The sequence below is a fragment of the Paramisgurnus dabryanus genome, chromosome 21, assembly GCF_030506205.2.
Source record: "Paramisgurnus dabryanus chromosome 21, PD_genome_1.1, whole genome shotgun sequence".
NCBI classification, from domain to species: Eukaryota; Metazoa; Chordata; class Actinopteri; order Cypriniformes; family Cobitidae; genus Paramisgurnus; species Paramisgurnus dabryanus.
The window spans coordinates 1,664,857-1,736,945 of NC_133357.1; the positions used below are offsets into that span (position 1 = coordinate 1,664,857).

At 40.1% G+C, this 72,089-nt stretch overlaps 2 protein-coding genes across 3 annotated transcripts in view; one reads left to right on the top strand and one right to left on the bottom strand.

The window, feature by feature from the left end:
* The window catches only part of chchd6a (coiled-coil-helix-coiled-coil-helix domain containing 6a), a 77,904-nt gene extending 74,507 nt beyond the window's left edge, over positions 1–3,397 (top strand). Inside the window, exon 10 of the mRNA XM_065285368.1 lies at positions 3,061–3,397. Coding sequence (XP_065141440.1) covers positions 3,061–3,084 — 24 coding nt within the window. The 3' untranslated portion in view covers positions 3,085–3,397. The remainder of the gene's footprint in view (positions 1–3,060) is intronic.
* Positions 3,398–14,624: 11,227 nt separating this feature from the next.
* On the bottom strand, positions 14,625–21,805 carry LOC135776035 (uncharacterized). 2 transcript variants are annotated; one of them, XM_065286656.2, is made up of 10 exons: positions 21,751–21,805; positions 21,504–21,624; positions 20,727–20,822; positions 20,420–20,594; positions 19,108–19,697; positions 18,737–18,916; positions 18,209–18,349; positions 17,885–17,939; positions 17,565–17,718; positions 14,625–15,464 (listed from the first exon to the last, which is right to left on the bottom strand). In XM_065286656.2, exons 2-10 carry the CDS (start codon positions 21,528–21,530, stop codon positions 15,317–15,319), a joined length of 1,566 nt encoding a protein of 521 aa, XP_065142728.1. In that variant the 5' UTR covers positions 21,531–21,624; positions 21,751–21,805; the 3' UTR covers positions 14,625–15,316. The 2 variants fall into 2 exon arrangements, with proteins under 2 accessions (XP_065142728.1, XP_065142729.1); XM_065286657.2 differs by lacking the exon at positions 21,751–21,805 and having other exon boundaries at positions 20,420–20,590.
* Between the last annotated feature and the right edge of the window lie 50,284 nt (positions 21,806–72,089).

A 72,089-nucleotide genomic window follows, 5' to 3' on the forward strand; every position in this document is an offset into this window, starting at 1 on the left:
TTAGTTATGTATCCATACCATGAACTGTATAAAAGATGGACAACATGTCTCCACACTGCAAAAAAATATTTTTAAGAAAAAAAATATTTTCAGTAAAAATATCTAAAAATTCTTAAGATGCTTTTTCTTGATGAGCAAACAACCCAAGAAAATAAGTCTAGTTTTAAGACCAAAAATATCAAATGTAAGTGATTTTGTGCATAAAACAAGCAAAAAATCTGCCAATGGGGTAAGCAAAAAAATCTTGAACATTTTTCTTAAACACTAAATTCAAGAAAAATTCAAGAAAAATTTGCTTACCCAATTGGCAGATTTTTTTGCTTGTTTTATGCACAAAATCACTTAAATTTGATATTTTTGATCTAAAAAATAGATTTATTTTCTTGGGTTGTTTTGCTCATCAAGAAAAAGCATCTTAATTTAAGAATTGTTAGATATTTTTACTGAACACAAGACAAAAATAATAAGATTTTTTTTCTTGAAAATAATTTTTTGCAGTGCATAGACTTTCATTGTAAAAAAATTAAGCCTAAATATCTAAAAAAAGGCCAGTCTGACATCTTGCGCCAATGACGTCATTTGCACAGTAGTGATCGTGAGGTGGAGCCGCGTTATCAAGGCCCCGCTTATTTTGTCCATTTGACACACATAACACAAACCATCATTGGGAAAAATATTTGAAGTGTAATTTATTTAAGTTTGGCTCACGTCCGTTTCGTTTGTATGGAGAGGGCGGGTTTATGACCTATACTGTGGCCAGCCACCAGGGGGCGATAGAAATGTTGAGCATTTTTTAGGACACGTGTGGTCATCCATATAGACAATTTTTAATTTGCTAGTGTATGTACAGGACAATTCGTGTAACACACTTGTAAACCGGCCTGATCTAATGAGTTTTCGTACGCATTTTACGAGTCGGCTAAGTTTACTAATTTATTTTTACTTATTTATGACTTCACTATGAAGTCACTTGATTGATGGACAAAAAGAAGCAAGGGCAACACTGTCATGACCACAACCGTCTTAAAACTGATGCCATTAATCCATCCGCATCATTAAGTCCAGGCGCTCTAAAATTTCCTGCGTGCCAGGGAGTGGGAAAACAAACTGGCTGGTTTTAACCCTTTGCGCGCCTAACAACCTAGCGCAAAGAAATGTCAGAGCTGCACGTATTACAAGTGCTAGAAGGAGTCCATGCTGCACGCATTCAGGTCCAAGCAACGGTCCAAGACGCGCGCGGTGAGTTTACGTGCGTGTGAGAAAAATCTGAGCGCATTACATGCTCTTTCGTGCAAAGGGAAGCCCACAAACCCTATATTGCGAGGAAAAGCACGCAATGCACATATTAATGCGAAACTATGTTGTTAATAATAATAACTATAGCCAACTATCATCATGAAAACCCGCTATTAGCGAGATGTCTGACGATTGTAAATACACGACACTATCGTCTATCGGCACAATCCTACATACGATTATCATAAAAAAACAATAACGAAACCCCAACCCCAACGTCACAAGGGGAAAAGCAAATCGTACAAAAATGTACGAGTTTGGTCGTACAAATTAGCCACCTAGTAAAATACGTACGAATTGCCATGAGATAGCGTTGGCCAACCATGGTTTGATATGGTTGTCAACGCAAAATATTTACATATAAGGCCACTCTCCCACTGTCAAATTAAAAGCATCAAGGTTTTTTAAAAACTTTTATTATAGAATCGTCTTTGTCACACATTCAAGGTGATGTCAAATGTCTCTTTCAGACGTGTTATATTTCTCACATATAAAATCTCTCTCATTCACTTTTTCATTTACGCTCGTTCCTGCTTTCTTCCCACTCACTGTTTGTCCTTCACGCGACGTGCATTGCAGGGAATCCGTCACGGTGATATTGATCGCTCGGCTTTCTTATTTATGTCATATGTTTCTCTGCCCCGAACCTTCTTACGACACCCACTCCTCACCCCACCGCCACCAACCGCAGTTCATTACACCACACTGGCATTGAGTGTTCAACCGTTGGGCCCATTATAATTATCTCTATATCCCACACTCTTAGTTCAACCTCCACTCCACGCTGTGATCCGGGAGCTCCTCGGGGGGGTTATCAGGATCGGATTCTCTGCTCGAACACTGGCTTAGGTGGCTTTCGACCACAGGGAAAGACAGTCCGATCGATAAGGGACTGAGACTTATTCAGACCCGCTGAGCATACGCCGTAGGAGGCGTGCGACCGTTTTGATACTGGCTACGTGTTTTGTAAGTTGCTTAACTCTCTCCTCCTGCATTCATGAATTACACCGTGCACGCTCACTAAAAAAATAACCTCTGAACCGTATAGAAAGACAATTTTATATTTGTTTGAGGCCGTGCACGGTAATTGGTATCAATGCTGGGAGCTCTGACCCGGGGCGATTTGTACCTCCTGGGTGTAAGACGTAAAGCCACGGAGGTTAAACTGGCCCTTGGTGCGTCTGGCAGGTTGCCATTAATTAACTCACATTCTCCGTCTTCGTTTCGCCTGCGTTTAAGCCGAGGTCTGAAATAATGGCTATGTGGGTCTCTGCGAATGTGAGTGATGTCATCGCAATGTCCTCCCTTTTGCCTGATCCTCTTTGTTTCTCTTTTTATCTTCCTCCTCTTCTCTTTCCCTGTCCTCCCTCCATCTCCTCCTGCCCTCCTCTCTGGCACAAACTCCTCTCTGGAATGTATGGAGAACCTCGTATCACTGAAATTAAGGGTCTTGACCTTTTGCGAATGTTGATTACCCTTGCGATGTAATCCACCCCCTTGCCCATGTAGGCCTGTAGTGAATAGATGTTTACTGTAACGTTGTGAAATTATTATTTTTATTTTCAGTATAGGTCGATTGTTAATCTTGGGGGACCATTGGCTTATGCTTGAATGTTTTGAGTGAACACTTGAGACATTAGTGTGATTGTTATCCTTATACTTAGATATAATGCATCCGTTTAATTTATATAGACTTCAAACAGTGATTCACTAATATTTTATCTTTATATTCAAGCCTATGTCTTGTATTTTTTTTTTTAACAGAATCTGTTGGTGAATCACGGATAAGGAGCGGCGCCGTCTCACCTGTCCCTCTCGTCCATCAGTGTGTCAGGTTTCACGGGACGCTTCATTTTCAGCCCTTCCACCCAATTACCATCTGATCCCGTGGCTCCCAAATGCACTACAGTGTACTGAACAAGCTATATGTTACAGGGAGCTATGGGAGCGTTTCATTATCTTCAACAGCACTGAAAATGAGATTGAAGACATGCAAAGCTTGATTTTTATAAGAGTACACTCAGGAAATCCTGATGCCTTTTATTTGTCAGGGTTTTATTTATGCATTGTATTTCATTAAAACCATATCTTTAGAAACAAATGACGGTTTGCCTCTTTTTTTGTCATTTACCTTTTATTTAAACTTCTTTTTTTTGTATGCCCTTTTTGTCACACGACATACAGTAGATCACATCGGTCACACTATCCGAAACAATTGAATAAAACAATTTATTTTATTATTATTATGATCTCATTCGTATGTGATCTGCTTTCGTCCGTGAGACCGTGTTTTTATTATTTTTATGTATAATTATATGTTTTTATTACAGTCTAATAAGTCTAAATTTAGGCCAATTTGTGCTTAAAATGTGTAAAAAAAAATGTTTTTTTATTGTTTATGGAAAAATAAACTTATTTCAGGAAAATTTGTGCTTGTTTTAAGCACTAATTTAATTAAAGTTTATATTTTTTGTTTAAAAACTAGACTTATTTTCTTAGGTCATTTTGCTCATCAGGAAAAAGGATCTTAATTTAAGAATGTTTTTATATTTTTACTGAAAACAAGACAAAAATACTAAGTAAGAAAGTCACTTTTGCAGTGTGCGATAACAACCAGCTGTTTTCAAGAAAAAAATTATTATTATTTTTGTCTTGTTTTCATTAAAAAAAAATTCCTTTTTCCTGATGAGCAAAACGACCCAAGAAAATAAGTCTAGTTTTTAGACCAAAAATATCAAATTTAAGTGATTTTGTGCAAAAACAAACAGCAAAAATATCTGCCAATGGGGTAAGCACATTTTTCTTGAATTTTTCCTGAATTTAGTGTTCAAGAAAAATGATTAAGATTTTTTTGCTTACCCCATTGGCAGATATTTTTGCTGTTTTTTTTTTTGCACAAAAATCACTTAAATTTGATATTTTTGGTCTAAAAACTAGACTTATTTTCTTGGGTTGTTTTGCTCATCAAGAAAAAGCATCTTAATTTAAGAATTTTTAGATATTCTTACTAATAAAAAGACAAAAATATTAAGATTTTTTTTTCTTGAAAATTATTTTTTTGCAGTGTGCACTGCAAAAAATGTATTTCTTACTTAGCAAAAGTAAGAAAAAACTATTTGCAAAATGACCTAAGAAAAGAAGTCCTTAGACAAAAAATTTGTGCTTAAAGCAAGCAAAAAAATCTGGGCTAAGAATTATTTTTATACTTTTTTCTTAAACACTTAATTCAACAAAAAATCAAGAAAACTTTTATTACCCCATTGGCATATTATTTATTTATTTATTTATTTGCCTGTTTTAAGCACAAATTCACTTAAAATTGATATTGATATTACAAAAAAATTAAATACTAAGAAAGAACGTAATTTTGTGCAGTGTGCGTATACATTATCCTTTACTTGTATCATTCACAATGCACAAATTCATACAAAACTGACATTGATTTGTGCTTTTATTTAAAGATAAGTCTTTAAAGGTGTTTAAAAGTGAACATCTCATCTGTATCTTTCACCAAATCAGTAACATCAAACAGCAAACGCTAAAAAGTCTTCACATTATTCGAGTAGACAAAAATAAGCAGAAGACAAACTATGCCTCCAATCAAATCAAATAAAAAATTTTGAAAAATGTACAGGTCGATAAATGAACCGTATTGGCCGCAATAACCTATTTTTATAGAGATGAAATGATATCGTTCGCAGCGAGAAGAGAGATGAAGACGTGATTGATCTGCGAGCGGTGACACGGTTGTGGTGTCATACACACCAACACGCACAACTTCAATTTGTTGCTTTTGACATGGTTGGGTCTCCCATGTGAGCTGAGGCAATTATGGTGAGATGGCATCACACACACAACCCTCAATTATCCGTCTGACACACACTGCACCTCCACGCTCGGTTCTGACACGCGCACACACACACACGCGCTTCATGTCAGAATACACACACCTCTCTGTCAGGCCTAATAAGGTTCTCAATCCATGCTAGCAGGATTGACTTGGGAATTACCTTGTTAAGGATAGAGCCGAGCTGAGGCAGGTTTCCTTTGCTGAATGTGTTTGTGTAGGCAGTCTGTCATTATACAGTGTGGTGAGCAAGAAGAGATCCGTTGTTTTGAGGTAACAGATTCATTTCTATGTACTGTATGTTTAAATCCGTGCATACACCTGTGAGACAGCATTTTTGCCACATGCAATGTGCAATTGATTGTATCTATCAAAATTGATTGTTTGTATAAAAGGGGACGGCCTATAGCAAAATGTCACCACACTTTTTAAAGCTGTTTGTGAATGTTTTCCCCCACTAGCGCCTGCTTTTGAGGAACTTTGAGCACTTCAGTGAATCCCAATTTAACCTTTATTTAAATTAAAGGGGTAGTTCACCTAAAATGGAAATTCTGTCATCACTTACTCACTGTCATGTTGTTAAAAACCTGTATACATTTCTTTGTTCTGATGAACACAAAGGAAGATATTTTGAGAAATGTACCCAAACAATTCATGAGCCCCATTCACTTCCATTGTATGCTTTTATTCTACTATGGGAGTTAATGGGGCTCATGATCGTTTGTTAAAAAGTGTGGTTACATTTTCACTGCAAAAAATGATTTTCAAGAAAACAAATTCTTAGTATTTTTGTCTTCTTTTCAGTAAAAATATCTAAAAATTCTTAAATTAAGGTGTTTTTTTCTTGATGAGCAAAACAACCCAAGAAATAAGTCTAGTTTTTAGACCAAAGACATCAAATTTAGGTGAATTTGTGCATAAAACAAGCAAAAAAATCTGGCAATGGGTTAGGCAAAAAAATCTTGAAAATTTTTCTAAATTCAAGAAAAAATTAAGAAAAATTTGCTTACCCAATTGGCAGATTTTTTGCTTGATTTATGCACAAAATCACTTAAATTTGATATTTTTGGTCCAAAAGCTAATTTTCTTGGATCGTTTTGCTCATCATGAAAAAGCATCTTAATTTAAGAATTTTGTTAGGTTTTTTTTGCAAAAAAATGACTTTCTAACCAAGTATTTTTGTCTTGTTTTCAGTAGAAATAACTACAAATCAAGAAAATAAGTGTAGTTTTTAGACAAAAACTATACAATTTAAGTGAATTTGTGCTTAAAAGAAGCAAAAATATCTGCCAATGGGGTGAGGAAAAAAAATTAAAATACGATTGTACAAAATTTACTCACATTCACTCACTTAAATTGTGTATTTTTGTCTAAAAACTAGACTTATTTTCTTAAGTCATTCTGCTCATCAATAAATAAATTTTGATTTAAGAATTTTTAGATATTTCTACTTAAAACAAGACAAAAATAAAAGTTAGAAAGTCATTTTTTTGCAGTGTGAATATTGTGTTTTTCTCTTTAAAAAAGTATCCTTTAAAAGTACACATTTGTACATAAAGAGTTCATACACTGTACCTCAGAGGTATATATTGGTGCCAAATAGTACCTCAAAAGTAAATATTGGCACCAAATGTATACTTACATGGTACTTACAGTTTTATGACCTTTCTAAAGGGTACCCAGTGACAGCTTGAGACCATTTTTGGACCATTTTTTTTCTTTTGCCAGTGCAGTGTAACAAGATATCTTAAGAAAAGTAGTTTTGTGACCATACAATACAAGTCAATGGGGACCAGTGTTGTTTGGTTACTAACATTCTTTAAAATATCATCTTTTGTGTTCTGTAAAGTCATACTGGTTTGGACGGAAATGGAGGTGAGTAAATGGATAAACATTGACATTTTGTTCACTGAGACATACAGTAGAGAAGAGAATTGCCAATAGCTGTGCCTGATTTAGGCCAATATGATCTTTTGTAATCCTAATTTTTTTTCCATCTAAAATTATGTGCATTTAATATATTTGCTTACTTTGACAGTACTAAAATGGTTTTGATAAAAGGTGCATTGAACATTTTCGGAAAAAAATAGAAATAAAATTGAATAGCTGAAATAAATGTGAAAACAAAACTCTTGTCAAGATTTTAAAAGGTTTTGTTACCTACTGTGAATAACTTTTTCAAAGCAATTTCTTAATACTGTATCTGTTTGGCTATTTATCAATATTATAAATCTAACTGAGGTTGTAAACCATTGCATTAGCAGCGCAAAGTGTATGGGTTTTATCCCAGGGAACACATATGATGATTAAAAGTACCCCTTGTAAGTTGCTTTAGATGTGTGTCATAAATGCAACACTATCTCACGTAAAGTCGTATTATAGTCACGAAAAAATGTATTAATTTATTTGTGTCCATTTCACGAAATTCAGCTTTTTTACATGCCTTGAGCACAAATGTCTTTTTCATGTCAGAATTTCTATGAATTGTTTTTCGTGGCCGTGGCACAACTTTCTTTTTCCTATTTTTAAATCATTGTCGCTTGGGTTTGGGGTTAGATTTGGGGGTTGGATGTACTTTTATGTATTGGTTTCTACATGTTTTTCTTCTGCTTTTAAAACTATTCTCACCTGGAGTTGGGGTTTGGATGTCTAAAAGTGCAACAGAAAGTGATTCTAACCCCAAGCGACAATGGTAAGAAAATAGGAAGAAAACACTATGAGAAAACAATACATAAAATGACACGAAAAAGAAAGTCATGCCACGGCCACGAAAACTGTTTATAGAAATTAATGCGAAAAAGTGCTCAAGACACGTAAAAAAGCTGAATTTCGTGACATGGACACAAATAAATTAATCAAATTTTTCATAACTATAACACGACTCTTTGTATAAATGTGAAATATTAAGCTACTGTACCTGTATATCCAACGTGATCATTTTTAACAAATCATTTATAAAGACATTCGTCTTATTTCTATGAATCATTAGGCAGATTTCATAGTAACTTCCAATATTGTGCGTATGGGCAAAAATTTTTTCAAGGACCAGTGTTTTTCTTTAATGCTGACATAAAGAGAAACGCTACCATCATGTTTTAGAGAAAATCATCAGCAGGTAATAATAATACAGGGTGTGAGAAACCCGTGGGACACGTTTCATATCGGCTCTTCAGACTGTGGTCACACAGTCAGCAGAAGTGCCCTGTGCGGTGTGCTGAGGACAAGATGGCAGGCGATAGCAGGAGCTGAGAGAGGTCAAAGGTTAACATAATAAGTGCTCCATCATACACCAATGAGGTGTGACAGCTCAGCCATACACAGCACACATGAGAGAGAAAGAGCAGCTGGGCTTCACTGCACACCTGCTAATCTCTTATACTGTCAGATATACAATGATCATTACCAATACAAGCAGTGAAACACACACACACAGAGGAACTATTGAAAGGAATGACTCAGAAATGATAAAGTGCTGTTATTAACTCACCCTTCATATTTTTCCTCTTGAAGAACGCAAAGGAAATATATAGCAAGTGTAGTGCTTTTTAATTCTACGCATGGAGAGAGCTGCATATTTACACACAATAAAAGTACAAATACAGACTTAAAGAAACTGTTCCCTATTTTTATTTAATAAGTAAAATTCATGTAATTTCCATGATGTATTTTACAAATAAATATAACACAGGAACTTGCACCGTCCTCTGTACAGTACTTATTTGCGCTTTCTCTAACACGCCAAATTAGACATCAATGAGAATTTCATGTGGTATTTTTAAACATTTATACTCTTAAAGTCATTATTTATTGTTTGTATATAAAAATATCTTTTTGGGTTTGACAGTGATGATGACAAAATATTCACACTTGGGTAAAGATCTCTTGAATGTATTCTCAAACATGAAACTCCTTCACAAATGAAAGAGACAGACAGATAGAAAGACTGAATAGCTGGCTTACAAATGAATGGATAAAAAAATGGATACGGACGGATGGACAGACAAATAGAGAGACAAAGAGACAGACAAACAGAGACAGACAGATATGGCTATACAGACAGAAAGAATGAAAGCTATACAGATAAAGAGAAAAAGAGGCAGACAGACAAACAAACAAACAGAAAGACCGATAAAGAGACATACAGACAGATAGTTAAATAGACAGACAGACAGACAGGTATACTGATAGACAGACAAATTATAAACAAACAGATAGATAGCTAGATGGATAGAGAGAAAGACAGACAGCTAGAGAAACCAAAACACAGACAGATAAATAAAGAGATGGATAAAGAGACAGACAGGCAGACAGATAGATAGGTAGATGGATAGATAGACCGACAGATAGATAGACCGATAGACAGACATCATGTACACAGAGAGATGGATAAATAGCCAGGGAGATAGACAGACATACAGACAGACAGAAAGATAAATAAATAAATAAAAAGACAGAGATAATAGAAAGACAAACAGGCACAAAGAGACAGACAGAAAGGTAGACATATCTTACAGACATAGAGAGACAAAGAGACAGAATTAAAGACAGATAGGTACACAGATAAAGAGATAGACAGACAGACAGACAAAGAGACAGACAAGCAAACAAACAAACAGAAAGAAATACAAATAAAGAGACAGACAGACAGACCGGTATAATGATAGACAGACAAATGGATAAACAGACAGATAGATAGCTAAATGGAAAGATAGATCGACAGACAGACCGATAGACAGACAGATAGATACACACAGAGATGGATAAAGACATGCAGACAGGAAGATAAATAGATAGACAGACAGATAAATAGAAAGACAGACATATAGGTAGATAGACAGGCACAAAGAGACGGAGAGGCAGATAGATAGTCAGACACAAAAATAGAGAAAAAGAGACCGAATAAAAGACAGACAGACAGACAGACAGAAAGGTACACAAATAAAGAGATACTGTATGGATAAATAGACAGACAAACAGCTAGATGAATAGATAGACCAACAGATAGATAGATAAACTGACAGACAGGAAGACAGAATGATAGATGGATGGATGGATGGATGGATGGATGGATGGATGGATGGATGGATGGATGGATGGATGGATAGATAGATAGATAGATAGATAGATAGATAGATAGATAGATAGATAGATAGATAGATAGATAGATAGATAGATAGACCAAAACACAGACAGATAGGTACACAGATAGAGAGAGGGATAAATAGACAGACAGAAAAAAGAGACAGACAGATAGACAGACAGGCAGGCAGAGAGATAGATAGACTAATCAACAGATAGATAGACAGACAGATAGGTACACAGAGAGATGGATAAATAGCCAGGGAGATAGATAGACAAACAGACAGACAGACAGACAGACAGACAGACGGAAAGACAAACAGATAAACAGCAAGACATACATATAAGAAGATAGACAGGGACTAAAGAGACAGACAGAAAGGTAGACAGACAGACATAGAGAGACAAAGAGACATAATATAAGACAGACAGATAGGTACACAGATAAAAAGATAGACAAGACAAACAGACAAAGAAACAGGTATAGACCATTTAAAAAGATGTAAACAACACTGGTCCAGAAGCACTTCCTGTTTCCGTTTTTTAACACTAGATAAACGTTGGGATAAAATAAACCAACAGAACATATAAACCTGAATTAACTGAAGTTAAACAAACATCTTAAAGATAATAATATATGTGAAATAAAAAATAACTGTCACAAACTGTAACAGGAAGTGTTTCTGGACCAGTGTTGTTTACATCATTTGAATTGGTCTATACTGATAGACAGACAAATGGATAAACAGACAGATAGATAGCTAAATGGATAGATAGACAGACAGACAGATAAAGAGAAAGACAGGTGTACAGATCGACAGGCAGATAGATAGATAGATCGACAGACAGACAGATAGATACACAGAGAGATGGATAAATACAGGCAGACAGAAATATAAATAGAAAGACAGACATATAGGTAGATAGACAGGGACAAAGAGACAGACAGGCAGGTAGATAGTCAGACAGACAGATAGAGAAAAAGAGACAGAATACAACACAGACAGAAAGGTAAACAAATAAACAGCTAGATGAATAGATAGATAGATAAACCGACAGATAGGTAGACAGACCGACAGATGGATGGATGGATGGATGGATGGATAGATAGATAGACCAAAACACAGACAGATAGGTACACAGATAGAGAGATGGATAAATAGACAGACAGGCAGGCAGATAGATAGATAGACCGATCAACAGATAGATAGACAGACAGATAGGTACACAGAGAGATGGATAAATAGCCAGGGAGATAGATAGACAAACAGACAGACAGACAGACGGAAAGACAAACAGATAAACAGCAAGACATACATATAAGAAAATAGACAGGCACAAAGAAACAGACAGAAAGGTAGACAGACAGACATAGAGAGACAAAAAACAGAATAAAAGACAGACAGACAGACAGACAGACAGATAGGTACACAGATAAAGAGATAGACAGACAGACAAAAAACAGGTAAACTGATAGACAAACGAATGGATAAACAGACAGATAGATAGCTAAATGGATAGATAGACAGACAGATAAAGAGAAAGACAGGTATACAGATCGACAGGCAGGCAGACAGATAGATAGCTAAATGGATAGATCGACAGACAGATAGATACACAGAAAGATGGATAAATACAGGCAGACAGAAAGATAAATAGAAAGACAGACAGATACATAGAAAGACAAACAGATAAATAAAAAGACAGACATATAGGTAGATAGACAGGGAAAAAGAGACAGACAGAAAGGTAGACAGACAGACATAGAGAGACAAAGAGACATAATATAAGACAGACAGATAGGTACACATAAGAAATAGACAGACAAATGGATAAACAGACAGATAGATAGCTAAATGGATAGATAGACAGACAGACAGACAGATAAAGAGAAAGACAGGTATACAGATCGACAGAAAGATAGAAAGACAGACATATAGGTAGATAGACAGGGACAAAGAGACAGACAGGCAGGTAGATAGTCAGACAGACAGATAGAGAAAAAGAGACAGAATACAACACAGACAGAAAGGTAAACAAATAAACAGCTAGATGAATAGATAGACCGACAGATAGGTAGACAGACCGACAGATGGATGGATGGATAAAGATACAGACAGAAAAAGAGACAGACAGGTATACAGGCAGGCAGATAGATAGATAGATAGATAGATAGACAGACAGATAGGTACACAGAGATGGATAAACAGACAGGCAGATAGATAGATAGACAGGTACATGTAGATAGACAGAGAGGGAGAGAGAGACAGACAGACAGACAGACAGACAGAATGAAAGACAGACAGACAGATTGAAAGACAGACAGACAAACAAACAAACAGAATGAGAGACAGATAAATAGATAGACAGATAGATTTCTTATCTTTACTGATCCCATGTGGGAAAATGATGTGCGATAGCAGCAAGTAGACTGCGCTCTCAGTACACACAGTACAACAGACTTAAGCAAGCTTTGGTTGTAACAAATGAAATTATATTATTTCTACCAACTGATCCCCTCCAATGAGCACCTGACAGTCTCTGTTGATCCTCTCTCTCTCTCTCTCTCTCTCTCTCTCTCTCTCTCTCCAGACCTCTCTCCCTGCCAGCTCAATCTCAGTCCATCCCGAGCATGTGCCCCTGACATTTGGATTGTGCTAACATTCAGCCCCTTTGGGCAAACAGAATCTGGCTGTTGTTGTCGAGCATGCTGTTATTACCATCATGTTGTGTGCGGTATCAGCACCGTGCTCTCTCTCCTCCAGGGGCTGACCTGCACCGGTGCACATGGGCCCTTCTGCATCCTAACCACAGCACAACACCGCTTCAGAGAAATATTTAAACACACCTAACTGACATTACATTACCATACACATGCAGTCTGTCCCTCACACATACATACACACGCTGACATTTATCTTCAAATACCATGACACTCTTCTTCTTTTATTAGATCCTCTCGCTGTGCAAAGATGAGAGTAATTAGAGAGGAACGGCCCCCGCTCTCTTCCGTCCCTTTTTATTGCTTTTCACTCGTCTCTACTCTCTTTGAGAGTGAGAGATCTAGTGGCATTTGATGCCATAATGTGCCCCCACAAGTGAACAGCTGAGACTGTGTGGTTTTTAGGAGATGCTTTACACACCGGGAATGGGTTGAGACGGTTAGCAATGAGCGCTGCAGTTGCAAGGTTTTTATGATTCTTAGTTTGAAACTCACTTTACTCCCACATTTATCAAAAATAGTGTGATATTCATAGTTATTTAAAGGGACACTTAACCCATTTGCATTAAGCTTCGTATAGTTAGAACCCCAGTCATGTTTTTGAATGGTCATGCATCATTTCCTCTCTTGCCGCTGAGACAGGAGAAATACAGATCTCAGTGTTGCACTTCCTTCTTTCAATGATGTAAAAATCATCATTTTGCATCATTGAAAGAAGGAAGTCCAATATCTTTGTTGAGGGGGTGAGACTACACACACCCCTTTTCTCGGTCAAATAGGCACCAAATTCGAAATGTATATTTCAACTACAAATATGACACACTTTCAATAAAGATGAATGTTTCTACGGGTGAAATGCTTCTTTAAAGTCGGATGCTCTTGTGTTTTTTTGATAAAAGAGACGCTCACGTCCACAAAATACACGCAAGACACTCCCTTAACAGTAAACTCTGATTACGCATGAGATTATGCGAGTATCTGGCAAACGCGAGCGTCTCTTTTATCATAAACCCTTTAGACGCATCTGCAGCAGGCACATATTTTGACAAGACACATGATGCACATATGTTCACTCGACCCCAGAACACATATTTTGAAATTATGAACCACATACATGACGGGCTACATACATGTTGTGACGAACTTTGCATCGAGCGACCTCGAAAAAGAAGTCACCGGCCGCCACTGATCCCACATACCTCATATGCACTGTTAAAAAAAGTTCCGTTAAAAAACGGAAAAAGTGCTGGTAATTAATTACCAGCACTTTTTCCATTATTGTACGGGCACTTCCGTAAACCTTAAAACGGATATTTCTGTAGATTTACTGGTCTTTTTCTTTACCATTTACGGACATTTCCGTCAAACCTAAAATGGAAAATTCCGTATTTTCCGTACATTTTTCCGTTATTGTACGGACAATTACGTAAACCCTATAACAGATATTTCCGTAGATTTACCTGTCTTTTTCTTAACCATTTACTGACACTTCCATCAAACCTAAAATGGAATATTCCGTATTATTAAAGTACTCAATCCGTACCATTTACGGACACAAATCCTAAATTTTTTATTTCCGTACAGTTCTCTATACCGTTTATCATCAATAAAGCACAAATGTAGAATCACAACAATTCTTTATTTATTTTAACAGCTGCTGATGCTTTAAAGTGATTGCACTTTTTGTAGTGAATGAATTGCAATATTTACATTACAACCACTAAAACATTCAGAACATCACCTTCACATTCAGAGCAATTTTACATACATAAACCAGCTGTTCTCTTAAAGAACTACAGCCATGTCCTTTAACAGGGAGCTGCCAAATCTAGCAACTTTTTAGCACCCACAGGCTGACAGGCATTAATAACAAATGGATTTGTTAAAGACATTGACAAAATAACAATAAATAACAATAAAACTGCCAGCACAGTTGCTGTCTCACCTGTCAGTGCAAAATGAGGAGCCCCCTCCAGGAGGATGCAGAAACCTACACCTCCAACTCCACATATCACACCGACAGGCAGAGCTCTGCAACCAGTGTCTGACCTTTCTACAAAAAACAAGTAGAACATTAGAAGTATTACATTATATAAATTTTCTATAAAACATCAGTGCAGCAGCAATAACAATCATAACCTTATAAGGATGACTCTGTGCAACATGCCATAAAGAGATTTCTGTAAAACAGACAAAGGCAAAGCTCTACCTGGAATGACAAATATCGCCCACCTTCCCTCCCCCTTAACATGGGGGATTTGAAACTGCAGCATGTGTGTTGTGGGCATCTAGTTAAAACATCTGAACTCACATAATACTATAAAAATTGTACATACAGTCCAAAAAGGTATTTTCTGAGCTTTGAGAACAGCTCAAATGGCCCACTCAGAGTCCTTCTGCTGGCATTCAAATTCCTTCAGCTGAGAAACCAGCTTGCGCACCTGTGGAAGTATGAAGTGCTGTTTCTTCCCTTTCTTCTCTGCCTTGGAGCCTCGCGCAGGATTGATCCCAAAGAAAACTCTGAGAAAAAATAATAAGAATAGTGAGATGCAGACAAAGTTTGCACGTGTTGTGTGGCTTGACAGGAGTGGAACAGTTCTATAAAATCATACATTTGTTTTCTTCAATATGCCCCTATGTGTGAACCTCTCTATCATTCTAGTTGACCATCTGTCTAGTACCCAATGTTATTGTGGTGCTGGTGCCAGTGGCTAAGCTTATCTCTTCCTTTGTCTTTTCAAGACACATGCATTCACACTGCGCATATAAAGAAATGTTTGCAAGGGCGAGAAGTCTGCTTATCACCAAGACATGACAGCATGCAACCTCAACATGTGTGCAGGGATATTGCAGGGATTAGAGACTATTAACAATTATAAAGTTTACTAATTATTTAGTTAATCGCAAATTCTTGTAATATGCTCACGACTTGCGAATGTAATGCTCAGTTAATGATCTGAAATGAACCTTGATGACGTATGCAGCCTGCAAATGCGACCTCCGGGGGATGCAGCTTTCTGTTTGACCCTTTTATAGCGCATGCATTATATTTGTCTTTTACTGCGTTTGCTTTTTTGTTTGGGTTTTCAATACTGTTCGTTTGGGAACTCGTGTGAAGTCTGAGACGCTTTATGTTTGTATGTTAATCAGTGTCAGATGAGAAGTCTCAGCAGATTAAACCCTCACACAGAGTGTACATGATTTAATGTCGGCAGGCATTTGTTATAATACATACATAATGCTTTTTATTTGTAGGGCACAAATGTAATGTGTTTGTTAAAGGTGCAGTGTGTACATTTTAGCGGCATCTAGTGGTGAGGTTGTGAATTGCAACCAACGGCTCAGTCCACTGCTCACCTCTTGATTTTGAAACACATAGAGAAGCTACAGTAGCCGCCACCGGACAAACATGTCATCGTTGGAGACAACTTAGTAAAAAAGTTTGTCCGTTAAGGGCTTCTATAGAAACATGGCTGCACAAAATGGCGGCTTCCATGTTAGGGGACCCTCTGTGTATGTAGATAAAACATCTAACTCTAAGGCAATAAACACATAACGGTTCATTATTAGATGTCTTTAAACACCCCTGATAATTTAGTTTTGTATATTATTTTGCATTTCTGTCAAGAGATCCTTCTAAAAATTACACACTGCACCTTTAATGTTGTTTAATGTAACTTGGTTTTAATACTTTATTTGAACCAATTATTATTGCATCTTCGTTATTATTTAATAATTTAATATTATTTAATAATTTTAAATGCTACTGCTCACTTGGGTCTATTTTTATTACCCCAAAATAACAAATCACTTCATTATCAGTTAGCAAAATAATTGTTAAGGCCAGTCCTTGATTAGTTAAAACATTTAAAAATAATGTGATTTCAGTTTCTTATTCATTTATTTTATCATTGAGGTTTTCTTAAAAAGTGTAAAAAATATCGTCTCGTTCTCGTGAACCCAATCTCGTGTTTCGTCTCGTCTCATGGATTAAGAGTCTCGTCACACCCCTAATCAAAGTATTAACATTTGGGCATGAATCCAGCATGTATTATTTTTTAAATGAATATGTTTAGACTTTACTTTTGGAGGGGGTCCCTGGAACAACATATTTTTAGGTTTGAGTCTGCAGCCAAATACATTTCAGTTTGTGTGTCTTTGACATGAAAAGGTTTGACCACCACTGACATAACCTGGTCTCAGGTGCTAATGGTTTTAAAGAGATAGCTCAAACGAATTTTGTCTCAAGAATCCATTCCAAGAAAAATATGTTTTTGCTCAATTTTCCAACTAGAATCATGTTATGTTTGTTTTGTTTTTGATTGACCTCGGACACCATGTAAAGCAAAAAGCATGTTACCTGCCATTTTAAAAAATATGAAACATTTATTCCAACAATAGTCTTCAACGGGAAGCTACAAAATCCACGAACAAATCCATATTCAGGGGGATCATAAGCAAATAACAGCTGATCTAAAAGCTCACAGCATGTGGCGACACATTTTGAGCCTGTACATCTCAGACAAAGGGGTTTGGTGTAGATTGACAAAAAGCAGGTCGGATGCAGAAAGGCATGGAAAAGTCACATTTACAAAGTATTTCCAAACAATGAGTGCTTACCTTTGCATGAATTCGAGAGTAAAAGCCATCTCCGGTGGGTATTGGATGTTGCAGACATAAAACATGGAGAAGACGTAGCTCAAAGCCACAATGGGAGAGGTGATGTGGTCATTGACAAGTAACCCATCAAGAGCAATCTTGAATTGCTGGTCACCTTTAACACATATAAAAAAAAGATAAAGAAAAAAAATAACAATTCTGAGCACCATGTAAAAAAAATCCTATATTTTAAGGCAAGGAAAACATTTCTTTGATAAATACGACAAAACAACAGCTTATAAAACAGCTCGCTGAGATACAAAAAATATTTAACTACAAACCTCTGACTAGGATGCATGGGGTCACTGGGAGTTCGACTTCAGGATCTGCAGAGATCTGTTTTGGTGACAGACATAACACATGAATTAATGTTTCTAGTGCACACAAACCTGCTGGCAAATTGACTATCTGCTAGTGTCTTCATAAGACAGAGGTAGCCATTAAGCACAGACATTAATGTAAATAGTTTATAGAGAGAGAGTTTATAGAGAATATTAGCAGCACAATTAGGGGAATCTATACTTCATATACTGTGATTGGTTACTTGGTTCACCACTGGATGCAAATAATTATCTTGCACATAGTTTAAAATTTACAACATCTACCTCTTTTTTGTCGAAGAGTTTGTAAGAGTCTTCCTTGAAGTATTTTGCAATGCCACAGATGAGCTGTATTGGACCTTCGCCCGTCTTCATCCCTTCTGAGTCAAGGAAGTCATTGATCCCCTTTTCTTTTTTGGAAAGTTCCTGTTCAAGGTTCAAGGTGTTAATTTTGTACAGGTACATAAGACTAACACTCGTTTTTGTTTGGTCTCCAAATAAATGCAGCTATGGAGAGAAATTTGAACACAAAAAAACAAAATTCGAATTATTTCCTTTTTTATTTGCAAACTGTTCTGTTTTGATCTCAAATGTTCTGCTTTTTTGGTTGCCACTTCCTGATTTTTGGTCTCAAATCTATTCTATTTGATTGTTCATCCAATTTATTCTATTTGATTGATTGCCAGTTTATCTTTTTTTTGGTCTCAACTCTCTTTTTGGTTGCAAATCTTTTTTTTGATTGATTAATAAAGACAAAATTCTCTCCATATGGAGCAGCACAGCACAATCATAATAATAACAGTAACAACACACCTGTGCCAGCTTGTTTTGTACAGAGAAGCCAAGGAGTTTAGATGCATGATCAAACAGGTGAGGAACTTCAAACAGGAACGGCCACTCCTCCTTTACAACGCCAATAAAGGTATCAGCATCGTTGAGGATTTCACGCTGAATGGGATATGTTTCGGTCATCAATTTTCTAACAGATGACTCCTTAAGATATAAGGCAGTTAGTCAAACAGTCGAACAGTTATTCAAACTAACCAATTAAAATAATAAAACAGGATATAAATTTCAATAGACTATGGGCGTAGTGATGTCAGACGATCTACAATTTCACAATGTGTCCTACAATTTCACGTGTCCTTACAACACAAGAAAATAATGGATGATTGCAGACCCACCTGAAGATCCTGGGTTTGAAAGGCACGTTTCAAGTCATCTCGTTTAGACAGCAGGTCTTCTCTAGACACAGTCCCCTCAATGATTGGATCCCACGCCACACATCCATACTGATCTGAATTCCTGGGCCTTTTCTTTGTTGAATTTTTACCCCCTGCTCGCCTCTTCAGTGAGCTTTGTGGCCTCTTCATATTTTCAATTCTGTGTTCCAGCTGACGAAATAGAGTTTCAGAACCATCTTTTGCAAAAGGTTTGTTTCCAAACGGCTCTGTCAGCTTGAAGGAGGCAGGATATTGTCCTACAATCATACTGGCGAGTTCCCTCAGCTTTTGTCTACCAGGTCTTCCTGGGTGTTTGTGGAGGTAATCTTCAGCGACGATCCGAACCATCTCTCGTCTGTCTTTCCCCATTATGTACTTCTTTTCACGCAAGTCATCCATGACTTTTGAGGGAAATTTGTGCCATGGAACAGAATATGTGTCTTGGGATGGGGAGTCGGCTGTCTCAGGTGGTGTTGAAGGCAGCTGAAACCTATGTGGCTCAGGTGTTGATGAGGGGCCAGGCCTGGTAAACTGCGGTGGAGCTTGTGAATCTATGGATGACATGACACACATCTCCATAAATTAAACACATCACGATTGTTACGAATCAATTAATACATTGGTCCTTAATGTCCAGTATGGGTCCACCAGGAATACAAATGGACCTAATTATGAAAACCAATTATAGGGTACCCAGGTGAAAAAGTAGTACACTTTCATAATATACTTAAAGTGCTTTATTTTCGCACACTAATTTTGTACTTAATAAACTAAAAGTTCATCTTTAGTGCTTCTTAAGATGTTCTTAAGATTATCTAAGTGTACTTCACTGTGCTATTTTGAGACACCATAAATTTGAACTAAAATGCACTTTTAACATACTATCTCTGTATTAAAAAATGTACTCATTTAACACTTGTATTAAACTTGAACCCAAATTTCAAACAAAGATGCGTTTAAGTTTGCTACAAGTGGTACCTAAATACATTTTTTAATACATTTTTAGCACATTTTAGTTCATATTTATGGTGTCTCAAAATAGCACAGTGAAGTACACTTGGATGTTCTTAAGATTATCTTAAGAAGTACTAAAGAAGAATTTTTAGTATATTAAGTACAAAATTAGTGCATGAAAATAAAGCACTTTAAGTAGACTATGGAAGTGTACTTCTTTTTCACCATGTACAGCTGATGGCAACCTTTTTTTGCATTTTTTGAATAAACCTTTTTAGTCTCAGAAAACTTGCATTAAAACAGAGGGGCAAAAACTCACCTGATTCCAATGCTTTGACAGCTCTGACGAATCTTTTGCACTGAATAAATGGCAGAGTGTCTTTAATGTCCTCCGGGTCAACAAGGCTCAGGTCATCTACAGAGAGAACTCCTAATTCCTCCAGTTTAGCCATCAGTGTATCCATCTGATCACTACTAAGCGATGGCATTGCTTTCTTGTCAACATGTTTAAGAGATTACATTTGCCAAGTGAAGGATGGACAGAATCAGAACAGAATCAGAACAGAATCAATATGAAAACAATAAATTCAGATCAGCACAGTGAAGCACATTCACTTTTCAGATACCTTCAAATGAGCAATCTGCTTTGGGCTGCATGGGCCACTCTCTTTGGGCAGCAATGTTTTCCTCACTGCTTGTTTCACTTTAGGGAATGGAAAGTCCTATAATACACAGGGGAAATCTGATTCTACTTAATCATCACCCCTTTTAATTATTTCCATTCTCAGTAGTATGGTAACGTAACACAGCGAGCTAAAACAATACACACACACGTGGCTAATTTACATACACACACACGTGGCTAATTTACATACACAAAACGTATGGGCTAACATTAGCTGGGCAAACGGGCCATCGTCCACCCACGCTTCAAAATAACGCAAACCGCACACATACAAACGTTACAATGAAACACACACGGCTACCAACTGACTATCGAGACCAAATTTCATGTACGAGGAACAAAAAATTTGCTTTTGACCTACTTACGAAGCGCAGGCGGCGGGCTAATGCTAGCGGAGCTAGCAGCAAACGTCCACTCACGCTTCAAAATTACGCGAAACGCACATATTCAGATGTCGACATGAAATAAACACGGCTACCAACTGACTATCGAGACCAAATTTCATGTACGAGGAATAAAAAATTGGCTTTTGACGTACTTATGAAGCGCATGCGGCTGGCTAATGCTAGCGCAGCTAGCAGCAAACGTCCACTCACGCTTCAAAATACGCGAAACACACACATTCAGATGTCGACATGAAACACACACACGACTACCAACTGCCTATCGAGACCAACTTAATGTATGAGGGGGAACAAAAAATGGGCTTTTGACGTACCTGGTACATAGGAAGCGCAGCCGACATGCCAATGCTAACGCAGCTAGCAGCAAAGGTCCCGTGCTCAGCTGCGAGCCACTACCCTGGCCTGTATAGCGCCGGTTGGAATGCTGTTAGAAACCTTCGAGACAAAATTAACCAACTAATAATTTGATGAAATGAACAAAAACGTGATTATCTTGTTAAACTTAATATATTTTGTTTGAGAGGTGGCACTCCATTCCTATTCTCATTACACACAACCAACCTGTTTACAACTTTCCACGTGACTCGCAGAACTTCAGGCTGGCACTGACCGCGCTGAGTATAATGGCTGGGGGAGAAAAATCTACCCATACTGCCTTGCGCAACAGCACACTTTCCGTATTTCGCAAAACGGAGCGAATCCGTTGCAAATTCACGGTAAAGGGACCCCTAAATTTACGGATTTTTTTAACAGTGTGGGTAATATACTATTGCCGCAATAGTTAGCCTGTCTGGAACCGAGCTGAATTAAACCACTATAATGACACTTGCATTACATGCGAACGGCCCCTACGCTAATAGAATTCTGTTTTTGTCTCCCTGAGGACAATGAGACAAACAGACCCAGTTCTTGTAGCTGTGAAGGTCATCGCAACACTGACTACTGGCTGTCCTTCAACGTGATGCCCAGCCGATGCGCGACCAACAACCACCGGCTGAACCAGTTTAATCCGCTTACCCGCTTTCTATCCCTACCGTGTCTATATATATAAATATTAATTTCTCCCTAGGGTTTTTTGTCCTTCTAGGAGTTTTTCCCACCGGGTTTTCTCCTAGGGGGTTTTTTAGTCCCAGGGAGAGTCAGCCAACTTTGGCTTAACTTAGCACTTTACTGTATACGTTACATTATTAATACGCTCGCTTGTACGGTTTATCCTTAGCCGCTATATTCTACTTCTTATACTATCTATTGATTTTCAGTGTTCTCCTCTACATCTACTCATGTAAAGCTGCTTTTCAACAAAAAAAAATTGTGAAAAGCCCTATATAAATAAAATTGAATTGAATTGAACCCTGGGCCATTAAAAGAACAATGAACCAAGAAATGCGTTCTGTAATTATCTACAGTATTTAAACTTAAACGATTCAAGTAACGCTTGTAATGTAATCGAAAAATGAATGTAATTTACGTGTTATGTAAACTCGTAAACGGTTACATTTTAAAAATTAAACAATGCTTAAACAACATTCCCAATCCGATCTCACAGGAATTTGTACAAATTTTATGAATTGGCTAATTCGTATGAATATGTACATAGTGAATCATACAAACGCATATGATTATTAGATAAAATGATATCTCACAACGTCACAGGAGCATGAGCAAATCGTACAAAAACTTACCGTACGAGTTAATGAGAATTAGCCACATAGTGAAATGAATAGATATGTAAAGGCTAGATGTCTCGTCCTCGCTGCTGGCCAATTGAGTGGAACGTCCGCATTTTGGCGGCCATCTTACCACAGGGCGCTCGCTCACTCGTAGCATTAAGTTTTAATGATGCAGGTACTTTTAAATGACCATAACTTGCTTAATTTTTTACCGATTTTCAAACGGTTTGGTTTATTATAAACGTCAAAGAAGTACCTATGACACTGCATACTTATACTAAAAATTAAAAAATAATTCATGAAACAATTGTAGTCACGTTTATAACGTTTGTAAAAAACCAAACCGTTTGAAAATCGGTAGAAAATTGAGCAAGTTATGGTAATTTAAAAGTACCTGCACCATTAAACTCAATGCTACGAGTGAGTGAGCGCCCTGTGGTAAGATGGCCGCCAGGTGATGCCGTTAGAGACTCCGCCGTAAGACATCTAAACCTTAATACATATCTATGGTGAAATGCATACAAAATACCATAAGACTGTGTTGGAAGACCCCATGGAAAGGCTTTCTTCATTCATATTTCTTGAAAATGCTAAATGATTGGTTAGGTTTAGGTTTGTGCATATCAACAAGCACCATCAGAGCTTGAACATTTTATTGGTCGGGTAGTGCTGTTCTCACAAATATGAATGATTGGCTTGTTGCCTCTAGCTAGAGAGACAACTCAATGTAAGCCCACTGTATGCACTGCGCACAACAGGCAGAAATATAAATTGAGAGTGAGTTTGCTACTAAGTGTGGTTACTTCACACAGAAAAAGTATGTGCTTTCTAAACAATCTACTTCAGTATACGGATGTCACATTTGGTATGTTGAGCCGGTTGTTTAGATGTGATTTTGTGGATATATTTTATGACCGGTTACTTTTATTTCCCCCTAAACTGTTATCAGCTGTCATCAACACATTGGATTGAAGCAAATAAAGTATTGTGGAAAAGTGCAGCTATTTTTCTCAGTTCACTTAGGATTTTAGATACTCTAAGTCACACAATAAGTCACACATTGGTAGTTTCAGTGGCTGTCTGCCTCAACGATATCCGAGTGGTCTAGAGATGAGCCTTTTAAGTGGGCTTTCCTTCTCTAATGCTTCTCTTATTGCTGTCGTCATCATGCTACAATGCCTTTATTTGCTCTGCGAAACTTCTGCATGTTCTTTTAATGGCAACCGAATTGATTATAACTGCTGTGAGTGTTTGAGACACAATCCTCAGGTGTGGAGCATTTCAGACAGGTAAATCATAAGTTGAGTCATATACGGTGGTGAAAAAAAATATATAGGGTGAGATTTTGATCAATCTGAAATTCCAGACTTGCAAGTTTGCAGTCCATTTTGAATGAAAACGGCCAACGTCCACTTTTAAGGGGGTTTTTGTCCGGGACATAAAAGCTAAAAGTTACGTTTATGGTTAATATCACCGTAATTTTGCGAAGTACAGTAAGATGTTTCTGAATCAATATTTTGTTGGTGTTTTATCAACATGTTTTGTTGCTCCTTGAACAATATTCCTGTCCAAAGAACATTCGTAATCTAAACCCTGCCAATAATACCGTGGCCCTGAAGTGCAAACCACAACAACAAATTACTAAACAACAACAACAAATTAAAAAACACCACAACAAATTAAAAAACACTGCAACAAATTAAAAAACAACAACAAATTAAAAAAACACTACAGCAAATTAAAAACCACTACAGCAAATTAAAAAAAAACACTACAACAAAATAAAAAACAAATACAAAATAAAAATAAAAAACACAACATCAAGTTAAAAAAACACTACAGCAAATTAAAAAACACAACTACAAATTAAAAAACACTACAACAAATCAAAAACACAACAGCAAGTTAAAAAAACACTACAGCAAATTAAAAAACACAACTACAAATTAAAAAACACTACAACAAATTAAAAACACAACTACAAATTAAAAAACACTACAACAAAATAAGATACCATAACAAAATAAAAAACACAACAGCAAGTTAAAAAAACACTACAACAAATTAAAAAACACTACAACAAAATAAAAAACAACTACAAAATAAAAAACACTACAACAAATTAAAAAACACAACTAAAAATTAAAAAACACAACAACAAATAAAAAACACAACTATATTAACTTACCGGAAGAGGTAGGTACCAGTGGGCATAGACATGTTTTTTATTTTGTTGTAGTGTTTTTTAATTTGATGTAGTGTTTTTTTAACTTGCTGTTGTGTTTTTTATTTTGTTATGGTTTTTTATTTTGTTGTCGTGTTTTTTAATTTGTTGTAGTGTTTTTTTAACTTGCTGTTGTGTTTTTAATTTGTTGTAGTGTTTTTTAATTTGTAGTTGTGTTTTTTAATTTGCTGTAGTGTTTTTTTAACTTGCTGTTGTGTTTTTATTTTGTATTTGTTTTTTATTTTGTTGTAGTGTTTTTTAATTTGCTGTAGTGGTTTTTAATTTGCTGTAGTGTTTTTTTAATTTGTTGTTGTTTTTTAATTTGTTGCAGTGTTTTTTAATTTGTTGTGGTGTTTTTTAAATTTGTTGTTGTTGTTTAGCAAAATTGTTGTTGTGGTTTGCACTTCAGGGCCACTGTACTATAACCCAAATCTAACCCCAAAATCTAAGGGAAACATGTTGAAAAGAATTGTATACAAGCCCGTAAACCAATCCTAAACCTAAATCTAGCATGGACTCTAAACCTAATCCCAATTTGTTTGGATGATAAAAATTTTGTTCCAAGAGTACACTGATATTGATCCATGCACTTGATGGACCATTTAAAGTTATACCACTGCATTGCCAAAAAGGTTAAAAAAAAGTCCCTATAGGCTACAGTAGCGGTCACTGGGGTGGTGCCATTTTCAAAAAAGACACCTTTATACCAAAAAAGTGCATATTGTTACGTCAAAAGTACATAATGGTACCAAAAGTACACATATCTGTACCCAAATGGTAAATATTAAAGGGATAGTTTACCCCAAAATGAAAAAATCTGTCATTTACTCACTCTCATGTTGTTACAAACCTGTAATGTCTTTGTTCTGATGAACACAAAGGAAGATAATTGAAGAGCCCCATTCACTTCCATAGTATTCTTTTTTCTACTATGGAAGTGAATAGGGCTCATAATTGGTTTGGTTTCAAACATTCCTCAATATATGAAGAGTTTGGTTCCAAAACGCAATAAATCCATTTTTACAAATTTCGGTAAAAACGTGTTTTCTATACCAAGAAAGTGACAAGATGAAAACCACTATTTTCTGTTACAAACTTTCACATAGCATCTTCAGGTTATAAAAACATAAAAAATTAAAATCCATAACTTGATTTTCAAAGATTTATTATAAAACGAATTATTTTTTCCACAAAATGCAATAAATCCATGACACTTTTTTTCAAAATTCTATGAATCTATTCAATTAAATGTATAAATGTGCATTTATTTTTGCCATTTTGTATTTATTTAGTTGAACAGTTGTACACACTGATTAAAAAATAAACATTAATGGCATTAATCATAACACTTACTTTGTCATATTAGGAACACTGTCATTGCTGCGCGGTTATACTTGACGTCGTGCTTAACATTTTTCACAGCGATCAGCTGTAATTCTTGTTGACTTTGAGTAAAATTATGTAAAGTTTTTCATAAGATCCCCTGGGGTCAATGTGTTAGCACGAGAGAAGCTAGATGCTATAGGGAGAACAAGCAATCGTCTCCCGAGTGCCTCTCGCGTAAATTATTAGATGTTGATGGCTTACGTTTCTTTCCCGTCACAGAAAACCATCACAGGTTTATCAATGCTATTAAAGTATTATTTTGTTTTTGTTTCTTTGTTGATCACGAAGTACAAAGTAGATGAGGAAAACTAGGACTCCGTGTACTCAACGCACCACCATTGTTTGTTTACATTGCGTGGAATGGTGCGCTGTAATTTGTGGAGCGGATTTATTGCATTCTGTAGAAAAGGAGGAGTGGCGTTTATTGCATATTGGGAAAAAAGGGAGAAAAGATGACAGAATAACACAGCGAATATTGGATTTTGCGTAAAATTAAGAATTTACTGTAAAATACTGACCTGAAATAATACTGATTTTGGCAGTAACTCATTTTTTTCAAAAATGGTCTTTATTGCGTTTTGGAACCAAACTCTTCATATCTTCTTTCATGTTCATCAGAACAAAGAAATTAACAGTGTTGTTTCCAAAACCAGATCATTTGAGTCTGAGTCAAGATCGAGTTCAGAGAGGGTTGAGTCCGAGTCAAGACCAAGACCAGAAAAGTTTGAGTCCAAGCCAAGGTCGAGTCCACATTAAGTTGGGTCTGAGAAAATTATGTGTAGTGCCACTCTGTGTTTTAGCCGTCTTATTATTTTGGGTAATAGCGGCTTATCTAATGCTTAAATTTCACTGGACGGGTGCGTTTTATTGCACTGCCATGAGCTAAAAGTCATGGCAGTGCAAAAACCTCCTCAGGTCTGACCATCTGATCGCGCCAGTCTGATGCGTGCAAAAAATCACCAATCACTGTTTGTGTCAATTTTACATCAGTTTAAAGAAACAGTAATATATATTTTAAAAGGGACTTGGTCCATTACAAGACCAAGACCATTAAAATATGGTCTCGAAACCGAGTACAAGACCGAGTACGAGTCTCGAGTACTACAACACTGGAAATTAATACAGGTTTGTGTTACAACATGACAGTGATAAAATACATTTTTGGGTGAACTATCCCTTTAAGGGCTACTCCAGTGACAGGATCATTTTTTTGACCATGTGGGAATTCTATTATTGCTGAAAACTAAAATTTTTAGAAAGTCTGCTAAACTTATAACAATAGTCTAAAATAATACAAGATTAGTAAATAATCTCTTAGTAGTTGACGTCAGCCGACAAGTACAGTAAAGTAGTTCGAGAAATTGAACATGAAATCTGACAATTTTTTTTCCTTTAAATATTGACTGTGAATTGTGCATAACTTTATCAGGATGTGTACGGTGTAGTAAATGTTAACAGGGTCAGTTGTTGACCTCGCTGTTACTTAGAGAGACACTATGTCCTTGTATAATAAGTGTAGTGCAACTTTGAACTGAAGCTCATCTAAGCGATTAATTAGTAAATGACAAATCATACTTTGATATATGATGGTTATTATCGCCACACAGCGATTAAAATCTTTGCAATTTTGTATGGCTTTTTATTACCACTATACTTTCCCCTTGGCAGAAATAAACTTAGCGCCTCGAAGACTAAACTTTATAAAAGCAATGAATTCAGTCTCACATTCACGTCCTTTGGCGTTCAGTGTAATAGGATGTTTGACAGGCAGGTTTCAATTAGCGTGACTGCACGTCTTGTATCTTTTAATAGGAAATACGACGCTGAAGCTCCAGTGCTCTCTAACGCATCTTAATAAATACATATATAAAAAAAATGAAAAGAACCGGTTTCCACAGCAACTGGCACCTGAGTAACCGCGGAGAGGAGCTTGAAGGCATCAGGTTATAAAATGACATCTTTGCATCCTGACGTGTATGCATTGATCTCGTGTCATACGCAATTAGAGCGCGTGCTGGCGGGTGCTATTCATCTCTCAGACGTTTGTGCGGGAAATGGCGTTAATGAATACCGCCGCGCGCGCCTCCTGCTTCCGTAAACTCCTCATGTTTACCTCAGGTAAAAACACCTCCTTTATACTTATTGAGCAAAAGCCTGCTTTGACTGACAGCGTCCTACTGTGGGATCTGTAAGTAATCTTTAAAGTGCCCATGAAATGAAAGTGGATGGTTTTTTAGCTTTGAGTATGAATATGTTAGACTTATCTATAAAGTAGTGTGCCTTAAAACATAAAAAAAATCACATTTAGACGATATGAGCATTCAAAATTTACAGTTGACTTCTGCTAATCCTAGGCTACAGATCAGCATTGTTTTAAGACATCATTCTCTGTACTTCATTCCTTAGAAAATTAACATGGTTTTACTAAAACTAGTATCCATAGTTTTATTTGTAATAAAACCACAGTAACTATAACCTTGGTCTCACTAACCATTTAGTTGAACCATGGTATTTGCATCAACCCCCCCCCCCCCCCAAAAAAAAAAAAAAAAATCATGGTTACTTCACTTTTACCATATTAAAACTATGGCTAATTTTTCTAGCTGTTAAAATTTCGGGGTTGTGGGGTAAACACTATAGTTTACATCTATTCTGGGCTCTTTTTTGCTGCTTTTTCTTCAATATTCAGGCATCTATTTCAATGTTTTTGTTTTTTTAAATAAATTTGTAAAATTTATAGAAATGCATATTTGGCATAGTATACTTGTGTCTACAAAAGTATTTTCTAGCATTTAAACATAGCCTACAACTTTAGATTAAAGATTTTTATGATCATCGTAAACATTTTAGTGAGGTGATTTCTCACTTTTGACCACTTAGTTGTGGCCACAATTTTGGCTGTTGGTAAAAACATAAAATGATGTGCCTTTTGCTTGGGGGTTTTCCTTGACTTTGGACAAAACTGGGACGTGTGCATTCAGGTATGAATTTCTCTCTGCTCTTGCCCAGAAAGTGTGCACACACTTTAATTTAATTTAATATAATTTATTAATAATAATTTGTTACATTTATAAAGCGTTTTTTTGCAGCACTCAAATGGCTTTACATACATGATGGAATCTTCTCAACCACCACCAAATGTCTTTAAATCTCTTTAAATCACTTCCATGCAATTGTTTTATCTTTCCTGAAGTTTGCATGTATACGCTCAGACTGCGTCACCCGCATTAGCAAATCCATCAACACTCGAGTTCTCCATGATAAATAAAGTGAATAAGTACTTTGCGCTGGGTACAGGGAGTGCTTATGGGAGTTGTAGTTTCCCAGTGTCGCATTACGCATTGTTCATCATTTCGCATAACTTTCAAGAAAACTACAAAAAAATGATATTCAACCTGCCAAAGTGGCTGGTGGGATTGGCTGTCTTGCCGCCCACAGTGGAAATCTACCCGCATTTGGCCGGTTTGGCGGGTGTTAATGTCAAGCCCTGCTTACATCTGATCCTTTATCCTAGATCTACACTTGTGAATTATTTTTAATCTTGCATGCCTTGCATTTGTATGAAAAAAATCTATATTTTCTTTTCTTTTCATAAACTGGAACTAGCTATTTATCAGAAGTTCCCCTGAGGTTCCAGTCCAATCTTTCATTCAAATATCAGCCGTCTTATCCCAGTTTGTGCTTGTTACTATGAGCAGCCGACATTCAAGGGCTCTACACAACATCCTTGATACACTCACCTTTTCGACGTATTACAAACGGTGATATCCCCTGTACAATTTCACCTGATGGAAACAACCCATGAAATCTCAGACAAGTGCTTGATTTTCGCCTCTTAACCCATGCACGCCGTCGAGATCTGTTTGAACACCACACAGTCAGATCCTCTTCTGCTCAGCCTCTTTCAACTGCCTGAACCCATTTTATGCTTGTTTCGTTCCCAAGTCGCCTCACCGGGGGAACACGGTCGACAATAGGCCCTAATTAAAGCATGCTGTGGGCTGACAGAGCCCATTCTTCTCCGCTGTGTCCCGTTTAAACTGGGCCTCCCTTCTTTTAAAATCCACACCCACCTAATCTCAGCTAATTTTAAGTGTAACCGGTGAGACTTAATGGAAGTTTCGGGATGACGAGAGGCAAACGTGGCCTGGTGAGTCTCTTAGATCGTCTCTTTTGTGATTTTGTCCACTGTGTAGCAGTACATGATTGCCGTTTTGTGTGCTGTGTTGGCTTCTATCTATTTTACTTTTGTACTTTTTAATTCGGAATTTGTGTTAAGAATGGTGGCCTGGGGTTTTCAAGGTTGGCTTCCACTGTATGTTAGATTCGACTGTATTTGCTGGTTGGGTTCTTTGATTTGTTGCATTAAATGTGCAATGTGTAAGATTTCGAAGGATCTCTTGATAGAAATGCAATATAATATGCATAACTATATTATTAGTGGTGTATAAAGACCTCATAAAATTAACTGTTTTATTGTTTTTATTACTTTAGAATGAGACGTTTTATCTTCATACAATGCGGGTCTTCTGACATGGAAGTCGTTGTCATGTTTCTACAGTAGCCCTAAACGGACAAACTGTTTTTTAGAGCGCGTTTCGTACGAATGTTGTCTCAGACAATGACATGTTTGTCCTGTGGCAGCTACCGTAGCTTCTCATTGCATTTCGAAATTGAGGTTGGTTGCAATTCGCAATCTCACCACTAGATGCCGCTATAAAACCTATACTGTACCTTTATGTGTCAACTCACAGGTTTTTCTTAGGAAAAATCAAATCAGACAGTTAATGTGAGTTCACACCAGCCGCGTTTGAGGCGTCAAATTCGCGTCTACCATGTCTACCAAACTCGAACATTCTGAGTTTACTCGCTTCACGCGCATGAAATTCTAGTATTCGAGACATTCACGTGGAAATTCACATCATGGGAGGGGCTTCTGCGACTCCGCTCGCTTTCTGTAATCACGTCACTACTAGAGCAAGCTTCTGATTGGTTAACGCGGCTAGACGCGCGAATGAGGCTAATCGCCTCTACTGTGCCGCGCTAAACGCGTCATTCGCACCGCGAAACCTCCAGACGCGCGTCAACGCGTCTTCACATTAACTTAACATTGAAATAACTTGCGCTTGGCGCCTCTACCGCTGCTGGTCTGAACGCAGCATTATAAGAAACAAAAGTTTTTTGGCATATTTTGAGACAAATTAGACTGTGGTGGACTGGGAAACACGGTAGCTAGACCAGCACTATACCAGTTTCCAACACCATAATCTAAGTTGAACCATCATGTAAGTTCACGCTGGTGTAAACTAGTGTTTTTAGTAGGTCCCTCAATAAAACACTAGTTAGTACCAAACAACAACAAAACCATGACCTGTGGTGCTCAGAGGACATTTGTTTGTGCGAGGCTGAATGTTTTTTGGAGCTCACTTCAGGGAAACTAGAAATCCAGTGTCCCTTACACTGGTATTATAACAGCTTGAGGCTGTGTATCCATGCACTGGTAAAGCTCATTTCAAACAATCTGAGTGGCAGCTTTGGCTTGAAAATGACCCAGCACCTCCTGGTAACTCTCCACATGATTGAAAACATCTGTCAGAGCTTTTTCGCAGTATGGAGAAAATCGCCTGAAGGGTCTCACTACAGGCCTTGAGGCTAGATATCCACTAGATATCCAGACATCTAGCATTAACATGCTGTTCAACAGATGCAGCCGGTTCACAGGATGTTCAAAAGATTGCTGGAGTAATGAAAACGTACAACTCTCATTTGATATTTTTAAAGACACTATTCACTAAGTATTTTTCCTAAAGTAGATTTGGAGGTCAGGGCTTTTGGAAGATGTTCATAAGCTATGTTACAAAACCTAGCAAGCTGCCAAGGCAGTATTTTATGGTAAACAGTCTTAGAAATAAAGATGATAAACGATGCAATAGAAGAACCAAGAACAAGTTGGCGCATGTAAGCATTTGCTCAAACATGCTCTGCGTTGCATTAAACAGTGCTTCCCAATCCTGGTCCTCAAGGACCCCCTTCCAAAAAGTATTAGATGTTTCCTTATTTAAAACACCTAATTCAACTAATCAGCCTCATTTCAAAATGGTAAACATGTCTCCCTAACAAGCTGATGAGTTAAATCAGGTGTGTTAAATAAGGAGAGCTTTTTGGAAGAGGGTCCTCAAGGATCAAGATTGGGAAGCACTGCACTAGGCCACAATGCCAACCTCTTATATTTTGAATTCACTTTAGATTTTTTTCCACATTTTTGAACACTAACTAGTTTGCTTATTGTTTGTGAATCAAGCACTAACCACACAGAAAATAAACAATGCAAAAATAAGCATTGCTTTCAAGTGGTCCATTGCATTCTAAGTTGATTCTCCCCTAAATATTGCAATCTGAATAAAGTTGCTGAAAACTTGCTCTTTGACACCATGTGACCCCTTTGTCCCGATGTTTTCGGCTGAGTGATTCCAGTTCACTCACATTCCTTAATGACATCGTCTCCACGATCAGAGGTCTGTTAGTTCAGGGTGGAATATTCTGGTTAAATGGAGCAGAATAATTAGCATGTTCTGACAGGTCATCCGGCGATGTGAACAGGTCACTGAGATGATGCGTTATGGGTGATCAGTTTTCAGCCAGCTGATGTTTGATTGGTTAACCACATCTGTTTTCATCACATTTGGCTTTTCCTCTGAGTTTAAAGTCAAAGTGCACCTTTAAAACAGGGGTTTTCAATTACTCTTCTTCCAGGGCCAGATTTGAAAAATTTAAATAAAGTATGATGCGGCCCAAAGTTTTATAGCTATTTTTACCTTTTAATATTTTTTAACTTTTTCTTTATATATATATTACTCTGCTTCCAGTTTATCGGACATCATTTGTCATGTACAGTGGAAAAAGTTACCACGCTGATTTTAAATCAGACAAAAATGCCCGGCGGGCCGAATAAAGATGATTGCAGTGCCGCATTTGGCCCGTGGGCCACCAGTTGACTAGCCCCGCCCGAAGGGGTTGTGTACACCAAAACATTTACGCCCGCGGCCGGCGCATGTTTTCAATTGTTTCCAATGGAAGCTCGGCGTTTTTCATATAAGCCAGCAGCTAGCGGTTTTCTTCCGCGCTGAAAACCGGCGCACGGCGTTTTTTCCGCGCTCAGCGCTGAGCACCGAGAGTTGAAAAATTTTCAACTTTGGATGAAAAGCTCCGCTCGTCAATGTCAGTTCTCACGCGGCCGTCCAATCACAGTGGAGGAGGGGCGGGACAAGTATCACAGCAACCAATCATCTTACAGCTGATGTGTCAGAGATACCAAAGCGCTTAGCTGAAGAAAGCTGGCACTCAGCTGGCATTCGGCGTTGTCCAGGTGTTTTCAGCCGCGTTAAAAAGTTTTGGTGTACACAAACCCTAAAGCATGTGCCTGGCATCAATACTCCTAAAAATAAAGGTCTTTTTTCAATGCCATAGAAGGACAAATTTGGTGCTCCATAACCTTTTTTTGTGCAGTAGACTTCTGTGGAAGTTAAAGATTATTTATGAAAACACCCTACAGAGTCCCGTTAAGGAACCATTATTTTTTAGGAGTGAATGTACACGATTCATCAGTACATTGTGTTTCAAAGAGAAACAAATGTTTGTTGTCTTTCATGTGTGATCATGTGTGTTTACGCGGCATGTGATGACACTGTATAGATTAGATGTATACAACATACTGTGACTTAATTTAAAGAAACGCACACACAAACACAGCATGCTGCAACTAAATACACACTCATTAAAGCCTTCCTCAGTTGTGTCTTTTCAAAACCCCAGCATTCTCCTGACATCAGCAGACACACAGACGCACCACTGAGAGAAATTAAAAAGAAATGGATACTTTAAGGGGGGTTTCACATAAGCACTTTTGGTGCGCACCAGGGTCCGTTTCATGTCAGAGTTCAGTTCGTTTGGATGATGTGAACACTGTTTTCCGATCTTGGATGGTCACCCGTGTACCGTACTCGAGTTCACCTGAAAAGGGGGGTGTGGGGTACGGTCGTGCGGTATAGTTCGCTGAACACAATCGAATTACATTGCGGAAGTTAACCGCTATTAATGACGTGTGCGGGTGTGTTTGTGCTCACTAACATTGATATTTGGGCATGAGAGTGACCTTTTGCTAAATGACTCATTGAAGAACCTAAAATGTTCTTCTGTGGCATTGCTGTGAAGAACCTTTAAGCACCTTTATTTTTGAGAATGAAGAGTTCAAATAGAATCAAATTTTAAGATTTTTGATGTTTGCTTAAAGTGCACCTATTTCATTGCTAAAAACAACGTTATTTTGTGTATTTGATATATTACAATGTGTTTTATGTGTTTTATGTGTTTTATGTGGTTTATGGTTTAAAAAACACATTATTTTCCACATACTGTACATTTTTGTAGCTCCAGATTTCACTCTATTCCTGATTTTGTACAAAACTCCTCAGTTTGTCAGCCAGAAATGTGACGCTCCTTACCATGTTTGAAAGATTCACTCACAATGCAATGCTAACAGGAGTTAACTTACATGCTGAGTCCAAAGCAGGAGGAATTATGATAATGTCGTCTTGTCTACATTACCAATCCCAGGAAGTAAACTGTTGCCTACAATTGTAGTCCAAGAAAAGAGATTTACGTTGAAAACGATAACATGCGTCATGGTTTACCTTGGGCTACTTTTGCATATCGTTAACATGTAATAATACACACTTAGGGGGCGTGCACACCAAAACTTTTAAACGTGGCTGATTACGCCTGGAGGATGCCGAATGCCAGCTTTTTTTCAGCTGAGCGCCAGCTTTTTTTAGCTGAGCGCTTTGGTAGCTGGGTTTTTGAGCTGTGAGCCGGTTGGTTGTTGTGATACTTGTCCCGCCCCTCCTACACTTTGATTGGACTGCCGTGTGAGAACTGACATTGACGTGCTGAGCTTTTCACTCAATGTCGAATCTCTTTCAACTATCGACGCTCATCGCTGAGCGCGGAAAAAATGTCAAGCACCGTGTTAGTGCGTAAAAACGCTAGTTCCTGGCTTAAATGCCGTAAAAGCTTTGGTGTGCATGCCCCCTTACACACCAAAGGAAATGAAAAAACGTTTATCAAAAAATTTAGTTTTTAGTAATAAAAAAAATCCACAAACATGTTATCATACACAACAAAGTGTATATCCAACAAATATTACACTCTTGTAGTAATGCTAATATAATAATAATGCTGTAGAAGTATGGAAAGCATATTATGCCAATTTTAAATAAATTATTTTAATTATATTACAAAAATTCAAACAAGATGAACAATTTTATTATAGAAAACTCGTTTGCAAAATATGTGCCAAAAGCAAAAATGAAAAGACCAAATGTAATCGACAAAATTAGTCTGATCTTCGACAAATTTAGTCAGACCATTGAGAATGCAAATAAGATTATTCAATAAACCATCTTTACTATATTAACATCACTTTTAATAATTTAATAATTTCCTGATCTAAAGAGATCTAGTGAAACTGTACTCAATTGGATCTATAGGAGCCATATCCATCAGTAATCTCAGACTCTTATCGACAGACTTTATTCTTTCCAACATATTTTATATCCTCTTTTTATTTCGTTTTCTTTTTCTGTCTATCACTCTGTGCCAGCGTACAGCTCAGTTACATTATACTTCACCTGGTACTTCAACAGCAGTAGACTCTCATGTGAAGTACCTCTGCACGTGTGTGTATGTGTGTTCTGTCTGCACATGCCCAGTCCATCCCTCTCCCAGTGGACTGGGGACCCCATCAAATTCTGTCTTTCTCATCTCATCTATTCATCACGGTCTCATCTCCTCTGAGCCTGTATTCGGATTTAAGCGGTTGTAGTGGAGAGCGACAGAGACCGAATGAATCACATTATCTATCAAGGCCATCGTGTAGGTCATTACTTTACGATAAACTCAAGCCAGTTATGATTACAGGCGGTGCAAATTAAAAGCCTGTCATCCAAACCAAGAGGCTGGCCCATGATGAAGTACCTCAATATCATATTTCTTATTCTTTAAAGGGACAGTTGTCATTTACTTACCTTCATATCATTCTAAACCTGTATGACGTTTCCACAGAATAACAAGATACGTGACCCTGTCTGTGAAAACTCAGCTAAAGTCATTTTATGTGTGATTTACTGTTTTCATAAAATCATCCCACTGTATGTAAACAACTTTCAGTTAAAATATAACCTTGATATATTTAATATTGACTGAGTAAGGTCATGTCCAAGATTAAAATCAATGAGCGAAATCAAACTTTAACGCTTCTAATCTCATATTTAGATTATGAGACTTTAGCCTGCATGGCCTTCACAGACAAGGTGACATATTTCAACTTTTTTTTCAATGTTAAGTTATATTTTTATGGCCATTTTGCCTTCATTTGAAAGTGATTAAGGAGAGGACAGGAGGATAGAGGGGTATGGGATCGGCAAATAACCACGAGCCGGGAATCGTACTGCGTAGATGTGTACTGTAGCTATGAGGGATGTTTAGGACCAATTAGGAATGCTTGTTTTTTGCAAAAACACTTGAACTTCCTCGCTTTTGGAAGCATTAACAGGATGTAATGGCTGATAACGGTTAATATTTCTAAAAATATTGCTCTGATTATTAAAACAGGCAGGGCCACAATGTGTAAAGTACTGTTGAGTGTGCTTTATACTCGAGAGACTTTATTAAATTAGCTAATGGAAAACATTGCAAAAAGGTTTCGTATGAAGAGCTATTTCAGCTTCGGTATGCAAAAGATTGTGTCCATGTGTGACAGATTGTAGTGTTGAATGCGTTTCAAGTGGAGAGGAGAGGTTGCTGAGTTGCTCAGTTATGTCTAAACATTGAAGCAAGATGTGCTCAAATATGTTTTCAGATTTCAGAAATGATCTGAGGAGAATAAATGTGATGGAACTTAACAGTTTGATTCACAACAAAACTTGTGGTTATAAATATAAAAATAAGGCAGTTCCTTTATTGGTACTGCAATACATTCTTAAAAAAATAAAGTTCTTCATATGAAAAAAGTCTTGAAAGACCTTTTGTGCAACAGAAAGGGTCTGTGGATATTAAAGAGATAGTTCACCCCAGAAGGAAAATTGTAAATTACTTACCCCTATGTCGTTCCAAACACGTAAGGTCTTTTTTGCCTTGAGAATACATTATTACACTGTAAAAAAATTCTGTAGAAATTACAATGTTATTGCAGCTGGGTTGCCGGTAATTTACCGTAGATTTAAATGTATGTTATTTACTGGCAAGAGTTTGTTCAAAGTTAAATAAATTTGAAATATTAACAAGTCTTTATCTTTACAGAATAAAACTATACAATAATAGCCTCATACAAAGCATTCTGGGAACCAGAAATCATCATCAACCTTTTTCTGTTTTTGCTCCAGATTTTGTTTTTCCAGAATGTTTTGCTTGATGCTGTTTTTTTTTTTTACTCTGTAAAGATAAAGATTTGTAAATGTTTATTGTTCATTTAACTTTGAACAAAATGTTGCCAGTAAAAAACATAAATGTAAATCTCCGGTAAGTTACCGGCAACCCAGCTGCAATTTCTATGGAATTTTATTACAGTGCACACAAAACTGTTCTTGTCGTTTTATAATATTCGTGTTAAACCATTGATGGCACATGGACTTTTTTGCCAATGTCTTTCATTCTTTTCTAGGCTTGAATAGTGTCGGTTATATACAGTAGCAGTATAGGGACAGTCACAAGCCTCCCGATTTTCATCAAAACTACTGTATCAAAGAAAATATAACTAACAACTTTATTCAACAAGTTGTTTTCCTCATTCATGAACAGACTATGAGGTCACACCGTAACCTCTCATAGCTTGGAAACTGAATCAGGAGGTAACAGCGTGAACTCGTACCCTGTGCATTAATTCTTGCCCTACCTGTAGCTCCCAAAGGTTGTGAATCAGTATATCGTGTATGCAGGTTTGGGCACTGATAAGGACTCTAGCTCACTTGATATTGGGACACTGTTCACTTATTTTTCTGTCACGTGGCTGCTTAAGCGCTTTGTGATCATTCACAGCTGTTACTCATCAACAACCTGCAAAACCGACATCTCTCTGACTTTTTATACAATATATTGTGAAAACGCTGTCCTTATTCTCATTTTTACATATTTGTGCATAAAATTGGAGGAATATAATTAAGTTTTAAATATGAAGAGTTTGGTTCCAAAACGCGATAAATGCCATTTTAAAAAAAAGAGTTACCACCAATATCAGGCCAGTACTAAAAAGTAAATTCTTAATTTTACGCAAAATCCGATACCCACCGTGTTATTCTGTCATCTTTTCTCCCTTTTTTCCCAAAACGCGATAAGCGCCAGTCCGCCTTCTCTGCAGAATGCAATTAATCCGCTCAACAAATCACAGCGCACCATTTCACGCATTGTAAACAATAATGGCGGCGGGGAATCATAAACCATCAACATCGAAGAACTGACTTGAGAGGCACTCAGGCGAAGGGAAAATGCCGGCTGTTGCTTGTTTTCACACGACAGCATCAAGCTTCTGTCATGCTAACACATTGACCCCAGGGGATCTTATGAAAAACTTTCCATTATTTTACTCAACGAAGTCAACGAAAATCGATCAGGAACAAAGCTGATCGCTGTCAAAAAAGTTCAGCGACGACGTCCCAAGGATGACAGCAGCAATGACAGTGTTTTTAATATGACAAAGTAAGTTAAGTGTTTTGATTAATGCCATTAATGTTTATTTTTTTATCAGTGTATACCACTAGTCAACTAAATGAATATAACATAGCAAAGACGAATGCACATTTATATTGATTTAATAGATTTATAGCATTTTGAAAAAACTTAGCATTTTGCGGAAAAATAATGTTTTTTTAATAAATCTTTGAAAATCTAAATATGGATTTTAATTTGTATGTTTTTTATGTTTTATGTGGTTTTCATCTATCACTTTCTTGGTATAAAAACACGGTTTTACCGAAAGTAGTAAAAATGGATTAATTGGGTTTTGGAACCAACTCTTCATATATATTTTTTTTACAATTTTAAATAAATCGAGGAGATTGTCATTCCTTACTGTCTAGCGATGCGTGTTTATATTTAAAACTAAGACAAACATTTGTCTTTATACGTAGATGTTCTGTTGCATTTCATAAATTTTATTGAGTTGGCTCATGCAGTGTTCGATTAAGGGAGCATAGTGAACATCGATGCTCACTGGGTTTTGCTTTGCATTGTGGGAATTTTAAGGGAACGAGGGAAGGTTTCTGCAATTGAGACAGCTCTTAAAATGGCCGACTCTCTGATCAGTGCCCAGACTACTGAACAAGGGAGCTGATTGAGACACAGCCGTAGTCTGCTCGTAAATGTGTGAACGAGAAAAAATTTTATATTTTCTTTGCGCACAAAAGTATTCCTGTCACGTCATAATATTCTTATTAAACCAATGGACTCTTTTGACGATGTCTTTCATTCTTTTCTGGGCTTGAACAGTGTCGGTAATATAGCAGTCTATGGGACAGTCACAAGCCTCCTGGTTTTCATCAACAATATCTATTAATGCATTCTGAAGACAATCGAAGAACTAAGGGGCTTGGAACGACAAGTGATTTACAGTATGATCAAATTTTCATTCTGGAGTGAACTATCCCTTTAAAAGTTCTTTATGAAACTGTTCAGCCTGACAAAGAACCTTTTAGACTATACTGTGTATATAAAAGACAAGTACAGTACACTGACCCTAAAAACTGTGGGCAGTTAAGCCGCACGGACAAATTCATGAATGTCACTGGATCGCAAAGCATAAATCCAAAGATGCTTGACCTTTTCCCATTCTGTGAGCTATTATCTGATGCTTTTATTAACAACTGTCATCTTCTGACGATGAAATAACTTTGTGGCTGGAAGTCGGAGAAATCAAGTTGATGCATCCAACATTAGTTTTCAAATACTGTGCTACCATACAACTGATAAAATCATCTACAGTATGTTTGTCTATGCTTGCAAATCGAATTAAAATGTATGGCTGCATTGCTGACACACATTAGCTTCAGTGCACTGGGGAAAATCAATCAGCCGTCCAAATGTGTTTTATCACCTTCTTCATCAGATTACTCAGCAAAACCGACGTCCGTGGATACGTCAGCGAGGCTCTTCGGCATTCCTCTTCTCCGCTGCTCTTTGGGATAAAGAGATTGCCCCCGTTCTAATGGAATTACAGAGCTGGAGAGCACTGACACAGAAGACTGTGGAGAGGACCGGGCCGGTTAACCTTCTCATCTCAAGACCAGCTCACAACCTTAATCCCTCCATAGTCCTGTGGATTAGACCGTCCTCTTATCGCGGCTTTAATGTGTCGAGCTGCATTGTCATTTTTCTTTTCTTTGCTGCGTAATTATCCTTGCTAGCAGCTTCCAGACTCATTATTTTTATCATAGCTCTTCCTGTATGACCAATGGGGGGCCCCGATGAAAGACCGTCTTGGATCTGCTTCTCACAATGAGCTTTCACAAAGCCTCCTCTCATTCTGTGTTTGCTTCTACCCATAATTCCATATTTATTTGCTCGGCATGCAACCTATCGTTCCTGATCCTTCCCAGTGGCTGTCGTACGCTCGCAAGTTGCTTTGTTTACTTGTTTAGCGCAACCAAAGGAAGGAAGCTCAAACTCTGGTGCCATCACGGATGAAAGCCACCATCTGGGGATGCCGTCATTGAGGTGAATGACAGACTCACTCCTCCGTACTGTCACAGCTGACAGGGATTCGTCCCTTTCGAATCGAAGCTTTCAAAAGCTCTATTGTTTGTTACATCATTTCTTCTTTTCGCCCCCACACAGGCGCAAATAATTTGCGGTTTGTTTTGTTTTTATTATGTCATGCTTCAAACAACTTGAATTAGAACTCTCTTACAAATCGGAAATATTTACATAAAAACAATATTTTTTGTTCAACTTGCAAGGGTACCTCATGACTTTCATACATTTTTACTTTTTTTATTTAAAAGGAGGGGTTGAATGATTGTTTTGTTCTCTCTATCTCTCTCTTTCTTTCTACTGTATCTGGGTGATTCTCGCGAAATTAAACGTATGAAGTGTCATGAAAAATGTTGACAAAAAAAAATGCTATCAAAATAAGAAGCATACAGTTATAAACATCTCTTCATGTACTTTTTTGCACATGATTTCAAATGACATCATACAAACCATTTTTTTCACATTTAAGGGGAAAATTTTCATTACCGCAACGACTGGATTTCGGTTCTTTGACATGGAAATATTTATAATGAAAAAATCTAAAAAATAAAAAGCTTCAGTGCATGTAATACTATAAACATTTACAGTAAAGAAACATGTGGTATTTGGTGATCAATGGTAAATGTAGAGACAAAAATAAGGAATATAAAAGTGTCCAAGACCAATTTTCTCATCATTCGCAACAATTTTCAATCATTGTTTAAGCCCTCAAGGAACTAACATTTTCAAAAAAAAAATAAAAAAAAATATTGTTGTAAGGGACATAATTGACTGTGACATTCAAGATGGCTACCATGTAAGCAGTTCTTATTTTTTCTCTCCAGATAAAATTTAAAAATGTAGTTTGTTATAGTAGACAACTTTTTAGTTCTCATTACCAAAACATGAGTTTGTAAATCCATATATTTAATGTAATATCATGTTGCGGTCAGGCCCGGATTGGCCATAGGGAGAACCGGGAGGATTCCCGGTGGGCCGGTCTGTTTTTTTGGCCACGAGGGCCGGTGTTGTCATGCCACGATGACGCGTATTTGCGGGTGAGATGTCCCCGCAGCTTTATGCACAAGTTGATTGTGTCCCGAGTCCCGACCACTTATTGGAAGAATTCTTGCATTAGGGTTCATTGACATAAAACGCATGGGAAACGCAGGACGTTCCGCTGTCTTCTGGTTTTCAAAGCGCTTACTTGAACACGAGTTTTGTTTCAGACGTGTCTATATTGAGTGCGCTTGCCGGCCGCGCGTCTATATTTAAAATAAACTTGAGGGCGTCTTTTGAGTGCGCTTGCCGGCCGCGCGTCTATTATATTTTAAATAAACTTGAGCGCGTCTTTTGAGTGCGCTTGCCGGCCGTGCGTCTATATTTTCAATAAACTTGAGCGCGTCTTTTGCGTGCGCTTGCCGGCCGCGCGTCTATTATATTTTAAATAAACTTGAGCGCGTCTTAATACAAACGGGCTTGCCTCTAAAAGGAAAAGAATTTACAAAACATATTTTTTTATCCAAGCCATAGATGAAGTCTCTATGAATAGTCATTTTTCATCGTTTATTGCAAGAGGAACAAAAATCTATTTGATGCAAAACTCATTAGTTTATTTGAAAAAAGTAGTTTCAAAAGTGTATCCATGATGTTTTCTTTTTTTTAACACAATGTAGGCCTACGTTATTTAGCAATAGACATGATCTAAGTACTAAAAAAAATACAGATTTTTTCCATTTGTTTCCAATGCATACTTGATAAATCTTGCTTGTGTATTGTATATCAGGGGTTCCCAAACGTTATCAACAGTTAATCTCAAGACTCACCATTTTTTAGAAATAGAAATATAGAGGAAAACACAAACACATTTGTTTCCTTTAGTTTTTGAATAAGTTTACTTTAGTAATATTATGGTCTTATGGTAGGGCTGCATGATTATGGCAAAAATTATAATTGTTTACTGCATTTGCACGGAATATGAAATTATATATTTGAAAAATACAGTGAATTGCAAGGCTGCAGAGAACAGTGCACTACTGCAGACTTATACTACTGAGGGTTTAAAGATATTATTTTAATAGTCAGTCGTGAACTAAAGTGGGCCGGTCTAAGGCATGAAACTCCAGGGCTGAAAATGAGTCCCACTCCGGCCCTGGTTGCGGTAATGATAATTTTTGATAATGATAATCTAAAAAAATGTAAATAATTCTATAGGAAATTTTTTTTAAATCCTCTAAAAGTAATGGTTATAGTAAGTTCATACATTAATCTTATATGTGCAAAAAAAAGAAAAATGAATTCAAGGGCTTTTTAACAATTCTGATGCTGGACACCTTCTAAATCTGGATTTCGTGATAATCACCCATCTGTCTATTGTATTTGCTATCTGAATTCATGTTATTAGGTTTATTTAAATAAGTTCGGGAGGAGCATGGCCATGTAATCCAACCAATTAGCGCGAAGAGGTGTCTATATATAGCTGTCCCTCACCTCTGTCCCGTGACACTTTTGCAGCATCCCTCCTCCACCCCATCACCTCGCTTTCAGCTAGAACATCTATCCCAGTTAAAGAGGGGGGGGAGTACTTTGGGTTCGGGCTAAAATTCAGAGCTTGGAGCCCACCCCTCGGATAGCATGGCAATTATGCTTTATGCCATTCCCTATTGATGACATGTTAAAGGCGGGGTGCATGATTTTTGGAAAAAACTTTTTGGAAAAGGGAGTCGGGCCAAGAACCAAAACACAGTTGTAGCCAGTCAGCAGTAAGGGGCATGTCGACTTACCGACATCATTGCCTGGGTTGCGTATGTGTGGGGCGGGTCTATCAAAAGGAGGTCAAGATGCTATTGGGGTAGGGGTGTGTTTGTGTAGGTGATTTCAAATGTCAACATTGGCTTTCAGAGATCTTTAATGCGAAATCGTAAATTACTGAACAAAACAAAGTCTATGTCGTATTTCACCACAGAATCAAGATAGTTTGCATAGAGACAAAAAAATTCTACACTGTATTGCAAACAATGTATACATCATGGTTGTTATATTTAAAATCATAGTGTTTTAAGTAAAAAAATCATTTTAATGCAGTATTTTTATTGCAGTGCAGTACTACAGTAATGTAAATCTGAGTTACCGTATGTAAATGTAATTACTGTATTACAATAAAATGAATGAGATTTTGGGTAGAAAATATATATAAAACTCTTGACAATGTCATAATGCAAAAAACTTTATGGTCAGACTTACTCGTCTTTATGCAAGCATAATGTCTATTTTTGACTTTTAGTGCAAAAAGTCAGTCAGTCTTGTAGTATGTGTTTAAATGTGACGGTGTTGAAAGCAGTGCTCTTGAGTATGCACACTCCCTCGCTCTATTTTATTGAAGAAACTAAATTTACTTTGAGTTTTGGCTATGGTTTGCTCTGACTGTATCTTTTAATGTCTTTGGCTTCTAAAAAGCCAGAGAATAAAGGCTGGATTTAGGAGTGCCAACTTCTGCACATATTCAATCATAGCAAAGGAAAAGTAACCTTCATACCTTGTTCCAGCCAGGGTTCTCATCTCTAACAATAGATGGCAGTCTTGTATCCATAGTTTTTGGCTCTGGCTGGGTCTCCTCCTGATCGGAGTTCAGTGTTTTTCTCTGTGATTTATGGGTAGTGTGTGCAGGGGACTTGAGGGCTTTTGTTTGTTCTCACAGACAAAACTTAAGAGGTCACAGCATTGGAAAGAATGGGTTGTGTAAATGCAGCCCCTGTGGTTTTTTCACGGCACAGAATTCAAGCATAAGAGAAACTTATTTTTATAGCATTCTATCAGGATGCAAACGTTCTCTTCTCTTTTATACTACAGTATGGGAATTGGCACATCCATATGGGTTTTTGAAAAAAAAAAAACGATCCATACACTCTTTAAAATACTGTAGAAAGTGTTATTCACATCATTGCCATAGAAAAAAAACATTTTTGGTTTCCAAAAGAACCTTTCTTATAGAGGTTCTTAAAAGAACAATTTCTTTCTTACCTTTTAATAATCTGAAGAACCTTTTTCCACCCTTTGTGCAATAGAAAGGTTCTGTGGATGTTAAAGTTTTTAATGGTTTAACAAAGAACCTTTTAAGAACCTTTGTAAGTCTGTATGTAGCTCATCAGCAGGCCGTGCGCACACTGAATACTGAACAAAGCTCCACAAATTTGGAAAACTGGAATGTTCTTGCTTTTTTATGCTTGCTTAGGAAATATTTAGGATAATTTGATTATGCTTTCAGCTACCAAAATGTTTGTACTCAATGTAACACCATGTTTAACCAATAAAATCCACAGAATTTGGCAGTTTTCCCATGAAAAGTAAGAAAGTAGATTTTGTGTACATCAATAGGCCTGTATAAAAATCTTCCAAATTTTTAACAAGTATGGTATAATGTGAAAACCCTGTCGTAGTAGGTTTACGAAACATGCTCATGAGTGCTCCCTTTATAAAAAATGGTCCCTAGCTGTCACTGATAGGATGATCCCCTTTTAAAATGTACACCTTTATGGTGCGTTCACATCAGCTGCGGTAGAGGCGACAAAAAATGCGCTAATTGCGCGTAGTTGGACGCTTGAAAGTTGAAAAGAAATTCTAGTCATTCGAGACATTCACAATGAAATTCGCTTCATGGGAGGGGCTTCTGCAACTTCGCTGAGACCCCGCTCGCTTCCTGTAATCACGTCACTACTACAGCAAGGTCCTGATTGGTTATTGTCAATTCGCACGGAACGTGCCATCTGCGCCACGCCTTCCGTGCGTTCCGCGCCATTTGCGCCGCGCCTGCCGCACCGCAGGATGCCTAATCATGTCTTTGCATTCACTTAACATGTAAATCACCCGCGCTTGCCGCCTCTACCGCGTCTGGTGTGAACGCCCAGTTACACCTAAAGAGTTCGTCGGTACGACATGGCTCGGGCGGCTCGGCTCACTTTACCTTGAATCGGTTTGCTGTTCCATTGGGTTAGTGCCGCCTTAGGGGGTGTGCACATCAAAGCTTTTTTACGAGGCTGAAAACGCCCAGCAGACAACTTTATTTCAGCTGACTGCCAGCTTTCTTTTCAGCTGAGTGCTGTGAGACTTCTGCTTTGTTTATCAGTCGTTGTTTGATGCGCCGTTGGTTGTTGTGATATTTGTCCCGCCCCTCCTCCACTGTGATTGGACGGCCGTGTGAGAGCTGACATTGACGAGCTGAACTTTTCCCCTAAAGTTGAATATTTTTCAACTCTCGGCGCTCAGTGTTGAGTGCAGAGCGCTGACTTTCAGTGTGGAAAAAAACTGCCAGCTGTTGGGTTTTTAAAAAAAACGCCACGCTTCCATTGGAAACAATTGAAAAAATACGCCGGCTGCCGGTGTAAAAGCTTTGGTGTGCACGCCACCTTAGAGTGGGTGGGATTATGGATTTATAGATTATAGACTACTGCCGTGACATCATCATAAAAGCGACACAAACAAACACTCAGCACGTGAGCAACGGAGCATATCGATGGAATGGTGTTCTTGATTCTCAGCATTCAGATGTTTTTCACCGCTAAAAGGGAGTTTGGGAACTTCTATGTAAAACAAAGCACAGATGACGACATCGCCTGGTTTGCTCAACGGCAATGCCACTAGAGTAAGCTAATCTTGCATTTAGCAATGATAGGTGGTAGTGACAATGCTCTCTAACAAATCAGTGATCTCCAGTGTTACACGTCGCGTTTTAGTATGAGTACAGCTCTCATGGAACTTTGAACACAGTGGTATTAAATAAAGTATCAGGTACTTTGTACTTGGTACTTAAAAGTGCATTTTGCTTTACATATCTGATTACATCTGTACCTAAATGGTTCATATTAGGACAAAGGGTACTGCCCCAGTGACAGGTTGGGACCATTTTTCGACCATTTTTTTTGACAGTGTAGTAAAAAAACTACAATATCATTGTAATTAATTAATACCATGCAACCATTTTTTGTCTATATACTGTAAATAGACATCTCTTATACAACAAAGCCAAAGGGTGCGTCAACCACTCCTTTACATCCCAGCAGGCTTCACCATAATTGTTGTTTTAATTTATGAGATTGTTGCCTTTTTCCAATGGCTCTTTATGCAACGGTTGCAGACTAATTGACTTTTCTCCATTGTTTGTTTGTTTGTAACAGACATGCCAGGATTGGATGAGGCAGGTTTTTATATAGCGGTGAGTGGTTGCCCTTGACTGCTGGCAGGAGCTAATGACTAACACAAAGCGTTGAATAAGAATATTTTTATGAGAAGCATCCTGCGGATGGCTCACCCTGACTATGACCTCCGTGTTACTTGCATCTCTTAGGAACTGACGTAAAGCTTTTATTAAACGGCAGAGCGATGGGAGTCAAGCAGCCGATCAATGTTTGTCTGTAATGATGCACGTCTGAGCATCTTTCCTGCGACAGCGTCTGACTGTGACACGGTGAAATGCAACAGGTGCTGGAGACTGCCATTGTGCAATATGTTGAAAGTTATTTCAGGAAATGTGTTTCTAATTATGAGCATCAACCAAAATGATGCTTGTAATAAGGGCTGTCAGTTTAACGCATTAATTTAGTGATTAGTGCAGGAAAATTAAATCCATCAAAATGTAAAACACAATTAGTCCTGTTTTTTACTTAATTCAGTTAAAAATGTGATGCATGTGGTGCAGGACTTTGAAAATATGCTACTCAGCCTGCAAACCCTGCGAATGTCGTATTTTTATATGGAAACACTAATATGTGATTGATTATAATTAATATGATCAAATAATCAGCAGCCCTGTTTGTAACATATAGAATAAGAACATGTTTTCTCATTTATAATAAGTAACATTTTGTGCAATCTTTTTGTCTCGCAGATATTTTCGAAATGGGCTTGGCTTGGGTGCACTCGCATATCTCAGGGGAACTTTAAATGAGGTTAGAAACCCTTGTAGGCTTATAAGAAAACTAAAACGTTGCCTATGTTCATGAGTCTTGACATAGTTTTGCACTTGCACCTGATAAAATAGTGAATTATGTAGTCAAGAGACCATTTACTGAGGTTAACAAAGAGTTTGACATCACTCTGTGCCTAAGAGAAGCACTCATGAGAAATTTTTCATCTGTTATGGTTGTAGATCCTTTAGAAAGGAAGATGTATTGTCATGAAATTGGTTAATGATCTGATATTGTAATAGCATACAGTATTCAACCATGAGTTATTGTAATACTCGTATAGAAAGATATCTGATTTATTAGTGGTGCCTGAGGTATCATTTGTAGAGTACTAAGTTTGAATGTGATCCACGGTTGTTTCCCAATCCCATCTCTCTCCAGTTACTTTTCACCGTCGTTTCTGAAGAAAGGTAACAGGTTAAAAAATTAAGTCAGTATCCTTCAACCCAGTCTCACGGCTAGTTGTGTCATAGTAAGAAAATTTTGATAATTTATTTGTGTTTGATGACACGAATTTCCGCTGTTTTCGTGTCTCTGGAGACGAATGTCTTTTTCGTCCTTCCCAGCACGAATTTCTAACAATGGCACGACTTTCTTTATCGTGTAATTTTATATTTTGTTTTCTCATCGTTGTTTTCTATTTTTTGACCATTGTCGCTTGGGGTTTGGGTTAGAATCACTTTCTGCGACTTCCTTACCCAAACCCCAACTCCAGGCGAGAATAGTTTTAAAAGCGGACGGAAAACATGTAGAAACCAATGCAGAAAATTACATCCTAACGCAAACCCCGAATCTAACCCTTACCCCAAACGACAATGATTTAAAAATAGGAAAGAACGATGAGAAAACAAAATATAAAATGACACGATAATTAAAGTCATGCCACAGACACAAACAGCCATTGATAGAAATTTGTGCTGGGAAGGACAAAAAAGACATTAGTCTCCAGAGACACGAAAAACAGCGGAAATTTGTGTCATCAAACACGAATAAATTAATCAAAATTTTCGTTACTATAACATGACTTGCCGTGAGACTGTGATGCATCCTTATATATATTTAGTAAACTTCCTGAAACCCGACTCATCCCAGTAATGTCGTATATCCAATTTTTCTTCTGTGCACTTAGAGGACTTTGCTGAAAAGGGATGTGGCGTTTTAACGGATTCTGACAGCAAACCAATATTTCTTCAAGATTAAGCGGATTTAAAGCTAAATAATTTGATGAGCTGTGTGTACTACGTGCCAAAAGCATTAGGTCAATATTATTATCTCATTAATTGGCAAGGGCATTTTTCACATAATATATGCACTCAAACCATGCACTCTATGGATATTAGAAAAGTACTATCGTCCCAAATGGAAAACTTAAAGGGGACATTTCGCAAGACTTTTTTTTAAGATGTCAAATAAATCTTTGGTTTCCCCAGAGTACGTATGTGAAGTTTAAGCTTAAGATTAAGGAATGGTATTATCCCCTTCTGACATCACAAGGGGAGACACATTTCAATGACCTATTTTTTCACATGCTTGCAGAGAATGGTTTACCAAAACTAAGTTACTGGGTTGACCTTTCTCACATTTTCTAGTTTGATAGAAGCACTGGGGACCCAATTATAGCACTTAAATATGGAAAAAGTCAGATTTTCATGATATGTCCCCTTTAATAGTTTTTTACTAACCGGAAGTATAAGCGGTTTCCCAGGCGAGAGCAAATGACGTCAAATGCATAGTACAATGGAAGTCATTTAAAATCTCTTTGTACACTGTTCTTTTAATGTCAGTGTTATCTGTTTAGTCCAACCTAACCTCAGGCACCATGAGATTGAAGAGTAATCATCTCTGCAGGTAAGTGTTACTTTCACGGCATGCGATAGCCCTGCTTTTCTTCTGTAATGTAAGCTAAACTGCGACTGTTGAGTGGTTAAAGTGTCCGGCTTTGTACACTTCAAATTATCGGTCATCCGGGTACTTAAAATGCACTTCTTCTTTTGGACTTTTCTGGGTGAACGCACTACTCAGACTGTTTATACTAAAAGTGTGCGATTTGGGACGCACCAATGATTTTTTAACATCAAGATTATTGCCCATTTCTTGGTAAATGCATTATTTATACTGAAGGAGAAACATGTGCAATGCAGCAAACAGATAAGGACATATATGGAAATCTTATATGGGTATAGATGCTGATTTAGTGCTTTGCAGTTCGCAGGGTGTCGTTAATACGACGGACAGCATGAATAAACCAGTACACCCAGCAGTGACCGGCCTGTGGTTCTCCTGGAACAGCTGTGACCATAGCCATGAATCATGTCATCCGGCCGGGCTTATGAAAGAGCTCTGCGTCTATGCGTGCGACTCAGACAGACACAGTGAGCCGAGCGGGTGGTACTAAATCATCCTGTTCATCACTCCCAATGCATTCGCCCAGTAAGACACACGCCGGATTTATGAGGTACCAAAACTACCGGTCACTGATCTGAATACACTGTTTGTTTTCATGCTGATCTGCTGTACACTGTGCTGAACAATTTCATGATGTTTATAACCTGTAATGCAGAGTAGCAGCAGTCACAGCGATGCTGTAGAGGAACCATATTTGGTTCCCCAAAGAACCTTTTAGTCAAGGCTCCTAAAGCATTTTTATAGCCTATGTATAATTTTTTTACTAGAAAGAACTTTTTGAGCAACAGTAAGGTATTAAAGGCCTTTATGCAACCATACAGCCAGACAAAAACCTTTTAGGAACCTTTATACCTTTATATTTTTAATAGCATATAGATGAGAGAATAAGCAGAGGTGGATTGTGGGATCTTGTGTTCTTTTTTCAAGATGAAAGCCAGATATTAAAGTCAACATGAAACGGTATTCTCAAAGCAGTGTAGTGATCTCTGACGTAAAACTCACAAATGTAGGGCAGGATTCTCATTTGTATTTATGCATTTGCCGAAATGCTGCTTCTTCGGTTATGTCACAGTATGTTTGTGTCTAATCTGTAATGTCACCTCATGCTGTGTGTGTGCATAACAAACAAGATTAAACATTTGCAAACCATTTCATTTACGTAATTTAACATACTGAATATTTATTGAATAATTTAAGACATTTTAATTTTTTTTTTGCGAAATGTAGGGGTGCGTGGGGGAAAAACTAACGCGGGGTTAGTTTTAACACGGACTGTTTACATTGTTGCACAAGGTTGAGATTTTTGTTTTTCTGGTATTTTTTAAGGCTGCCAAAAGACGATCTCTCGCAAATTATTGGAAATGTATAATGTTTTTCCAGAGAGTAGTTATTAATGAACGAGTGTTTTGGTGGCAAGTAAGTACATTTTTTCATCATACTTTTTTTTTAGTTTCTAAGTTGGGTGTGTAAGATACAAAATCCAATGCTATGTCATATTAATCAGTGTCTTGTTGACTAAAACATATCATCTTTTGAAATATGTCTGTAGCTCTTAGCAAATTTTTTTGGTGGGCTTGAAAATATTTTGACCCAGCCGGGTTAATTGTAACGCTGTGTTACAACTATCCCGTCAGCACTAACGATTTGAAAAACGCTAACTAAATGGGCTACATACAAATGATTGCTGGCTGCCAACAAAATAAATGTGCCTGTCTTATCAAAAATCGTGTGTAAAATGTATTTTTGTTCATTTCTTTAATATTGATTGAATAAGATCACATCATAGATTGAAATCATAATGAAATGAATGGCTAATATCAGACTTTGATGCTCATTATCTCAGAATTTTATTTTGAAACTGTAGTATGGTTATTACAGACTGTGTCACATATAAAAACATGTTTTGTCATAATTGTGCTGCTTTATCTCATATATTTAGACATTTGTATGCATTTATAATTGAACTATTGTTAGAAAAGGGCTGGATGAATGAATACAGTGTGGATACCTGTCTATTATAGACAGATATATAAACAATATCCACTTCAAGTATATAAACAAAATAGTATTGAAATATTTGCCTGCAAACTTACTTTTTAGCAAGTGTTACAACTAACCCCCTGCCTGTTACAATTAACCCCACCTATGGGGTAAGTTGTAACGTTTGCACTTCTGTCACGTTTGGTGTAATGGTCCAAGAATAGTAGGTACTAGAAACAAACTTCAAATGTTCATTTGTAGCAGAGATGTGTGTGTGTTGCTTGTGTAAAAATATAATTAATCAAACTCAAATATTTTTTGAATGACTGAGCCAAAACCAAAAAGCATTAGGTTGTGCCCTGCTCTCCCCTACACTAATGAATTTTAAGCAATAAGACCAAGAGTGTATTAATTTCATGTTGACTTCAAAAGAGGCATGTCTAAAGCTGTCATCTTTTCGGTACAATGCTCTCAAAAACGCAAAACCGAAATTTGCTGAAAGTGCCCATCTGGCCATTGTGGCCCTCTGAGGAGCATCCGCAGTGCAAAGCATAATCTCAGACTGTGACCCGCACCCTTATGCACTTCTTTCGGTCAGCCTCCATCATTGAGTGTAAAGGTGGTACGTTGCACCAGGTGGCTCATGCATGCTTATTCAATCTCTGTGATGCTCAAGAGGCTCACTTTGTGTGCCCCCCTTACTGTAGTGGAGGGTACAGCCTGTGTTTTGGGCAGAACAGAGAGGGTTGCAGTGAGATGAATGGTAATGGAGGAAGAGACAATGCAAGCGCTCGCCTGTGACCGAGCACAACTGCTTCACAGTAGCTCTCTCAATAGGAGAATAGCAGGGGGAGAGAGAAAGGGAGAGTGTGAAAGAAAAAATGAAAGCCATAGAGAGGAGAAAGTAGTGAGACCTTGCCTGAAAAGACGGTCACCAGCATATATTTGCTTGACTAATTTAACCATAATCCATCACCAGAATTTAACTTGCACAAACCAGCAATATTTATCCAAATTCCCGCTGGTTTTTGTGTAGCACGATTGTTTGAAACTCTTTGTGACACGGGCTCTGTTTGCACCTGGTATTAAGATCCGTCTCCGGTGGTCCGATCACAAGTGCTATGTGTGAAACACAGCAGTTTACACCTGCTAGTAACATGTGTCTCAAATATGTCTCTTGTGACCACTTGAGGGTCTCTGATTTCATGACTCCTTACATCTTTCACTACAGTACATTGGTGTGTGATGAAAAAAATGTTCTTCAAAATATATTACAATTGTTAATGTAACATTTCAAACCAATTACAATTACATATTTTGGTGAACAAAATTGAACCCATGACCTTTGTGCAACTGTTACATCAAAGTAAACTAATATTTGTATGCCCTGCTTGATGTGGTCAACCCTATAATGGCGCTTTTTAATTGCAAAGTACCCCACGGTTTGGGTCAGCTTAATTTTGGGACCTTTCCCACTGGGTGCAGTACGTAGTACCCGATACTTTTTTAGTACCAACTCAGTCAGGGTTTCAAGCGACCCGAGCTGATACCAAAAAGTGATGCGAAAACACTGTAGATCACTGATTGGTCTGAGAGAATCGTCACTACCAGCGTCGTCGCTAAAATTTAAAAGATTAGCTTAACCTTAATGCTAGCTTGCGCTGTCTTGAGTAAATCTGTGCTTTGCTGTAACTCCCTTTAAGCGTTGAAAAACATCAACAGGTTGTGAATCAGGAACACCATAACATTTTTTTCCAGACTTGTAGTTTGTGGCGGCACATTCGCGACGCGCACGTCCGCATATATGCTTAAATTCTACTTAAATGAGGCTCAGCGGAGCACGTCGACTGACGCCAGGGTGTTTGTACAGAAACGGTCATGTGAGACAGAGGTAGTGATAAACTTGGTGGTCAATTTTATTTTTGTGACAGACTAAGAAATAAATTAATGTATGGGAATGTACAACAACGCTCTCACTTGTATGATGTCACAGCAGTTGACAGCGCAAATATAACGACACGCCTATAATCCCTCCCACTCCGAAGTGTTACTAAACTCGATGGAAAAGCTAACCAAGGCAAAGTGTGGTGAGCTGACCCGACCTGACCCAAACCAAACCGTGGGGTACTATGGAATGGAAAAGGTGTTTATCATGTGTATATATTTTATATATATGTCCTTATCCATTTTATTTATGCTGCACATAACCAGATAAGAAACCATTGTTTTAGTGCAGTGGTTGATTGACAGGTGAATAACAGGTGTACTTTACTGCTGTCCAGGACAGATTAGTGCAATGTGCAGTTCCGATTACCTTTGAATGTGGTTTCACAAAATGTTTTACCCGTATTTAGTGCTGTCCACTTGCGATCCGATCATCAGGTGTAAACAAGGTGGCAAATGCCTGTCCAAGAGTCACTTAAGCAAGTGGAGGCTTTGAAAGATGAATGTGTCACGTCTCCCGTTGAGATCAATCATACACAACTCACATGGATTAACATTTGACTGTGTAATCTGCATGAAAATGCTGCCAATCGATCACTGGAAATGTTTATTGATGTTGCTTTCAGCATGAGACTGCGGCCAGGCTAAACAAGCGAGTGCATTAATCATCCCAAATGAAAAGAACACAGTATTACACCCAGAGACGTATACTGTGAAGTGCATTCGGTTTTGTAAATGCCACCGGTTCTCATTCGGCTAATCAGGTGCATCATTATTGGCCAAAAAGCTAAAAAAAGAATCTAAAGGCAAACAGAAGTTGTTTATCCACCCTTTGCTGTAAAAAGAATTGTGATGATGAAACAAAAAAGGAAACATTTACAGAAACAATTAATTTGTTGACCATCTCTTTGTTACAAACCTTTTTGGCCAAAAAAGTCCAAATATGTACCACAGCTGGACCTTTGGACATACAAATTTGGAGGTACAAATTGGTACCTCAAAAGTACTTAAAAAGTATACATATCCATTTAGGAAAGGGCAGCAAATGACGTAAGAATTGAAATTTTTTGATGACCCCTTCAAACGTGAGCCCATCAATTAGCGTTGTAAACCAGCCTGGAGATACACAATCATCTTTGGCCGCTAATTACGTACAAATGACCTCTGATGGGACCAGGACCATGGGTGGCCAAAGTTCAATGGCTTTGGTTCAAGTTTAATGGCTCTCGAATCACCAGGGTTCCTTCTCTGCGGGCCCACGAGCGACTAATGGCTGTGACCGCGAGTGTGCAGGTCGCATCTGGATCATTTCCATGACAATCACGGTGGCGCTGGAGTGGGCGGGGTGTGGACGACGAGCTGGAAGATATAGTAGGATGTGTGGCAAGGCATCTGTCCTGATTCTTGCCGTTTTGACCAGGCTGTGTTGTATTATTAAAATCACCCCCGGTCATGGGATTAGGGAGGGGGTAGGGGTCAGCCGAAATGATATCCCAGAATGCACTACTGCAGGGTGGCTTTGAACAGCTCAGCACGGTAGCAGCACATGGGGTTGGAAATGCAGCAATTAGTCCTGTCTGTCTCTTCACGTGCTATAATCAAAGGCTCTGGGGATCCTGAACACGCTGGCGTGATCACATGATTCAAGGTTCGCCTCATTATTCTTCACACGGTAGACAGGTTAGCTCTGTTGTTTGAGAACAATGCAATGTAACAATGCATGTAGTTTGACTGCATTATGTTTTGTGAGCTGAGTCAGCTGTTTGCGTGTTATATGGTAAGGTCTACAATATGTGCGTCTGGATGAAAAGATGATAGTGTCGGAAATGATGATAATGATGTCTCTTTAATATCTGTTATTTCTTCTAGACAGCAATGATAATAAATGGAGCTAATGTCCCATGATAAAATATATCTGTGACCTGATGTATCAGAAGGGATCTCAGTGTCACAAACAGAGCTCAGATGGAGAAGATACTAAAGTTTAAGAGATTTTAATAATAAAAATAAATATTCTATTTAAAGTGCACCTATTTCATTGCTAAAAACAACGTTATTTTGTGTATTTGGTATAATATAGTGTGTTTGCGTGGTTTATGGGTTAAAAAAACCTTTATTTTCCACATACTGTACATTTTTGTAGCTCCAGATTTCCCTCTCTTCCTGAAACGCACTGATTTTGTACAAAACTCAGCGATCTGAAAAGCGTGTTGTCCCTGATTGGCCAGCTAATCTGTACGTAGGGATTGGCCTGAATACCTCTGACGTCAGCAGGAAATGTGACACTCCTTACCATGTTTGAAAGATTCGCTCACAATGCAATGCTAACAGGAGTTAACTTACAGGCTGTGAGTCAAAGCGGGAGGAATTATGATAATGTCGGTCTTTACACATCACCAATCCCAGGAAGTAAACTGTTGCCTACAATCCGTGTTTGTTGTAGTCCAAGAAAAGAGATTTACGTTGGAGACGATAACTCGCGTCATCGTTTACTTTGGGGTTTGTACCTTTTGCATATCGTTAACACATATTAATACACACTTACACCCCAAAGGAAATGTAAAATCGTGAATCGGATAATTGGTGCTTTTTAAATTCTTTATATGAATAATAATCTTACTGTATGCTAACAACCAACATGTCTCATTTGTTTCTATTTATTTTTCCAATAAGTGATGTTCACCAGTTTGAAGGACAAGCATCATAAAAATTACTATACTAAAAATGTAAGATTTCAATATAATTTATTTCATAAAAATCTTCCAAGATCAAATACTCCTAAACAGATAATGATGGGGTATGCAAACTCTTTTTTATCACTGAAGTTACCATATGTTTGCACTGCAGCGGAAGAAATCGAACCAACACTTTACCGCCAGAGCGTTGTCGCTTTGGGGCATGATCATTCTCTCTCTCCATGCCGGTATCAATCCTACAATCCACCCCAGAAGCATGACGCTCGGTGAATAAAACCGTTTGCACACCTTTGTTCAAAATGGGCCAGTGGAATAGTAGAGTTTTTATTTTATTTCTCGAAGCATCTTTTTGAAAACTGACTCGCATGGACAATTTCCTGTCTTCCCAAATCACACGGTAAAGACAATACTTCTTTTTGTGATACTGTACCTTTGTGAAATTAGTTCTAAGCAATTGCTAGCATGCAAAATACATGCATACAAACAATATTCTGTAATTACCTTCAAGTTGTTCCAAACTTGTATAAATTTAGTTGTTCTGCTGAACACAAAGGAAGATATTTTAAAGAGCACTTTTAAAATAACGTTATTTTGTGTATTTGGTATAATACAATGTGTTTGCGTGGTTTATGGTTAAAAAACACATTATTTTCCACATACTGTACATTTTTGTAGTTCCAGATTTCACTCTCTTGGGCAGCTAATCTGTACGTTGTGATTGGCCTGAATACATCTGACGTTGCAGGAAATGTGATGCTCCTTACCATGTTTGAAAGATTCGCTCACAATGCAATGCTAACAGGATTTAACTTACAGGCTGAGTCCGAAGTGGGAGGAATTATGATAATGTCTTTACTACAACAACAATCACAGGAAGTAAACTGTTACCTACAATCTGTGTTTGTTGTAGTCCAAGAAAAGAGATTTACATTGGAGACGATAACTCGCGTCATCATTTACTCTGGGGTTTGTACCTTTTGCATATAGTTAACATGTACTAATACACACTTACACACCAATGGAAATGTAAAATCGTGAAACGGACAATAGATGCTTTTAAAATAATGTTCGTAACTATTTGAAATATGTGTTATAGGGTTTTACTATCTATGTACTATATTGTATAACATGATGTATTATTATAGTTTCCTTTGTTTTACTGTAATCTGTTCGTAAGAGTGCATGATACAAAGGAGGATTCGAGGTGACACCTGCAAAACTGAACACACTGTAAGTCGCTTTGTATAAAAGCATTTTCCAATACTTGCGTAAATGAAACATATCTGAGAAATCCAATAAGTCTTCCGAGCAATGACAAAGCATCCTCGATAAAACAATAACATTTTACAAATCACATTTGCAAGGTACAACAGACAAAACTGTGTGACTGTGGAGAGTCTCAGTCTCATAGCATCTCCTGTCACACATCATTGACTTTGATCCTCAGGGGCAGTGCACGGAGGGAAACGTTTGGGAAGTGTTTATTCAAACCAAAATGGTGATACATGCCCTGTTATTGCCTTCAAGCCCTGGTGATGCTTTTTCGTAAAGGCTAATAATGTAAGTTCTTGTTTGGTCATGCAGCAGCTGTGTTGAAGTTGGCAGGTGGTTAAACGGTTGACCAGGGTACTAGATGGCTGACTGCATTGTCTCTCTCCTCCTGAGTCGAGCTCTCTGCCTGGAACGCTCAGGCCCGGATGCTGTTGGCAAAGCCGTGGGGTTACCAGAAGGGCAGAACGGCACTTGGAGTCTGGCATCTGTTAGTTATTCTCTCTCATACGGACTGGTGTTTGAATCTGACTTATCAGTGTTTTAGTCCAGCTTAAGCATATAGCATTAAAGTATAGGTTTCTGTACAAACGGCCAAAAGAAAAATCACAGATGAGATCTATATGTAAATGGATAGTTTACCAAAATAATGAAAATTTTGTCATCATTTACCCTTATGTTGTATGAGTTTCTTTATTCTGTTGAACACAAAAGAAGATATTTTGATAACCACACAGTTGACGGTACCCATAGTAGGAAAAGCAAATACCATGGGAGTTGATGGGTACCGCCAACTGTGCTTACCGTCTATGATCAAAATATTTTCTTTTGTGTTCAACAGAATAACTCATCTCGTGAACGTGAAGCTGGACTGTGTGTAGGTCAAGCCCAACTTTAGACACAACTTAGACCAAATTCTGTAAGTGTAGCTAATGGTTACTGTACAGTTTCGATGTTGTATTACCCTACTAAAAATCAAGCTAAGACCAGCATAAGCTATAGTGAGCTGGTTTTAGCTGGTCTCCCAGCTTGGTTTTGCTGATGTAGCAAGCTGGTCTAGCTGTGATTTGGTCACTTTTTAAGATGGTCTAGGTGGACTTAGCTGGTCAGATTGGAAGACCAGCTCACCCACCAGATTTGCCAGGCTGGGAGGACCAGCTAAAACCAGCTACTGTCACCTTAAAGGAAAACACCACCGTTTTACCTCTCTTTTTTCAATGCGTGCAATTTTAATCTTTGTTCAGCGCTTCGTAAATGTGTTAGCATTTAGCCTAGCCCCATTCATTCCTATGGCTTCAAACAAAATTTTTATTTTGTGCCACCATACTTTCTCGTGTAACTACTCATGTAACAGTTTTTAAATAGGGAAAACATGGAAGTGTTTGGTGGCTGATGTCACGGGGTGACGATCTTTCAGGGCGGAACCAAAAGTTGAGGAAGTTTTGGTTCCGCCCGGATGTTTCCGTCCAGACCGGAAAACGGAAACACCGGACATCCGGCAGATTCACGGAGGCTGTAATCAGCCGATTGGGCACAGCTGTGCCTAGTTGAAGAGATCGCCTGGCAATTGGATGATTATAGTACAGAGAGGAGTATATAAAGCACAGTTAGAACACAGTTAGAGTGCTTAGTGTGTGCTGGGAAACGGAGCTGTGCCCATTGTTGGACGTGGTGGCTGTCTGTGGTTCTCTCTCTCTCTCGTTGCAGTCTTGATTGTGGATCTGCTGGAGTAAACAGGAAAATCCTATGGGTAAAAAGGAACTTGTTCTAACCAATATTGAAGGAGTAAAGCAGGAAGAAAATTGACCTTCTGGTACAACGTAAATAAAGGCTATTCGCCGTGAGTATACCCTTTTTGTGTGGAGTAACTGGCAAAAGTTAACTTGTGTAACTATTGGAAACCTCCAGGAGAAGGAGGGCGGCCCTACCCCTATAAGAGTGTGGTGGGCGAGCCGTTAGAAGTATAACTTCAAACAGCCACCGCAACGACTACAGAAATCACTGTTACTATAAGTAGTGTGCTGTTTGGAGTGCGAAGGGACGCAGACTAAGAGCTGTCCGTGACCGTGAGTAAACCATTGGAAAACATTTCGTGGTGTGAACTTACCTGTGTCTGTTTTCGTCGCAGAGTCAGAGGCGAAAGGGTCCGCCGCCCCGTGGTCTCTACGAAAAGGGCGCCCCCGTCTAGGAATCGATCGGCCTATGGGCATTGGAGATAGGGCAGCGCTCGACCCGGTGAGGTGGTGTGTGACCTTCGCCCCTCTGTTGACCTACGGAGGAGAACCATACCTACCCAGAAAGCTGTAAACAGCAGAGCCGGTGAGAATTACTCGAAGTCTCAGCAACAGTGTCTTTGTGTTCTAGCGGCCACCTGTGGAGAGAGAGCAGAACGAGAGTGAATCATTGAAGAGCAAACTGAGAACCATACCTCCCCAGAAAGCTGTAAACAGCAGAGCCGGTGAGAATTACTCGAAGTCTCAGTAACAGTGTCTTTGTGTTCTAGCGGCCACCTGTGGAGAGAGAGCAGAACGAGAGTGAATCATTGAAGAGCAAACTGAGAACCATACCTACCCAGAAAGCTGTAAACAGCAGAGCCGGTGAGAATTACTCGAAGTCTCAGTAACAGTGTCTTTGTGTTCTAGCGGCCACCTGTGGAGAGAGAGCAGAACGAGAGTGAATCATTGAAGAGCAAACTGTGAACGTGATACCTACCCAGAAAGCTGTAAACAGCAGAGCCGGTGAGAATTACTCGAAGTCTCAGTAACAGTGTCTTTATGTTCTAGCGGCCACCTGTGGAGAGAGAGCAGAACGAGAGTGAATCATTGAAGAGCAAACTGTGAACGTGATACCTACCCAGAAAGCTGTAAACAGCAGAGCCGGTGAGAATTACTCGAAGTCTCAGCAACAGTGTCTTTGTGTTCTAGCGGCCACCTGTGGAGAGAGAGCAGAACGAGAGTGAATCATTGAAGAGCAAACTGTGAATGTGATACCTACCCAGAAAGCTGTAAACAGCAGAGCCGGTGAGAATTACTCGAAGTCCCAGTAACAGTGTCTTTGTGTTCTAGCGGCCACCTGTGGAGAGAGAACAGAACGAGAGTGAATCACTGAAGAGCAAACTGTGAACGTGATACTTACCCAGAGAGCTGTAAGCAGCAGAACCGGTGAGCAATACCCGAAGTCCAAGTAACAGTGTCATTTGTGTCCTAGTGGCCGCCTGTGGAGAGCAAGGAGAAACAATTGGAGAACAGACTGTGTAACGTGATACCCACCCAGAGAGCTGCAAGCAGCAGAGCCGGTGAGAGACACCTCAAGTGCAAGCTAACAGTGCTTTTGTGTAGCAGTGACTATCTGTGGGGCGTAAGGAGAACGTGGACGGACGTACGACAGGGAACGTAAAGGCACGTGGGGCGAGGACCCCCTGCCGGCCCGAGGAAAGGTACACCGACAGTGGAGATCTTCCTTACCAGTCACACCAAAATTATTCTGCCTCCAGGACGGAAGAAGGAGGGCGCCACGGTTAGTAGGGTCCAGGCTGGAGCCTGACGTTTCCCGTTCTCCCCCAGCTTATGGTGGTTGGCACCCTTGCTGCCCTTGGCCTGTCTGCCGTGGCTGCAGTCTCCCTGGAGGGAGAAGAAGAGGCCTATTAGTTTTAATTTCCCCTTTCCCCAGATTCCCAGTTCTTTTAAATATTTAAACTAAATAAAGCTTGTTTTAAATTTTACTTACCTGTTCCCGTGTTTGTCTGGTCATTGGGTTGGCTTTGGGGACCTCCTCGAGGTGGGAGTTGCAAAGGGGCGTGGCTTTAGTTTTATACAGCCAGCCCCCGGTGGTGACAGATTTTGGCGTAGTCGGCAGGGCCCCACCTCGAGTTGAGTAACCAAGGTCACCCAATGACTGACAACGCGGGGCCTGCAGCCCCACCCCGTGCCACATCTATTATCATGGGAAGCCCATGGATCCAGAAATATGGAGGAGCAGAGTCGGAGGTACGACTGACCGAATGGAAGGCCCAATTAGAGTACTTGGCCGACTTGCAGGGCCTTAGCGCCGCTCAGCGGCTCCAGTTTGTGTTGAACTCCCTAGAGGGAGAAGCACGGCGAGAGGTACAAGCCGCCCCCGAAGCAATCCGAGCCACCGCCCAGACTGTGTTCCAGTTCCTTACTGAACAATATGGCGACCATACCCCCGTAGCTGTCCTCCGTTCACAATTTTTTAATTGTAAGCAAGGCCTCCGACAACCTATTAGAGCTTTTGCCCTCAGGCTGCGAGAGCAGTTCACTCGCCTGCAGGCCCGACGAGACCATGGGCTAGGAGACGGAGAGACCTTGTTACGCGACCAGTTCCTCCTGGGGATGAAAGAGGGCCCCGTGAGACAAAGTCTGAGGGTCCAGTTTCGACGGGACTCCGGGCTTACCTTCGAGGACCTAAAGAAGGAGGCGCTGGCCTTGGAAGGTGATGAGGTCGAAGTAAGTGAAACCCCTGTATGTGCAGCCGTAAGTGGGAACACCGCAGCACCACCTGAACACGCAGATTGGAAGCAAGCCCTCAGAGTAGAATTGTTGAAAGATGTCCGAGAGCAGATGTCGGAACTATCTAAGACTCTTCTGGGAGAACTTCGTCAAGGTAGGGCGCAAGAGGAACCGAGGCCGGCACCCCGAGAGCGAGTCTACTCTGAGAGGGGCCGAGAGCCACCGGGGCGCCCAAACCGTTTTAACCGGCCCCGCTTTGAGTGGGATGACCAAGGGCGGCCAATCTGCAATCGTTGTGGAGAACCAGGGCATTATAGCCGTCAGTGTGGGCCTCGCAGGGCATCGGAGGGGGGTTTTTAGGACGACCGGCCACAGTGGGTCGTGTGGCCGGGACCCCTCGAGGAGACCCAGAAAGACGTGATAATTCAAGAGGCCAGATGGTGGGGCATAGCCCAATGGCGGAGGTGAAGGTATGTGGCAAGACGGTACAGTGCCTGGTAGATACAGGCTCTCAAGTGACATTGTTTGCCGAAAGTCTCTCGCAGGAAGTATTCGGGAAGCAGAGAACCCAAGGAGGAGAGGCCCCCTGGCTGACGTTGCGGGGCGCCAACGGCTTAGAGATTCCTTACATTGGCTATCGGCTGACGGACTTAGAAGTGCACGGGGTGTTAGTTCCCCAAAAAAGGGTGATCATCGTGGAAGACAGGTGTTTGGGAGTCCACCGAGCCCTACTAGGGATGAATGTGCTCTCCGAGTGTTGGGAGGAGTTATTTCGGGCTAGGCCCGGCCCTAGGATCTCCCCTGTTGAGAGGCCCCTATGGGAGCGAGTGGTCGCCGACTGTCGTCGGGTCCAGATGACCCAGGTCCGTAGAAGCCGGGAAGAGGTAGGAAGAGTGATGTGTCGCTATGCTTTATCTATCCCCCCTAGGAGTGAGGCCATGGTGTGGGTGAGAGTGGCCCCCCGAGGAGTTGGCCCCGAAGAGTGGGTATTGGTTGAACCCCACGCTGATTGCCCCCAAGTGGAAGTAGCACGAGGCCTAGCGGCGGTCCACCGGGGGAGGGTCCCTGTAAAGGTTCGAAATGACCACCCCTACCCAGTACACTTACACCGACACCAGCGGCTGGCCCGACTCACGGGGGTTGCACCCCATCAAGTGAGGGAAGAGAGAGATGTTAGTTTCCGTCAGGTGTGCCCCACTGTCATCGAGGTGGCCCTGACGCAGATGGAAGCCCCTTCGAACAACGGGGAGAGGGACGTGCTGAGACACCTGGCAGGTGAGTCCCTGCAAGGGGAAAAGCTGGAACAAACGCAGACACAAAGACTCCAAGCCCTCCTTCAGAAATGGCAGCATGTGTTTGCAAGACACGAGGAGGATTACGGATGCACTAAGGTGGTAGAACATCATATCCCGACTGGAGATGCAGGACCCAGCAGGGAGAGGTACCGGCCGATCCCACCCACTTTGTATACAGAGGTACGCTCACTATTGCAGGGCATGCTGGGGCGGGGCATCGTCCGGGAAAGCAGTAGCCCATGGGCAGCCCCCATCGTACTGGTGCAGAAGAAGTCGGGAGCTTGGAGGTTTTGTGTGGACTATCGTAAGCTCAACCTGGTGACTAAGAAAGACGCTTTTCCCCTACCCCGGATCGAAGACTCCCTTGCGGGTCTCACGCGGTCTGCATGGTACTCCACTTTGGATCTGGCCAGTGGGTATTGGCAGGTGCCAGTGGCCGAGGCCGATAGGGAGAAGACCGCTTTCACGACCCCGTTTGGACTATTCGAGTGGGAACGGATGCCCTTCGGGCTCTGCAACGCCCCAGCCACGTTCCAACGTCTGATGCAGCGTTGTTTGGGAGGTCAGTTAATGGAGTCAGTCTTGGTATATCTAGATGATGTAATTGTGTACTCCCCAGATTTCGATTCCCACCTCCGGCACCTCGAAGAGGTTTTCCAGGCAATGGAGAAATATGGGCTGAAGTTGCAACCCGATAAATGCCATCTGTTGAGGCGAGAGGTCCAGTTCCTGGGTCACGTGGTCAGCGCTGCTGGGGTGGCTGTAGACCCTGGGAAAGTCTCTGCAGTAAGAGATTGGAGTGCGCCCAAGACTGTGAGGCAAGTACGTTCATTTCTGGGGTTTGTGGGATACTACAGACGGTTCATCAAAGATTTTTCAAAGATCGCTAAGCCACTTAACCAGCTGCTGGTCGGTACAGGGCGGAACCGGGGACGGGGATCACCCCCGATTGACTGGGATGAGTCCTGTGAGGGGGCATTTCAGAGATTGAAACAGGAATTGTTACAGGCTCCTATCTTAGCCTATGCAGACTTTACTCAACCATTTATCTTGTATACAGACGCTAGCAACCTGGGGTTGGGGGCGGTCTTGGCCCAACGACAAGCGGGAACAGAACGGGTGATTGCCTACGCAAGCCGAAGCCTCCACCCAGCGGAGAAGAACGATGCAAACTACAGCTCATTTAAACTGGAACTGCTGGCCCTGAAGTGGGCCCTGAGCGAGAAGTTTAAGGACTACCTCTGGGGTGCTAAGGTAACGGTGATTACAGACAATAATCCTTTGGTACATTTACAGACAGCGAAGTTGGGGGCTGTGGAGCAACGCTGGGTGGCACAACTTGCCAATTTCGAGTATCAACTGCAGTATCGGCCTGGGCGAGAACACACGAACGCGGACGCCTTGTCCCGATTGCCAGAGGCGGACAACCCCGGTTGCCGGGGGGGCAAGGAAGAAGAAAGCCAGAGGGAGGGCTATCTGATAGGGGCCGTGGAGGCCCCCGGAGGCCAGCAGGAGGCGGTACCGGAGAATTGGGGCTGGGACCCCTGTCGGTGGAAAGCGAGGTAGGCCCAGGATCAGGATGTGTGTCAGGTAAAGATGTGGGTGGAGCGGGGCCGACGGCCTACATCGTCTGAGAGGCTGACCCAAACAGAGACGGGAAAAAGACTGCTGGGACAGTGGGACAAACTGGAACTACAGGAAGGGGTGCTTTGCCGGAAGGTTAGTGACCCGAAACTGGACGAAGAGGTGCGCCAGATCGTGGTGCCCGCTGATCAAGCAGCAGCCTTGGTGTCCGCCTACCATGATCAGCTGGGGCACCAGGGACAGGAACGGACAGTATCGTTGCTGCGCAGGTTTTTCTACTGGCCGGGGCTGGAAGCGTCAGTACGCAGCTTGGTCCAAGCTTGCCCCAGGTGTATGTTGTTTAAATCTCGACGAGAGGCTCGAGCGCCGATGGTGCCCATACATGCCAAAGCCCCCCTCCACATCATGGCGATGGATTTCCTGACACTGGGCCGGCCACAGGACCGCTATCCGAACATCTTAGTAATCACCGACCTGTTTACAAAATACGCATGGGCAGTTCCCACCCTTGATCAGACGGCAAACACCACCGCAACGGCTCTATGGCGGCACGTCTTCCAAACGTTCGGATGTCCCGAGTTCCTGCACTCAGACCAAGGGGCAAATTTCGAATCAAAGGTGATCCGAGAATTATGCCAGCTGTATGGGTGCACGAAGACCCATACGACGTCGTATCACCCTCAAGGAAATGGCTGTTGTGAGAGGTTTAATCAGACCCTGTTGGGGCTCCTAGGGACCCTGGACCAACGGAAGCAGAGCGATTGGGTGAGTGCTCTACCGAATCTTTTGCAAGCTTATAATAACAGCGTTCATAGTACGACGGGGTATGCCCCCACTTATCTGATGTTCGGCAGACATGTGCGGATGCCCACGGACCTGGTCTTGGGAGTGGCCGCTGGCCAAGAGGAAGGGAGCGTGACGGAATGGGCGGGGCGCCACCACCAACGGCTACACTTTGCTTACGAGCAGGTATCCCAGAAGATACGGGCTACAGGGGAAAAGAACAAGCGGCTGTACGACCGGACGGCCCGGGACGCCCCCTTGTTACCAGGAGAGAGAGTCTTGGTACGAGACAATCGGCGGCAAGGCAAAGGAAAGCTGAGTGACCGTTGGGAGCCCACCCCGTACGTAGTCTGCAGGCAACAGAGGCCGGGACAGCCGGTGTATACCATCCGGCCGGAAGGAAAGGCCGGCCCGGAACGTGTGGTGCACCGAAACATGATTCGCCCTTGCCCAAATTATCCCGAGGTCGCGAAGGAGGTAGTGGCAGAACCGGCACCGACGGCCCCCTGGATGGAAGGATGGGCTGTGGTACCAGGCCTACCCGTGGCAGCACCACCCCCGGCCGCCCCAGGAGAGCCAGAGCTAGCACCTGAGCCAGTTGAACCCCCGGCCGCCCAGAGACAACCAGAGCCAGTACCAGCGCCAGCTGAACCCCCGGCCGCCCAAAGACAACCTAAGGTTGTGCCCGAGCCCGCCGGACCTGACTCCCCTGTGAGGCGCTCCCAACGGGAGAATCGAGGCCGACCCCCTTCCCGTTACGGTGAGTGGACTACTCAAGGACATTCCAGGGACTGGAATGCATTGGCGGGGGAGGATGTCACGGGGTGACGATCTTTCAGGGCGGAACCAAAAGTTGAGGAAGTTTTGGTTCCGCCCGGATGTTTCCGTCCAGACCGGAAAACGGAAACACCGGACATCCGGCAGATTCACGGAGGCTGTAATCAGCCGATTGGGCACAGCTGTGCCTAGTTGAAGAGATCGCCTGGCAATTGGATGATTATAGTACAGAGAGGAGTATATAAAGCACAGTTAGAACACAGTTAGAGTGCTTAGTGTGTGCTGGGAAACGGAGCTGTGCCCATTGTTGGACGTGGTGGCTGTCTGTGGTTCTCTCTCTCTCTCGTTGCAGTCTTGATTGTGGATCTGCTGGAGTAAACAGGAAAATCCTATGGGTAAAAAGGAACTTGTTCTAACCAATATTGAAGGAGTAAAGCAGGAAGAAAATTGACCTTCTGGTACAACGTAAATAAAGGCTATTCGCCGTGAGTATACCCTTTTTGTGTGGAGTAACTGGCAAAAGTTAACTTGTGTAACTATTGGAAACCTCCAGGAGAAGGAGGGCGGCCCTACCCCTATAAGAGTGTGGTGGGCGAGCCGTTAGAAGTATAACTTCAAACAGCCACCGCAACGACTACAGAAATCACTGTTACTATAAGTAGTGTGCTGTTTGGAGTGCGAAGGGACGCAGACTAAGAGCTGTCCGTGACCGTGAGTAAACCATTGGAAAACATTTCGTGGTGTGAACTTACCTGTGTCTGTTTTCGTCGCAGAGTCAGAGGCGAAAGGGTCCGCCGCCCCGTGGTCTCTACGAAAAGGGCGCCCCCGTCTAGGAATCGATCGGCCTATGGGCATTGGAGATAGGGCAGCGCTCGACCCGGTGAGGTGGTGTGTGACCTTCGCCCCTCTGTTGACCTACGGAGGAGAACCATACCTACCCAGAAAGCTGTAAACAGCAGAGCCGGTGAGAATTACTCGAAGTCTCAGCAACAGTGTCTTTGTGTTCTAGCGGCCACCTGTGGAGAGAGAGCAGAACGAGAGTGAATCATTGAAGAGCAAACTGAGAACCATACCTCCCCAGAAAGCTGTAAACAGCAGAGCCGGTGAGAATTACTCGAAGTCTCAGTAACAGTGTCTTTGTGTTCTAGCGGCCACCTGTGGAGAGAGAGCAGAACGAGAGTGAATCATTGAAGAGCAAACTGAGAACCATACCTACCCAGAAAGCTGTAAACAGCAGAGCCGGTGAGAATTACTCGAAGTCTCAGTAACAGTGTCTTTGTGTTCTAGCGGCCACCTGTGGAGAGAGAGCAGAACGAGAGTGAATCATTGAAGAGCAAACTGTGAACGTGATACCTACCCAGAAAGCTGTAAACAGCAGAGCCGGTGAGAATTACTCGAAGTCTCAGTAACAGTGTCTTTATGTTCTAGCGGCCACCTGTGGAGAGAGAGCAGAACGAGAGTGAATCATTGAAGAGCAAACTGTGAACGTGATACCTACCCAGAAAGCTGTAAACAGCAGAGCCGGTGAGAATTACTCGAAGTCTCAGCAACAGTGTCTTTGTGTTCTAGCGGCCACCTGTGGAGAGAGAGCAGAACGAGAGTGAATCATTGAAGAGCAAACTGTGAATGTGATACCTACCCAGAAAGCTGTAAACAGCAGAGCCGGTGAGAATTACTCGAAGTCCCAGTAACAGTGTCTTTGTGTTCTAGCGGCCACCTGTGGAGAGAGAACAGAACGAGAGTGAATCACTGAAGAGCAAACTGTGAACGTGATACTTACCCAGAGAGCTGTAAGCAGCAGAACCGGTGAGCAATACCCGAAGTCCAAGTAACAGTGTCATTTGTGTCCTAGTGGCCGCCTGTGGAGAGCAAGGAGAAACAATTGGAGAACAGACTGTGTAACGTGATACCCACCCAGAGAGCTGCAAGCAGCAGAGCCGGTGAGAGACACCTCAAGTGCAAGCTAACAGTGCTTTTGTGTAGCAGTGACTATCTGTGGGGCGTAAGGAGAACGTGGACGGACGTACGACAGGGAACGTAAAGGCACGTGGGGCGAGGACCCCCTGCCGGCCCGAGGAAAGGTACACCGACAGTGGAGATCTTCCTTACCAGTCACACCAAAATTATTCTGCCTCCAGGACGGAAGAAGGAGGGCGCCACGGTTAGTAGGGTCCAGGCTGGAGCCTGACGTTTCCCGTTCTCCCCCAGCTTATGGTGGTTGGCACCCTTGCTGCCCTTGGCCTGTCTGCCGTGGCTGCAGTCTCCCTGGAGGGAGAAGAAGAGGCCTATTAGTTTTAATTTCCCCTTTCCCCAGATTCCCAGTTCTTTTAAATATTTAAACTAAATAAAGCTTGTTTTAAATTTTACTTACCTGTTCCCGTGTTTGTCTGGTCATTGGGTTGGCTTTGGGGACCTCCTCGAGGTGGGAGTTGCAAAGGGGCGTGGCTTTAGTTTTATACAGCCAGCCCCCGGTGGTGACACTTATACAGTACAGAGTTCCCACACCTTAGTCACCCTTCAAATTTAAGGACCTTTCAAGGACTTTCCAGGTCCAATACCCGCAAATTCAAGGACTAAATGTGGGGACACATTTCAAGTGAGAGCAAGGTTACATCGGGTTACCTTTTAAGATAGATTGTTACAGTTCCCTTTCGAGGGAACTTGCGCTGCGTCACTGCGGTGACTCTTTGGGGACGCCTCCAAGGGTAAGTGCGTCTGAATGTGTATATCAAATTCAACCAATGGTGAGGCTTAACAACAAAGACAGGGTGACGCGGGAGCCAGGAAGTATATCGCTATCTGAAATATTGCCAAAGATGGCGTTACAGGGACACAGGAAGTATGGCAAGAGAGATACAGCGTCTCGTTCCCTTCTCAGGGAACAAGAGTTACATACGTAACCAGAGACGTTTTTATGTGTCAAACACACATGAAAATGAATCAACATTCGCATACAGAAGATATAAGCATTTAAAGTGAACAGTTTAGCACTTGTGCTTAAAAAGTCTAGAATTTTTATGATATTATCCTACACTACACAGGAAATAATATGGATTTTTTTCCAGAAAACATCTTGCACAAAATACATTCAAGCACTTTCAATGACCTGTATCTATGTATGCATATTTTCCTAAAACTCACAGGGCCTTGAATTTTGAAAACTTTCAAGGATTTTAAGAACCTGTGGGAATCCTGTTATAAATTCATACCTGTTTGGAGCCATAGGAATGAATGGGGCTAGGCTAAATGCTAACACATTCACAAGGCGCTGTACAAAGATTAAAAGTGCACACATTGAAAAAAGATATGTATGTATTAATTCCTCTAAGTTGAGGTAAGAACATAGTAAAATATTGAAAAACTGTGGTGTTTTCCTTTAAACCAGCTACCAGCTTATGCTGGTCTTAGCTAGATTTTTCATAGGGTATTGACAGCAAAATTTACTTTTTCAATTGTAAGTGCCAGTATCTCTCTCATTTGACTGTTTTTAAGTACAGCATACATGTTCCACTCCTTTGCTACTTCGCACCCTTGTAAAACCTTTTCTTTGGCGCAACAGTTTTCAACGAAGGCCAAAGCTATGCAATGCATGTGATAAAGCGTGGTACGAGCACGTTCAAATTGTGTGAAAGAGACTTTACGTGCATTCAGATCTCAGCGTGAGTCTTTGGTCATACCCATGGGCACTGTAAAGAAAACAAAGAACGCAGTTTTGTCTTTCTCTGTCTCTCTCTTTCTTTGTCTCTTGTCCCATCACACATTTGTTATGCATTTGTCTCAGCTCATGTTAGCCAAACATCTATCCCTTCTCTCCCCCGCTGCTAACAGCACAAAGATGCATGCCACAGTGGGGCCGTCCATATCTTGATATATTCAGCTGTTTACTCATTCACACTGCGTGCTGGCTTTTATCCTGGACGCTAAAGGAAGCCATTGTGGTGAAGTGGCATTAAAAGGCTTATAGTTATAAAGTAGCTTGTACTCTTACAGTACATACACACATGAGGTGCTCGGTCCGTAAGCTTATTAATGCTAAGTCACTTTTATACACTAGTGAGGTTTAGGAAAAGGATATAGAATTGAATGACTGTTCACTTGGTTTCTGCAATATGTTAGAGATTGTTTCGGGGTCTTGTACTGTCACTTTGACGGAGACAAATGAGTCGTCCTCAGGCAAAATAGATGTGCCACATGTGTATGTACCCTGTATGAGTTTTTTCACTCACGAGTTGATGAGTATGCGAAGCGCCGTTTGGCACCGCTGATTCAACCGGTTGCCAGATCCTCCAAATGTCTCGCACTCCAGTTGGGACGGTTAAGAACCACAGACATTGCACCCTAATGCAGCTGCTTACAAGTTTTGGAACAAATGTCACGTAATGCTAATCGATTAAAGTATGAAAACAGTTCGGGATTGAAAACGAATGCCTCACGCTGTCTCCTTCGTTGTCGTAGCAATATTTCAACCAAATTGAGGGTCTGTCTCTTTATTCTGACCTTGTGCAATGTTCTGTGTTAGTTAGGGCTAGAGATGAGAAAAATTTACATTGATGACAGACGTGTCACTTTTAGTAACTCTCCTTTCTAGGCTTTCAGATATGCTCGGCCAGGCAGAGAAAGAGATGGAAAAAGGACTTCATACTGATGGCATCGCATGCAGTCATGCTGAAGGTATGTTGTGTGTTTTTTCCCTGGACAGGGGAGCTCCAAGGTGCATGAAATCCACATTTGTGGGACACAAATCTCTATTAACCATCCTAATGCACACATATCTTGTATGTGTTCTGTTTGGGCGTGTGTGCATGTAAGAGCTCATACGTGTGTGCGCCAGTTTCCGCCCTTCTGGCTGTAGTTGGCGTGTGACATCAAGCAGTAATATAGCACTTTTCCATTTGCCAAACTCAGGGCCTCATCACTGGATCTCTCCCCTGGCTGGGATGCCTCTCCCTGGGTCTAATTGCTGGCTCTCCTCCCCAGACGTTCATGCCAAGCTCTGGGGCTAATTGTTAGCATTGCCCTTTGGGAGAGAGGCATGGATGCAGCTCGCCAGCCGAATTATTACAGGTAGACGTTGCTTTTCCACTGTGGCTTTCCATATAAACCTATTTAACTTTTTTTAGACTACATAAAAATGTTATACATGAATGCAACTTGCGCCCTATTACATACAGTAGGGGAGAGTGG

What these genes read in the sequence shown, in the direction of transcription:
- LOC135776035 (XM_065286656.2), bottom strand. Translation starts at nt 21,530, where the DNA reads ATGTCGGCTGCGCTTCCTATGTACCAG. An exon ending in TGTCAAAGCATTGGAATCAG is followed by an intron (nt 19,698 to 20,419) that starts GTGAGTTTTTGC and finishes TGTCATCCATAG; the next exon opens with ATTCACAAGCTCCACCGCAG. An exon ending in AACTCTTCGACAAAAAAGAG is followed by an intron (nt 17,940 to 18,208) that starts GTAGATGTTGTA and finishes TCACCAAAACAG; the next exon opens with ATCTCTGCAGATCCTGAAGT.